The 66,779-nt window shown below is 41.7% G+C and overlaps 1 protein-coding gene across 7 annotated transcripts; it reads left to right on the forward strand.

The window, feature by feature from the left end:
• Positions 1–258: 258 nt before the first annotated feature.
• SYDE2 (synapse defective Rho GTPase homolog 2) lies at positions 259–56,960 on the forward strand. Of its 7 annotated transcripts, XM_039485976.1 has the most exons (8): positions 551–2,017; positions 7,811–8,539; positions 25,402–26,498; positions 33,544–33,670; positions 43,443–43,624; positions 45,926–46,157; positions 50,815–50,871; positions 51,481–51,594. In XM_039485976.1, the coding sequence occupies exons 1-7, from the start codon at positions 706–708 to the stop codon at positions 50,823–50,825; spliced, it is 3,690 nt and encodes a 1,229-aa protein (XP_039341910.1). In that variant the 5' UTR covers positions 551–705; the 3' UTR covers positions 50,826–50,871; positions 51,481–51,594. The 7 variants fall into 7 exon arrangements, with proteins under 7 accessions (XP_039341913.1, XP_039341910.1, XP_039341911.1 ...); XM_039485979.1 differs by lacking the exons at positions 551–2,017; positions 50,815–50,871 and adding an exon at positions 259–367 and having other exon boundaries at positions 51,481–53,785; XM_039485977.1 differs by lacking the exons at positions 50,815–50,871; positions 51,481–51,594 and adding an exon at positions 56,745–56,960.
• Positions 56,961–66,779: the final 9,819 nt, after the last annotated feature.

Raw genomic sequence — 66,779 nt, forward strand, 5'->3', positions numbered from 1 at the left:
CGTCATGAATCTCTGCACCATCCTCGTGCTTTAGTCGCTTTGTTTTACCAGGCGTGAAGAGCACCGGCATTCCTTCCCCCGTGCACCTCCGGGAGCGGAGGCGTCTTTGGGTGCTTCACTCCAGCCACGGCCTAGGTGCAGGCGGGCGGGGGCACGTTCACTCGCCCCCCCCAGGTATGGGCCTGGGGGAGGAGATTCAGCCCCGCTCTGCTCTAGACAAGCCCCTGCCCCAGCTATTAGCACACATGGACGTAGCGGGCTAGGGGGAGCAGAAGGGGCTGTGACCCTAACAAGAGCTGCACGGAGGAACTGGTGCCTTCTCGCCCCTCGGTTGCCCCTCAGCCGGGTGCATGTGTTGGGACAGCAGGTAGCGCCCAGAGCCGGGTCCGGGGTGGGGTGGGGTGGAGCCTTCACCGCCCGCCCCGGCCCCCCTAGCCCGGAGCCCGGGCGGGGGGAGCCGGGCGCGCGCGCTCCGCGGCGGGCAGCAAGGCATGCGCATTGCAGGGCGCCCTCTCACCCCGCTCAGTTATGCCAAGTATGTGAGCGGCGGCAGGAGTCGAGCTGCGGGGAGGGAGCGCGGCGCATACCGAGCCCGCCCGACCATGGGGCGCCGCCGCCACCCCCAGCCGCGCAGGGGGGCGCCCAGCACCCTCCTGCTGGCGGGCAGCGGCTACTGAGGCAGGCGGGTGCGGGGCGGGGGCAGGCATGGCTGATCCTCTGCGCAGGACCCTCTCCAAGCTGCGGGGCAGGAGGTCCCAGCGCGGGGCGGCGGCAGGCGCGCACCTCCGCGGGGGGACCGGCGCCCCTCAAGGTAAAGCCCAGCAGCAGCCGCCGCCGCCAGCCAGGGGGGCGCCGTGCGCTCAGCCCAGGAGCCGGGGGGTCTCGGCGCCTCCGGGGGCTGGGAGCCAGGAGGAGTCCGGACAGCGGCAGCCAGGCTGTCCCCGCCGGGGGAAGGCACCGCGTGGGGAAGGGACACCGCGAGCCCCGGGGGACCCAGCCCCGCAGCCCGTGGCCGCCCCCACGCGGCGCGCTCCTGACGGCGAGGAGGGCGATTACTACGATAATGAGACTCTGCCCTGGGGCTGCCGCCCGGCCCAGGCGCGGGAGGAGGCGCAGGGGCTACCGGCCGCCTGTGCCCGGGGCCGAGGGGAGGGCCGCTGGGGCGGGACCCGGGAGAGCGCGGGTAGGCTGCGGACCCAACTGCAGGAGGCCTATTACCTGCTGATCCACGCCATGCACGACCTGCCCCCGGCCAGCCCCGCCTGCGCGGGAGGGTTCCTGCAGCCCGTCGCCTCTTGCGGGGCCGCGGAGAGCAGCGATGCCTGGTCCTCCTCCTCCGGGGAGGGCAGCCCGCAGCAGCAGGTGTCCGCCCCCGCCTGGCCGCCACCGCCCGGCCAGGGCTCAGCAGGGCGTCCCGGCCAGCTGGTTCCTCCCGGGCGTGGGGGTCAGAGCCTGGGGAGCCTCCCCCTGCTGCCCCGCGGCCGCCCCGTGAAGCCACCGCCTCTGCAGCGGTGTCTGAGCGACAGCGTGATCCGCTACCACCCCGTGGAGCCCGGCCTGGGGCACCTGCTGCAGGGGGAGCCGCCTGGCCCGGCCTGGGACCGGGGGCGGCCGGACGGCGGCCGCGGGGGAAGCGATGCTCCTGCGGCCGCTGAGTGCTCAGTCACTTGCGGGGAGAGCCCGGGCCGGCTGCTGCTCAGTGCCCAGGGCTCCGCGCCGCAAGAGGCAGCGTGCCCCGGCAGCCGCCCGCCCGCCCCCCAGAGCCCCTTCAGGCCGCCCGCGGTCAGCGTCGGGAGGCTGCAGAAGTGGATGTGCAAAGGGCGCCTGCTGACCCGGGGAGTGAAGGGGCGCGTCGGGGCAGGGGCTTCCTCCGCTGACCCCAGAGCCATTGGGACCGGCGCGGCGCTGCCTGCTCAGCCAGACCTCGGAGAAGAGAGGCCCGCAACTCCGCCGGCTTGGAGAGGGCACGGAAGCAAGGCCCTGGCAGCTCCCCCGGAGCAAAGAGTTCTGCTGACAGGTATGTTCGCGGGGATGGCGACCAGACCCCCCCACCTCTTGGGCCTGGCTTCAGCCTGTCACACTCCGCCAAGCAGCTTGTGCCCTGGAAGGCCTGGAGCCAAAATAACCCCACCGCTGGGTCTGCCTTACTAAGGGGTGGTGGCTGAATGGTGGAGGGTTGCCTGCAGTTTGGAGGCACATTCAACCATTTTTACAGGGTGATAATCAAATGCCAGTGTAATGTCTCTGGTTGTGGCAGGGGAATGTGTATGTAGTTTTAGTATAATACACCTTGCCTTCTTGGTTCTAGGGGTTGGCATCAGCGATTTATGATATTTATTGTTACAGGTTCATGCTCCCATAAAAGCAGTATACCTGAAAAGTCCAGTACCATCTGCAAATTAGATCTTAATACTGGAGCTATGTGAAAGCCTAAATTTCCCTCTGAATACTCCCATATCAAACTTTGGGGGGTTTCTTGATTTGATCAAGCTAGATTGCACTTGCTAGTTCTGTCACTAACAGTACTGGAGTTGTGAATACACTATGGCAAAACATTGCCAAAGGCAAAGTTATGATGTGTTTTCCATTTCTCCAATGAAATGGCCTTTTCACAGTGAAAATGTCTCTTTCACTTGTGGAAATTGGCTTTAACTTTCATAGAAAGCAAGGGGGGGGGGAATTGAGGTGAATCCACAAAATGGTACTTCCACAAATGTAAGAACTGACACTTATTTTTAGTAAATCTAATAGTGCATCCTTAAAAATAGTACCCAGATGATGTATGTATGTTTGTTAGAATTTTGTAACTTACACTTGTGTTACTGTATGCACTAGAGTAAAATGATTTACATATAGATTAACCACTATAATATGTTGAAATCATAAAGCCATTGTTTTTAATTTAAAAAGCCCATGTGTTTACTTGCAGTAAACTCAAGGAGGAAGTTAACTGAACAAATATAGTCCCAAATGATTGGTATTGTCTCTTTTATACAGTATTTCATATTTTAAGCAACTCATTCACATTTGGAAATGATTTATTTTAATTAGAAGGTGTAGATGCACACAAACAATTGGTTCATTATTCTGGCCAATAAAACTCATCTCTTAAAACTGAAAAGGGCTTTAAATTTAACTACCAGCCTTTCAGTTGAACAAAATTAGTTTAGTGCAGGTTCTTAACAATGTACCTTTTTCCCCAATCTTGTTTGCTTTATAATTTAATGCAAATAAACACAGTGTGCTTTGGCATATCCAGACTTAAGGCTTGACCCCTGCAACCACTTCCAGGAATGAGTAACTCTAGAAGTAAATACTGCTCATGTGACTAAAAAGTTACAGAATTGAGGTCCCTACTTTGTTCAATATTTAAATGTTTTATAACTCCCCAGGCTTTTTCTTTGTACTGCTGCTTGCTTCATAATTCTTTTAACTTATTTATCTAATTTACTGGAATGTTTGCAAGTTAATTGTTAGTTTGGTTTGAACAAAAAAATTATTGGAGTCTAAATTAATTCTGGTTATTTAGGGGTTTTAGGGAAAATATGAATGACCTATTTTGATCTAGATGTGGAGGAACTGCAAAAACTCTCTTCCCAATTAATTAAAAGGTGGTTGTCAACCTATCCTGACATCCAAAAAATATGTCTTAGAAAGGTAGAGTGCAACCTTTCATTAAAAAATTTTCTACACACAGCTGATAGGCAGAATATTAACCTTGACCTCAATCAAGTTGAAACACAGAGGCCCTGATCTGCAATGTTTGTAAAATTGGGTCCTATTCTTTTGTAAAGCAGTATTTAGTTAGTACTCAGTCAGTCTGTTGCAAGGTAAATTGAATCATTAGTTTTAAAGAAAACCATAATAAACATTGGACTGAAGCTCTTTAGGGAAGGGATCATCTTTTTTTGTTCTGTTTTGTACAGTGCCTGGCACACTGGGGTCCTGCTCTATGACTGGGACTCCCAATTGCTATGATAATACAAATAATTAAAAATAATTTTATCTAGGGAATATATTATAAATAAGACTGTCTTAGAAGAAAGGGTAAGGGATATGCATGACCTGCATATTTCTAAAATCCTTCTACTTATTTAAGGCCTGATCACTAGTAAAGTTAATAGGATTGGAAAATCTTCAAAATATGTCAGTGGGCTTACTGAACTAATTGTACTCTAGATGTATTTCTGTCAAATAGTGCATACTTATTGTCCAGACAAGGAAGTACTTGCACACTGGGACTTTACAAAATATACATTTTCACTAGGATCTATTCTATCTGAAGCTTTTTCAGTAATGCCTAATAATATATTGACTTCTATCTCTGGCTGTTTTCTTTATTTTTTGTCAGATATAATAATATAAACATATTGAGTCTTAGCTGCAAAAGTGGTTGAGGTAGCAAACTTCAGAGCTGACATTCAGAAATTTGATACTTGTGTAAGATTTTAAAAATATTTGGACATTATAGATATTTATAAAATGAATTGCTCTAATTGTTTTCAAAAATACATTGAGCAGTTCAGATAAATCAGAGCATGCATGAGTGCAGGTATGTATGTGGTATATTGAAAGATTTGTGTTAGATTTCCTCTGTGCTATTCCTTGTCCTTTCGTGTGGTATATGAGAAATTTCAAAGTAAAAATGCCTTTTGAAATCAAGGCTCTGATCCTGCAATCCTTTATGCATGTGCTTAACTTTACTAGTGCCATTGACTTAAGTGGCACTGCTGTGGTACTGAAGTTAAGCATGTGTGTAAAGCATTGCAGGATCAGGGCCTAAGACCATATAAAGGAGAAGTGCAGAGCTTACAAATACAGCTGTCTGTCATTTGATTGTAAGTGATGGACTTGATGTTTAAATTGAAGTATACCATTTGGCTGGTTCTGAATTTAAGGTAAGATTTTTTTTTTAAATTGTAATACTGACAGTGAATTTTGGCAGTAGCAAGTTTGCTTATTATTGTCTTCATAAAGCATAAGAGTGAGAAGATTATTTTTGAAATTCAAATTGTGACACAAGCAGTAAATCATGTCATGGAGAGTTATTCAAGAATTCTCAACACATTTTATCATTGTGTTCCTTAGTAAGCCTTACAAGTAAAGTTGTAATTGGAATATTGAACACTGTACTGGTATATGTTGTCAAATGTACTTTGAACTTTTGCTGTTCTAGGAGTAAAAAGTAGCTTAGGCCCAGATTTCAGACATATGATTGGTTTGTATATTTGGGCATGTGTATAATTTTTAAGAGTCTGCACTTCTGAGGATTGTAAGCTTTCCTAACTAATGCTAAAGGGCATACATTTCTGTGCAATTCTGGCAGTAACACAGATATTTTTGTTGTAGAAATAGAGTACTTGAATGTTCCATCTATTTAAATTGTTAGAGAGGAACAATTCCCTATGGTGTTACTGGAAAATTGAGGATTTTAATGCAGCAATCAGATGTAGAAAGCAAGCATTCCTAGCATATACTGTACTGGTTTAAATAAATATTTGACTTTGTGTCATGTCTAATTACAGATGATACAAAATATAAATGTTCAAAATAGCAAATCTAATTATTTGGAGCAACAATAACAGCAAGGAAATTAATTAAAAAGCAAGTTGAAATAATTGCCTTTTTATTATATTGTAGACAGAAATATACTGGTAGGTCTTCACATCAGAACCATTATTAGGATATCCTTACTAAACTGGCAAAATCAATAAACATTACAATAGCTTTAAACAGAGGGCTTGTCTACACTAGGTCTTTTTAGTATGTGTATAGCTATGATACTGTAACTGCACCGATGCAGCTTATGTACACTTGGGTTTTACACCAATACGGCAGCATCTGCACAAAACAAATCCTAGTGTAAACATATCCAATATACGGTACTCAGTATAAGGATGGCTGAATTGTTGTTCACAGTTAATGCTAATATTGAGTTCAAATATGAAAATTGATGTGATCCTTGGCTTGTCCTTAAACAGTGTGTTTGTATTTTTATAAGCTGTACACCATTTATATATTGATAATTTCTACACTGTGTTTTTCACAGTTTTTAAGCTACATGTGTAATGCACACTGAACAAGAGTGCTGGAAAATGTACTTCAGGGTTGTTTTTGCTACTTAAACACTATTTTGTTGAAGTTTTTGTTTTAAGAGTATGCCTAGTTAAATGTTCAATAGTAATAAATTCTCTAGATTTATTGCAAAACAGTACTTCTTCAGCAAACATAATCATTAAAGTAGTTAGCAAAAGTATTTTAAGTATTGGTTGTTCAGAGAGCATTAAATGCTGCCTGCATGCATTCTTTTACAGGTATTCATGAGGAAATAAAATGACTTTAATTAGAAGGAATCTGTTAATTATACTGTACAGACTTGATGCATAGCAACAGTAGAAATAAAGTAGACTTGTTTTGCAAATCTGTGTGTTCATCTTGATCTTAGGTAGCGGGTACTTCGCATTTACTTATTAAAATGCTAGACCCTGAATTTTGCGTTTAATGTGAACTTTACATTAATGTTAAGTGCCGACATCTAAGTTAAAATAAATGTAATGAACAATCAACTTTATAGTACTGGTGTTATTCAGAAGAACTGCAATCTGTATTTAATTCAGTGAAAAACTCAAAGCCTTCAGATTGTATGTAAATAAAGGCACAAGCAAAACTTAAGTGTCATGAATCTAAATTACATAATTGTTTTTTTTTTTCATTTTTATTGTACTTTGATAATAGGAATACTCAAAAATGTTAACATTTTTAGAACATTGCTTTTTGGCTCATTAAACTGTTAAAAGCAACTTGTTCCTAGATACATTTTAACAAAGTGAAACCAGTCTTAAGTGACTGTTGTCTCTTTTGTTCATTACAAAACATAATATGAAGAAATCTACAGTGACCATTGAAGTACTGATAGAATTGGTTGCTTAATGGAGTTTCTAATAAGTGGAGCAGAATTGTATTTGATTTACGGCAGTACCTTTAAGACTGGAGGTTGCCTATAAAGCTGATCTGGGGTACAGGTTTCATTCTAATTGTACTACCAAAGCACTTTCACTTCTGAAGTAGTGTGTTAAGACATTGAAACACACAGAGCTACTTTACAACTTAACTTGATCAGTTTACATTTCAATTTCAGTATTAGTCCTTCAGTGTTTTACAAATGCCAACAATGTGGGTGAGATTTTAAAGAAGATATAAATGTCAAATGGAAATAGTATCTCAAACATTTCTGTACAAGTGCTATTAACATTAAACTCTGGTAGACAGAACCCTTTTCTCTCAAGTACATTCTATAGACTTGGATGCTAGACAGTTTTTTGGCAGCTTGAAATTACATCTCACTTAGGGCCTGATCCTGTGATGTGGTGATCTTTCATTGGGAGCTGAGACCCTTTATCAGCTCTCAGAAGACACTTGACACCTTGCAGGATCTAGACCATAGTCAAGAATATCATGTGTGTCATGAGATATATTAAAGTTAATATTGCACTGCTCGTTATCGATAGGAGTGTCAGCTTGATTGGTTCCCCACATTCTGTTTTGTTATGTGCATATTCTTGGAATGTGGAACAAGTATCAACGTGCTTGTACTATCACTTCCATTGCTATGTCAAAAGATATTTTTGTTTCTTTACTACGTGCACACGTTGTCTTTTGATGGATTGAAATTAAGTTCATGATAGCACAGCATGTCTTTTGTCCTGTGGAACTAGATTTAGTGTGGATGGGACATGACAGCATATGTGTCTGTGTTTTATCAAAACTGGAAGAATGTTCTAAGCACCTCTTTTTCCTCTTTTAATAACAGATTTAATTGAAAATATTTACATATCCTCCACAAGCGGGAGAGAACTTAAAATTCTTATGGCCGGTGAAGTCCCTGAGCATAGGCCACAGCTTGACAGCATCACAGTTTCTAAGAAACGTAACTGGCTACATCAGAGTACTCTAAAGGCCCCTAATCTGGAAGAAGAAAATATCTGTAAGAAAATGCAAGGAAATACTACCCATGTACCCAAATCATCCAGTCCATTACCTGGACCTAAACTGCCACCAGTTCCTCCCAAATCACCTGCAGGACAGGAACATCCTGCAAGAACCTCTAGTTTTGTAACTGCCGTTCACCATTCTACAACCCCTTCAGTTTTGAGAAACTGCACTTTAGACTTCAGTGAGGATAATGATGCAGATGATGAAGGAGAAATATGGTACAACCCTATCCCTGAAGATGATGAGCCTGACTTCCCCAGAGTCCATTGTTTTACTGGGAAAAACTCTGTTAATTTGGACTCCCATACCACCAGTTTCAAGATGTTGCCTGGGAGTGACCCGATTAAAGTAATGGGGCACAATAAAGGCCTTCCATACTTCTCAGAATCTGCAGGAGACAATCAAATGACTCAGGCCTGTGAAATTAATCAAGCAGATTCCATACATTCCACAGCGTGTGTGCAGCTGCACAAGCAGAGTTTTGTGTGCAAGACTCAGAGTGCGACAGCAATAGAGGAGAGCCCTGCATTTAAATATTGTTCAGCAGGTAAGAAAGATATGGACTATATAGATGTTACACTCCTGTCTTTATTTTTATAGGAAAGTTAAACATTGGGGTTTTTTTCTCTTCATTGTGAACATTTCTATAAAGTTGATGAAAATTATGGCCTACATATTTTATAATCAACTTTCCAAAGTTGGGTACATAAAGTTAGGCACCTAATAAATGGCCTAACTTTCACAGGTGTTGAACACCCACAGATCACGTTCATTTGAATAGGAAATGCTAGTGCTCAGCCCCTTGCAAAATCAGGTCATTTATCTATATTCCTAAATATGAGTTTAGGTGCCTAACTTTAGATACTCAAGTTTGAAAATAATGGTAATTATCTACAGTATTATTTTTTGGAGCCTTTAAAACACATTTCCGCTCTGAAAAGTGACCGTAAGAGAGGGGTTCCACATTTTGTATGTATTGATGACTTCTGGATCAAATTTGCTCATCTCAGATATAAAAAGATGTCCTGTTTTAAGCCCTGGTTACCAGCTCTTTGAATGGAGTCTGGAATCTGAAATGTAAACTGGTTCGTTATGGCTCACACCTTGCCAACAATAAAAACCAAGCTCACTCTGTAAATTTAACAGTTCTGTTGATGATGCACAAACACATTTTGTTTTCTATGTCTTAGCCAATTCTAACCCTAGGTAGAACTTTAACTCTAGCTCTGTAACTACTTAATTTCCTCAGAAGTCTCTTGTATGTGATTTTTATCAAAGGCTTTCTGAATGTCCGTATAAATGATATCAACCCTGTCTCCTTTATCTACTATCTTGTTGACTCCCTCAAAAACTTCTAATAGATGGGAGAAGAACAGTTTTCTTTTACAGAAGTTGTGCTGGCTTGTCTCTATTTATAATGTTCATCAATGGTTATGTCTATGCTGTGATAAAAGACTTGTGGCTATCCTGGGTTAGCAGGCTCAGGCTGTGGGGCTATAAAATTGCAGTATAGATATTTGGCCTTGGGCTGGAGCCTGGGCCCAGGGACATTCCCCAATCCTCCCCCCTGCCCCCAAGCAGGGTCCCAGAGTCCAGGCTCCAGTCTGAGCCTGGACATCTACACTGCAATTTTTTTAGCCCTGCGCTGAGCCCCACAAGCCTGAGTCAGCTGACCTAGGCCAGCTGCAGATCTTTTCTTGCAATGTAGACATACCTTAAGCATTTTATACTCCAGTTTTAATTATTGTTTCAACTGAATATATACATTCAGTATTGTATTGAGGTTGGTGTCCGCCCCTAAAAAGGAATAACTTCTCATTGACAAGGTCAAGCAACTTGCCGATCTTGACTTGTAGTATCATATTGAGTGAGCGAGAGATGTGATCTGAGCATAGGAATGGGAGACAAGATACTCCTGAGTTCTCATTCCAGATCTGGTTCTGATTAACTTTGTCCCCTTGGACAAGTCACTTAATTTGACATCCTCAGTTTCCCTGTATAAAATGGGCATATTAATATCCATGTTGTGAAGATTAATTACTGTTTTTTGGTAAAAAAAAAATCTTTGCAGATAAAAAGTCTGCGTACTAAGTTACTTTGCCCAAGTGTCTAAGTCACTGTTGAAAATGGGGTTTAGGAGACAGTCACCTAGGGTATGTCAACACTGCTTTAAAAAAAAAAAAAAAAAAGGCTGTGTCAGCAAGAATCATAGCCCTTGTCTACAGGCTGGGGCTTTTGCTATAGCACTACAAATAGAAGTGTAGACATTCCCTGGAGCTCGGGCTCTGAAACTCATCCTGTTGCCCCTTAGGTCACATACAGATTTTACCCTCTATAACCAGCCATTTGTGCCATGATGTACTGTCACATCTAGGAACCCACGTTTTGTGCTTTTGTTTGGAAATGTAGTAGAGGTAGGAGCGTGTGTGTGTGTGTTTAAGCTGCAAAGTGTATGTGACAGTCTACAATTTCCATTCAAGTTAAAAATATTTTGCTTTGTAGTCTATATTAAATAACTGGTACTATTACATTTGATTGCAAAATGTGACAGAATAAGCAGACCAGTGCAGGGAAGCCAAGTGTGCGCTAGCCCTACAAACTGTGTTTGACCCATTTAAGAGATTAATCTCTCAGTACGTATGTGATTCTCAGGAACATTAATAGGGGTCACTTGCTCCTTTTGAAGGACTAAACCCTTTTATGTATTAGGCAAAACTGGCTACAGTTTTTCATGTTGGAGAATCAAAGTTATATCCCTTCAGATTAATTTGCGCTTTGAACGTATGTCTATAATGAAGTCTGGTAAAATTGATTATGTATTTCTCCTGTGAAGTTTACTCTGTATTGAGTTAATTAAACTATTTTAAAGCAGCTCTCTTTTTCTGTGTGCATTGAATAGTGATCACATTGACTGGATTAATTGATGATGAAGTGGGTCCCTGCTGTTAAGTAATTGGCTTTATTGTGGAGGAGTAGATAGTGCTTCTTTTAATCCAGTTAAGGTGTCTACAGTTATTTTCAGTCAAATTTAAAATGACAGCTCATCCAGACAAAATTACCACATGAAGGGCAGCACATCTGATTTAACTTTATTTGTATTAGGGCAGAGTCTGAATTACACAAGCAATTGCTATGCAGTAGATAAATTTCTATATCTTCATAGATGCAAATACATCAAGCAGTAACTCTTGTCAAATGCCCTGTGACTGTTTAGCAAGTCTGCTTTTACTAGCAAGGAAGATGTCTGAGCAAAGGGTACTGCTATAGGTTAAATACAAAAACAATGCTTTTATATGTGTTCCTAATAACATCATTGGTTTTTAGTGTTAGGGTATTCTTTTTATTAATGAGATATTGTTTTTATGACTGTTTTTCAGCAGAGATACCAATTGTTTTTGAATATTTTGTTTTAATTTCTTGAAAATGCTACAATGGTTTTGAAAACTATTCTTTAGTAAAACATAAACATTTGGATTTAATTACTCCTCAGCAGTCCTTCCAAACAGTGTACTGAATGGGCTTTTTCTTTAAATACTGTATCAATGTCTTGGGGCCTAATCCTGTAGATTCTTGTTTGCTTTTAGTTCTCGCTCATACAAGTAGTTCCAGAATTAGTAGGATTACTCACTTATGTACTATTCATGTGAATAAGGATTTGCAAGTTAATTTCCTTGATGCATAGTCCTGGCCATGCTTAATATTTCAACAGTTACTGAGATATAGAATTAGATACTAAATATTTGGATTTACTTATATTATATTTTCCACAAAGCAAAATTGCAAATATAAAATTCTTATAAAAGTTCTTTTAATTCTTTGTGATAAAGTAATCCATTCTAAAAGTAACCTAGATTTTAAATTAGAAGTGTGAGCTGATGCTTTGGAATCTGTAGGAAAAAAGTTTTAGTGGATGCAAATAGTGTTTTTTTTTTGACATGCATTTAAGGAGAAGTACATATGATGTACAAACTGAAAAGTCCTTTTTTCTAAACAGTATATACAAAATTCAAATTTCAAAATATAGAATTGTATAAAAATGAACCCTAACTGTACAGCTTATTCAGTGCTGGTATAACCGGCAAAATGTTGAAAAATGACACCTCTTTATAATGGTTTGCATCACAGAATTGTGAAATGTTACTTTGGAAGATTTAGGTACAATTTTTGGTGGTGGTTTTTAATATACTAGTACATTTGAAGCTGTGGTGTTGGGTCTTGGTCTAAAAGAAATTAGAATAGCTACCTGTAAATGATGTTTCTTACTTATAATGAGGGCCACAGATCCATGACATTGGGTCTCTGTCTATGCAGCTTTGGAGGCAGGCCAAACCTGTCTGTCATTGGAGTCACAACTATCCTGCCACCTTTGAGAAACTGCCATATTTTTGTCTGCTGCTTCAACACCTCCCTGCTGCAGAGCAGTTTAAAAAATGGCTTTAAATCTCCAAGTTGTCACCATCTGCCTTTGCTGGCAGAGGGGGTTCCCTTTCTCCCCATAGTCCATCCCTTCTCTTCACCCAAGCAGAGTGCAGCATGGCAGAGAAGGCTCAGACGAGACGGAAAGCCAGACACTGTGTCTACTGCACCTCACTGCTGATTGAGTGCCTGCAGGGAGATCTGTGCCTGTTCTGTGGAGACTCAGGCACCTCTCAAGCGGGTCTGTGCTCACATTGGGCCACTACAGAGATTCCTCTTATCCCTCCCTCCATTATTTCTTATCCACCCCTCAGTAAATGTATCTTTCTCCATGACGACTGAGCAGATTCAAAGCAGGCTTTTCAAGAGGCCAAGTAGTCAAGACAGTTACTGCCATAGGTGTAAGCCTGGAGGGATAAAACTATCACATGGGATCAAGGAATGTTCAAGGATCTAGTCCAGGGGTAGGCAACCTATGGCACGGGTGCCGAAGGCGGCACACGAGCTGATTTTCAGTGGCACTCACACTGCCCAGGTCCTGCCCATTGGTCCGGGGGGCTCTGCATTTTAATTTAATTTTAAATGAAGCCTCTTAAACATTTTAAAAACCTTATTTACTTTATATACAACAATAGTTTGGTTATATATTATAGACTTATAGAAAGAGACCATCTAAAAATGTTAAAATGTATTACTGGCACATGAAACCTTAAAGTAGAGTGAATAAATGAAGACTCGGCACAGCACTTCTGAAAGGTTGCCGACCCCGATCTAGTCCAAACAAGAGAGCAAGCACAGTATAAGCTGGCAAGAGCTCAGGGCAATCTGATAAGGTCTCGAGGCTCTGCTCCCATGTCTGGGCTCTTCTCTTGTGCTGATCATGACAGGCAGAATGTCTTATTTCAACAGAAAAGGACGACGAGTTCTACAGTCCCTCAGAGAGAAGCTCACCTCCTGATGACTTGGGCAAAGGAGAGCCTGCAGTCAATTCTCTCCCTTTATGTCCAAGGGAAGATTGAAAGTTACAGCCAACTGGCTCAGCAGGCCAAAATTAGACAATCCCAAGTGGGAACTATTACTACTAATAAATCTACTAACTCAGTGTATTCTAGGGCCTGGTGGAGGTTTACCCATTGGTACCAGAACAAGGGTCTCATCCACAAATCTGCAGATTCTTGAATTTCTTCAAGACGGACTCAGGCTAGGTCATGCAGTTCAGACATTCAGAGGTCAGGTGGCTGCTTTGACTAGCATCCTTAGTGCGGCAGACAAGTAGTAGATTTCATCTTATCCAGATGTCCAGCATAGTGTGGGTGTGGTAAGTTTTTGTTTGTTTGTTTTGTTTATTTTGGAGTCACATCTTTTCTTCCTCCTCCGGAAGTACAGAGAGTTCTTTTGTCGGCTCTTACCTGGTTCTCAGTGCCATTACAGGTCATCCATTTGAATCAATTGTGAAAGTGTCTTTACTACTTTCTAACACAGCCTTTTTGATAGCCATCTTGTTAGTTTGCAAACTGTCTGAGCTGGGACCTCTTTTCCTGGAACTTCATCGCTGCACCTTCTATAAAGAAAGTGGTACTAAGAATCAACCCTGTTTTAATGTTGGAGATTAACCCCAGGTTCCATAGAGTATAGGAAATTATCTTTCCATCCTTCCATCCAGCTCCAATACCTTCCACAGAGAAACTGTGGCATACTTTGGATGTCTGCAGAGCTCTCAAAGTCTCTATATTCATTGTATAGCTTAGGTCAGAAGGACAAATGCTTTTTATGTTTTATTATCCAGTGTCAAAGGATAAGAGAGCTTCAAAATCTTCCATTTCCAAGAAGCTAAGATATTGTATGTCAGAAGCATAAAAGTGTGTGTATATAATCAACAAAGAATCCTGTGGCACCTTATAGACTAACAGACGTTTTGCAGCATGAGCTTTCGTGGGTGAATATAATATAATTATGTGTATATAATATAATTATAATTAGGGCCCTACCAAATTCATGGCCGTAAAAAAATCTGATTTCCCCCATGAAATTTAGCTATTGTAGGAAAGACCAGATTTCACAGAGTTGGGCAGCCGCAAAGCGGCAGCTGCTGGCCAAAGCCCAGCACTGAAGGCAGCGCTGCTGCTGGAAGCAGCACAGAAGTGAATGCAGCATGGTATGGTATTGCTACCCTTACTACTTCTGCACTGCTCCTGGCGGTGGCGCTGCCTTCAGAGCTCGGTGCCTGGCCAGAAGCTGCCCAGCTCTGAAGGCGGCAGCACAGAAGTAAAGGTGGTAATACCATGACCCCCTCGCACAGTAGGCTTGCGACCCCTCCCCCACCCAGGACCGTGTTTGGGGTTGGAAATCCCACAGTTACAATACCATGAAACTTCAGATTTAAATATCTGAAACTGAAATTTATGATTTTTAAAATTCTATGATGGTAAAATTAACCAAAATGGACTGTGAATTTGGTAGGGCCCTAAATATATTATAATTTTTTTTTAAAAAAGGTTACTCCCAGCTTCTAATAGCAGAGCTTTTTTCTCAAAGCTATGGCAGCTTCATGGGCAGAAAGACCTCCTACAAGCAAAAGTGGAAAGCAGCCACCTGGTCATCTGTTCACACCTTCTCCAAATTCTACAAGCTGAACATGCTATCATCGTCTGGTGCTGCCTTCAGTACATGGGTGCTCCTCACTATAGTATCCCAGTAACTATTAAGAAAGAGTTACCTCCCCTTTCCATCTGTATATGACTGTATATAGTCCACACACACACACACACACACACACACACACACACACACACACACACACAGAGTGGGCACTGCTATGAAAATTCCAATGTCATGGATCTGTGGACCTCATTATGAATAAGAATAGGAAAATGTATCCCTTATCTGAAAATCTCCTTTTTTGGAGCAATGAGGTCCACAGATCCATCCCCCACTTTGCCTGTTAATTGGGATTATTAATTGGCACTCAGCTTCTTATACAATGAATATCTTGCTCTGCAGGAGGATTGTCATGTTTAGTCTTAATGTTTAATTTTCCTTACCGTGCATTTTGTTAGTTTGCCTAGGGCCATGGAAGTCTCTCAAGTGGCAGAGGAGGAGCCTTACCTAGCCTGCCACTGATTTGATAGGTTTTGGTCTGCCTCCAAGGCTGCATACACTGGAGACCCAATGTCATGTGGGCCTCATTACTCTAAGAAATTAAATTTTCAGGTAAGGCACAGATACATTTTCCTATTCTCCATCTCTGTTATAATAGTATGGTGAAACTTCTGGGTCAGTCACTGATTGACTTTGGGAACATCTTCGCTGCTTAAAAAAAAGGGGGATATGTGTTTATACCAAGATAGCTGACTCCGTGTAAAATCCTAGTGGGTAGGCTTGTGGGTAGTGACTGTAATACCAGGTTAGCCTGGGATGCTGTAGAAAGGTCCCAGTGCTCTTTATTGATAGGACACCATCAATCTTGATGTGTTAAGCTTCATGCTGTCCCCACAGCTCCCTGATCATTAAGGTAGTTGAACTCTGCAAAGGAAATGGGACTGTATACTGTCATCTTTTTCTTGGGTGGTGCTAGAACAAAAGGAGAGAAGCCAAGTCAGGCAGAACAGAGGAAGCTGGATTTCAAGATCAGACGGGGCCATCGTGATCATCTAGTCTGATCTCCTGCACATTGCAGGCCACAGAACCTCACCCACCCACTCCTGTAATAGACCCCTAACCTCTAGCTGAGTTACTGAAGTCCTCAAATGATGTTTTAAAGACTTCAAGTTACAGAGAATTCACCATATACACTAGTTTAAACCTGTAAGTGACTTATGAATAAAGTGTTACACCTCCTTCCAATAAATTACAGATGGAAGAGGGATTCCTATCTCTTCTGTATACTTGAAGCAGGTTTGTCAGAGCTTCTGAAGGTTGAGGGCCTAGTCATGTGTATGTGAGGCATCAGTTGACAGCTCAGCCTTACAGGCAGAAAAGGCAAATAGACCCAGCAGCTCGAGTTGAAGTAGCTATGATGTCCCTCTTTCTTGGATTGTGATTTGTGCTAAATAACCCTTTTTGTGACCTGGCTGTCAGAAAGGAGTAGGAACTGCTTTTGCATCTTATACTGTGAAAGAAACAACAAGAACTGAGTCTGTCAGGAGGCAGGGCGGGGTCAGAAGGGCATGCTTATAACTTATATGAGTAAAGTGACTGACCCAGATGTTCCAGACTGGTGTATCAGAGCTGGAGAAGCATTAACGTATGAAAAATTGGCAGCAAACTCATCCTAGTTTTGTAGATTTTGAACATTCAAGTTTGGCTAGTGAGCTAAACTGCTACTATACATCTGTTTCTTCCTCTAGTGAAATATTGCTTAAGTTGTATGTTGCTCAGCAAAAATCATTATTGTAATGGAAGAGCAGGCAGTTCAGCCGGTTTACTTGCATTATGTGCCTCTGGAGACTCTAGTCACCACCTCTTTAATTATGGACTACTTAAAATAATTCACTCTTAATCTATTGGGGCAGTGGGGAGCTAGGATTGCTGAGTGGACGGGTTTATCACAGCCTGGTTGCTATCAGAACATAAAGTCTCCTCTCTTTCAGGAAAGGTTTTTAACTCCTAATAAAAGCAGCAGGGGGAGATTTTTAAACCTGTAACAACCTCTTTACTCCCACACTTTGGGTCATCAGCAGGAATTGAGCCCGGAACATTTAGCTAGATCTCATCGAAAAATGGTAGTTGTCGTGGGGGGAAAAAATGTTAGTCCATAGGTTTAAAGACGGAATAATTTTCCATTTACTTGAATTATTTGCATACATTTAACGCTCCCTTCCTTTTTAAAAACAACAAAATAAAAATGGGATTTTGTTTTTTTCCCTTCTGTCTCCTTTTCATTTCACCAAAGTAGGCGAAAATTATAATTTCCTTATTTCTTAACCTATGTTGTTCAAATTTGGGGAAGCGCATATTCTTCATTAGAGACTGTTTATACTTCAGCTTTTTTACATCAAAACAGGTTTGGAGCTGTCTGAGCACAAAAAGACTTAATGGGCCAAATCTGCAGCTTGTGTAAGTCAGTGTAGTCCTATTAACTTCAGTGGAGCTATGCCAATTACAAGAGGAGAGGATCTGGCCCAACATTTTTGTGTGGCTTAAAAGAATACTGTGTGAGGGTTTTTCCCGCGGCTTGGATATCTTACACCAGAATTGCTTTGTATGTGGATGTTTTTGTTTTCATTTGCTTATAAACATTCCGAAGTTCATCAATGGGCTGAGAAAAAGCATGAGAAATCCAGATGTAAAGGAAAATTTGTTAGAAGCCACTGAAAAAGCTGTCTTTTTTTTTAAAAAGAATGGTATGGTTTTAACTGTAGTGTCTGTACCACAAAGCTTTATATGAACTTAAAAAAGATGTTTTCAGAATTATATGTATCATGCCTACTAAGATAAGTATTCCTGGAAAACTATAGGAAAAGGTTATACTGAACAGAAGTTTTATTTCAGTAGTAGTTTCAGGTTTTCATTGGAGTTATATACTTGGATGTTTGTTTTAAAATTGTAACAGACTGTTGCCCAGTTATCCATTCACCTTAACTCATTACTTATAAAAAATTACAATTTTTTCTGGTAAATTTTAAAGCACGTCAAACCTTTAAAACTTCTGAAAATGGAGGAAAAACTTGTATGTAAGTCAGGGCAATCAAATATTATGCCTTTAAAATAATATAACTTGTTGGCAATCAGTCTGACAGAGATTTATATAGAAAGACAAGGTGGCTGAGGTAATATCATTTATTGGACCAGCTTCTGTTGGTGAAAAAGAGAAGCTTTCAAGCTTCCAGAATCTGAAGAAAAGCTCTCTTCTCCAGGTTAAAGTGAGCTACCTTATTCCCTTAGGGCACAGTTGTGTAGATGTAATTTCATTAGGACTAACCTGAAGGACTGATGGACGCTGATTCTGAATAAAAAGCTGAGATGAAAAGTATCTGGATTTATAAAGTACTGCAATTCCCATGGGCTACTTGCCTCTTTTCAGTTATGAAAAAGGCTTTATAACTTCGTTCAATTGCATTATTGCACAAACCTAAACATTTGATTTGTTAATCAGAGTCAATAAATAATTCATTGAGGTAATCACGTACAATGCCAAGTCATTTTTGTTCAATATAGTGTCCTTCCAGGAAAATTTGCAACCAGTCTAATATAAAACTAAATCTCTGAATTGAGTTGTTCTTCAAAAAACATCTTTTTCTCTCTCTCATGCTTATAAAGCCAACAAATAAGTGTATAAAGCTGATTTGTGTAGAAAACATAAGTAATGGCTTTCAATTTCATTATTTTAACTTGACTGTGAAGCATTTTGTTTTTTTCATGGTGATGCCTTGGTAGTCATTTAAACAGCAGGTGCCTCGTAGATATAATTTCCTCCTGCCATACTTCCTGCGGAATATTTTTCAAGTGTAACAGGCATGATCATAAGATTCTGATTGGGTGGTAGTAGGAAGTTAGGATTGGGTTTATATAACAACATTCTATGATTTGTCATACTATAGGTAACCAGAAGCAGTTTATTTCCTTAAGCAATATTACATGAAAGCCATATAGAGTGATCTGTATTGCAGAGTAAAAAGTTGTTAGATTTAGACTGTAGTAAGGTTACATTCTGCAGATTGTTAAAAGCTGTTTAGTATACTGTTCTGAAAATCACGTGCATACCTTAGCAACTTTCTGGCTTTACTGGAAAAACATGTGGCTTAATACTCATTGAAATACTGGCCTGCATAATAGTTGACTGTTAAAGTTTCACTCAGCCACATATTTCATTTTAACTGTTCAGTGCTGAATACAGCAGAATTTGGACACATAAAAGTCAGAATGTTAGATTGACTCTTCAGTTCTAATGAAACTGAGAGAAGTTTAATATGTTGGCTTGCTTTTCTAAGTCTGTGCCAGAGACTTCTGACAGGAAGGGAAGATTAATGATAGCAGGCTAAAGCATGGTACTGCTTACTATAGAATGCTTCAGGCCAGCCCACCAGTGGGACTGTGCTGTGATTTGCAGTACAAGGGAAGGCTTTGTCCAGTTTTATCAAACACCACATTTCTTACTAGCTGCTTGCCAGAAAAACACAGCAGGCATGCTAGAAAAAGTTCTTTCCCTGTAAGGAAACTATTTCAATGGGACACAGCAACTGAGGAAGCAAGAAAATTCATGTATTCTGCTGGAAAACAGATCTTATGCATTATTTTTCAGAACTGGAATTTTTTTACTATCAGGAACCTTTTTGGGGAAAAAAAAGAAATTGTATCTGTAAAAATTATCAAAACGATTTTCAAGTTAGTCCCCAAAAGTTAGATTTTTTGTAACATCTGCAAAAACAATTTAAGAATAAGGTTTTAATAAAATAGTGAAGCTAGCCTGTATGATTTCACTGTTCAAGCTGAATGAAGTGTATAAAGTAAACTAACCTTGTAAATGGTGAAAAGTAAATCAGGTTAGCAGAGGGGTATTGTGAAGATCAATTAATGACTGTACAGTGCTATGAATTAAAGCTAAAATCATTTAAAAAATCTAATGGTAGTAACAAAGGTGCAGACATCTTATTAAATGTGACAGTGTCACTGAGTATCCTTTGTAAGCAACGCTTGCTGATTTGCAGATTCTCCCAGTCCTGTATTAGCAAAGGCTTGTCATTTATGCTTTAAATTTTGTCAATGGTTATGACCAAATATGCCAACTAGAAAAGCAAGTATATTAAAGAGGTTCAGTATGCACAGAAGCTATGTAATATCTAATCTTATATGGATCAGCATGCATTTTATTACCAAGATTGATAGTTAAAACTTTCCTGTTTTTGTAGTTGTAGAAAATAGAAGTTTGGGTGTTTTTTTTTTTTTTTTTTTTTTTTTAGTATTCTGACCTCTTCCTGTTGTGGTGGGCTGGGAGGAAGGTGCACTTTGTACAGTCTTTCTGGTTGCCCATAGCTAGTGATCTTTTGTGAAGTGGTCTTAAATTCTCAGTGGCAACAGCTATGTTATCCAAACTGCAGAATTAATATGGTAGTAGCTGCTACCAAGGAGGAACATAAATATTACAAGGGAGAAAAAGATGACTCAAAATGAAGAGATTGTCAGCACTATGATCTCACTCCTGCTGATCAGCTTGGAATTACTGGGCCCAGTTCCCCTCTCGTGTGTGTCCTAATTTTACCCTGATGTAACTCTGTTAGCCTCAGTGGGATTACTCCTGATTGACACTGGTGAAAATGAAAAGAAAATCGGATCCACTGTCTTTTGAGACTGGTATTCCCTTGAAGGTCCTGATTTCTGTCATAGGGTAAAGAGCTTGTGTGCACTCAGCACAGAAAATTACATGACACCTTTCTGGTATATGTTCCTCGTCAGCCTCCTTCCACTGTTAATATGATGGAAGGCTTTTATTCTTCAACAAAGTGTCAGTTGATGTGACTTGTTTAAGCCTTAGGAAACTATTTCACAGGTGAAGGTCACATGGGAACTGGCTAACTTCCAAGCCTGTTTTGGGGGCATTGTGCCAGGAAAGAGGAAAGTGTTTTTGGCAGCTAAGAGGCAGGACAACTTGGGACTCTTGGGAGGAATGAAACCTGAGAGGCTGTAAAAATAGTAAACCCAATAATAATGGGGGATTTCAACTATCCCCGTATTGACTGGATACATGTCACCTCAGAATGGGATGCAGAGTCAGTTTCTTGACACCATAAATGACTGCATCTTGGTGCAGTTAGTCCTGGAACCCACAGGAGGAAAGGCAATTCTTGATTTTTAGTTCTAAGTGGAGCACAGGATCTGGTCCAAGAGGTGAATATAGCTGAGCCACTAGGTAATAGCAACAATAATCTAATTAAATTTAACATCCCTCGGACAGGGCGGGGCGGGGAGGACACGAAAGAAGCCCACCAAAGTAGTATTTAACTTCAGAAAGGGAGCTACACAAAAATGAGGAAGCTAGTTAAACAGAAATTAAAAGGTACAGTCTCAAAAGTGAAATGCCTGCAAGCTACATGGAGACTCTTTAAAAATACCCTAATAGAGGCTCAAATTAAATGTATATTCGATATTAAAAAACATAGTCAGAGGACCAAAAAAGTGCCATCATGGCTAAACAACAAAGTAAAAGAAGCGAATAGAGGCAAAAAGGCATCCTTTAAAAATTGGAAGTTAAATCCTACTGAGGAAAATAAGAGTATAAACTCTTGCAAGTCAAATGCAAAAGTATAATTAGGCAGGCCAAAAAAGAATTTGAAGAGCAACTAGCCAAAGACTCCGAAACTAACAGCAAAAAAATGTTTAAGTACATTAGAAGCAGGAAGTCTGCTAAACAATCAGTGAGGCCACTGGATGACCGAGGTGCTAAAGGAGCACTCAAAGATGACAAGGCCATTGTAGAGAAACTAAATGAATTCTTTGCATCAATCTCCATTGCAGAGGATGAGCCATTCTTTTCAGGTGACAAATCTGAGGAACTGTCCCAGATTGAGGTGTCATTAGAGGAGGTTTTGGAACAAATTGATAAATGAAACTGTAATAAATCACCAGGACCAGATGGTATTCATCCAAGATTTCTGAAGGATCTCAAATATGAAATTGTAGAACTAACTGTGGAATGTAACTTATTTAAATCAGCTTGTATACCGGATAACTGGAGGACAGCTAATGTGATAGCAATTTTTAAAAAAAGCTCCAGAGGTGATCCTGGCAATTTCAGGCCAGTAAGCCTAATTTCAGTGCAAGGCAAATTGGTTGAAACTGTAGTAAAAAAACAATTATCAGACACATAGGTGAACATCATTTTCTGGGGAAGAGTCAACATGGCTTTTGTAAAGGAAAATTATGCCTCACCAATCTTAGAATTTTTGAGGGTGTCAACTAACTTGTAGACAAGAGTGATCCAGTGGATATAGTGTACTAGGACTTTCAGACAGCCTTTGACATGACCCCTCACCAAAGGCTGTTAACCAAAGTAAGCAGTCATGGGATAAGAGGGAAGGTTCTCTCCTGGATCAGTAACTGGTTAACAGATAGGAAACGAAGGGTAGCAATAAATGGTCAGTTTTCAAAATGGAGAGAGGTAAATAGTGGTGTCCCCCAGGGATTGGTACTGGGACGAATGCTATTCAGTATATTTATAAAGGATCTGGAAAAGGGAGTAAACAGTGAGGTGGCAAAATTTGCAGATGATACAAAATTACTCCAGATAGTTAAGTCCAAAGCTGACTGTCAAGAGTTACAAAGAGATCTCACAAAATTGGGTGACTAAGCAACAAAATGGCAGATGAAATTCAGTGTTGATAAATGCTAAGTAATGCACCTACTGAAAAACATAATCCCAACTATACATACAAAATGATGGGGTCTAAATTAGCTGTTACCACTCAAGAAAGAGATCTTGGAGTCATTGTGGATAGTTCTCTGAAAACATAAACTCAATGTGCAGCAGCAGTCAAAAAAGCTAACAATGTTGGGAACCATTAGGGAAGGGAGAGATATGACAGAAAATATCATAATGCCTCTATATAAATCCATGCTATGTCCACATGTTGAATACTGAGTGCAGATCTGGTTGCCCAATCTGAATAAAGATATTGGAATTGGAAAAGGGCAACAAAAATGATTAGGGGTATGGAACAGCTTCTGTAGGAGGAAAGATTAAAAAGACTGGGACTTTTCAGCTTGGATAATGGGTGACTGAGAGGATATGATAGAGATCTATAAAATCTTGACTGGTGTTGAGAAAGTGAAAAAGGAAATATGATTTATGCCTTCACATAATACAAGAACTAGGGGTCACCCAATTAAATTAATATGCAGCAGATTTAAAACAAACAAAAGAGGAAGCACTACTTTACACAATGCACAGTCAATCTGTGGCTCTCTTTGCCAGGGGTGTTGTGAAGGCCAGAACTATAACAGGATTCAAAAAAGAACTAGATAAGTTCATGGAGGATAGGTCCTTCAACGGCTGTTAGCCCAGTTGCTCAGGGATGCAACACCATGGTCTGAGCCCCTAGCCTCTCGTTGCCAGAAGTTGGGAGTGGATGACGGGATGGATCGCTCGGTCACCTTTTACCCTAATTCCCTTTGGGGCACCTGGCACTGGCCATTGTTGGAAGACATGATACTGGGCTAAATGGACTGTTGGTCTGACCCAGTATGGCTGTTCTTATGTGCATTCAATCTCCTCCTTGTCATTGCAGAGTGAGGGGGACAGGGTAGCTGCCAAGAGAAAGGTGTATTTAAGGCCATTTGACTGTAGTCAGTGGTGAGCTGCAGCCGGTTCGCACCGGATTGCGCGAACCGGTTGTTAAATTTAGAAGCCCCCTTTAGAACCGGTTGTTCCTGGAGGGACAACTAGTTCCAAAAGGGCTTTTAAATTTAACTAAAACTCTAGCAGCTCCCTGCCCTTCCCCCAGCCCCAGCTCACCTCACTCCGCCTCCTCTTCTGAAGCTCCTCCGGCTTCTCCTCCCCCTCCCCAGCTTCCCGCGAATCAGCTGTTTGCGCGGGAAGCCTGGGAGGGCTGAGAAGAAGCAGCGCTTCCTGCAGGTGAGCTGGGGGTGGGGGTGCCAGCGGGAGGAGGGCTCCAGGTGGTGCGGCCGCTCGGCGGGGTCCTGGCGAGACTCTGGGGTCGGGTGGCGGGGCTCCTGCCCCCAGGGTCCAGCTGCAACCTTGGCCGGCGGCGGGGTTCCTGCCCGGCCGTGGCCGGGTCTGGACAGGCGGGTGGCATGGTTCCGGGCGGGTGGCGGGCGGCGCGGCTCCTGCCCAGCCCCTGGGTCTGGCCCCGACCTCAGCCGGGTGGCGCGGCTCCTGCCTGGCCCGACCTTGACCGGGTGGTTCCGGTCCCAGCCCCAGCCCAGCTGGGCCCCCACCTCCAGGTAGCATGGTAAGGGAGCAGGGAGGGGGTGTTGGAAGAGGGCAGGGGAGTTGGGGGGGTGGATTAGTGTCGGGGCACTCAGAGGGCAGGGAACAGGGGGATTGAACGGGGGCAAGGTTCCCGGGGTGGCAGTCAGGAAGGAGCAGTGGTTGGATGGGCGGTGGGGGGCACTTAGGGGTAGGGATTCCAGGGACAGTCAGGGGACAGAGAAGGGGTGGTTGGATGGTGCAGGGGTCCCTGGGTGCCATTAGGAATGAGAGAAGGGGTTGGATGGGGTGGCAAGGGGCAGTCAGAGGACAGGGAAGGGGGGTGGATACGGCACGGGTTGGGGGGGGCTGTCAAGGAACATGGGGGGGTTGGATGGGGCAGGAGTCCCCCGGGGGGGGCATGACCCCTCATGGGGTGAGGAGGAGGGAACCGGTTGTTAGTATTTTGGCAGCTCATCACTGACTGTAGTGGAATAGTGTTCTGATACTCACAGAGAGGGAGGGGGAGACAATGGAACAGGGTTCTCAGCTGCAGTGACAGAGTCAGGGCTCTTATGAGAATAAGAAGAAAGATGAGTGCACTGAAGAGAATTCCTCTGTAGTACTTCATTGCAGAGCACTGCAGGCTGTATGCTCTCCTGAGTAGTCTAAGGGAAGTGACAGTACTCAGAGGAGAGAGTATCTGTAGTGTTCCACAGTCTTCCCATCTAAACTCATGGCTACCTGGCATCTGTGCCCTGTTGAAGCAGTCAAGTCAGCTTGTGTGAGGACACATTATACAAACAAATGGAGTACAACACAGGTAGGTGGGATGAGTGAATTGTTCATATGTTGTTTGCACCAATTCTGTTTTGTTAGGCAAAGCCTCAATAGAATGGGAAGAATCAAGCTTCTGACTGTCCTCTGCCAACTTTTGGCTGAAAACGTCAGCAAAGTGCAGAAATACTTAGTTTGTCTAAGCGATGCACAATATTTGTCTAAGTAGATCCCATATTTATTGAGTATTGACTAACTTCTTCCATAGTTCACAATTTTTTGTTGCTGCTGACTGCTGTTAATGGGCAACTTTAAAAATGCATTCCTATTTTGTCTTTGTTTTTTTTCTTTTAAAGGATCTGGAATCGTACCTGCAAACAAGGCTGAGGCAGGAGCAACAGAAATTTCTCCTCCAAGTCCTAATCCTTTGAAAAAAGGAGGATCGATTAATTGGCCTTTCCCTGATAAAATAAAATCTCCTAGAACTGTGAGAAAACTTTCAATGAAAATGAAAAAATTGCCAGAACTCAGCAGGAAGCTGAGCATCAAAGGAACCTCAAGCTCTAATAGTTCAGATAATCCTTCCTTGCTGAAAGGTGACTGTCAGGATACAAGCCATGCCACATCTTTGCCATCTTCTGGAAATGCAACAGCAGCTGCTAGCAGGAATGTTATAAGTCGCTACCATCTTGATAGTAGTGTATCGTCACAACACGGCTACAAAAAGAAAAGCAGTGGGAGTTCCAAATCCTCCAGTAAAGGTGGTTATCTCAGTGATGGAGACTCTCCTGAACTTATAGCAAAATCAGGTAAACATGGTTCTGTAAGCAGGTTTGGGAAAGGAAAAGAGATACTTCCAAGTAACAACAATAAAACTGAAATAGACATTGATGCTTTTAGACATTACAGTTTTTCTGATCAACCCAAATGTTCCCAGTACATATCTGGACTCATGAGTGTTCACTTCTATGGTGCTGAAGATTTGAAACCACCACGGATGGACTCGAAAGATGTCTTTTGTGCAATTCAGGTAGATTCAGTAAACAAAGCAAGAACAGCCTTGCTTACATGCAGGACAACTTTTTTAGATATGGACCACACGTTCAACATAGAAATTGAAAATGCCCAGCACTTAAAACTAGTGGTCTTCAGCTGGGAGCCTACCCCACGGAAAAATCGTGTTTGCTGTTACGGAACAGTGGTTCTCCCCACTCTTTTTCGAGTGACAAAAACGCATCAGCTGGCTGTCAAACTGGAGCCCAGAGGACTTATTTATGTCAAACTGACTCTCATAGAACAGTGGGAGAATTCTCTTGATGGTCTAGTTGCAGATCGAGAGCCAGTGATATTTGGAGTAGATGCTCGAAAAGTTGTTGAGAAGGAAAATGTGGGCTTGATGGTACCGCTTCTGATGCAGAAATGTATTGTGGAGATTGAAAAGAGAGGCTGCCAGGTACTGTAAACTCTTTAAAAAATTATCCTATATCATGTGGCTGAATTTTCTTTTGCACTGTTATAGACTCATAGACTTTAAGGTCAGAAGGGACCATTATGATCATCTAGTCTGACCTCCTGCACAATGCAGGCCACAGAATCCCACCCATCCACTTCTATAACAAACCCCTAACCTATGTCTGAGTTATCGAAGTCCCCAAATTGCGGTTTGAAGACCTCAAGCTGCAGAGAATCCTCCAGAAAGTGACCCGTGCCCCATGCTGCAGAGGAAGGCGAAAAACCTCCAGGGCCTCTGCCAATCTGCCCTGGAGGAAAATTCCTTCCCGACCCCAAATATGGCGATCAGTTAAACCCTGAGCATGTGGGCAAGACTCACCAGCCAGCACCCAGGAAAGAATTCTCTGTAGTAACTCAGATCCCACCCCATCTTACATCCCATCACAGACCACTGGGCATACTTACCTGCTGATAATCAAAGATCAATTGCCAAATTAATTGCCAAAATTAGGCTATCCCATCATACCATTCCCTCCATAAATTTATCAAGCTTAGTCTTAAAGCCAGATATGTCTTTTGCCCCCACTACTCCCCTTGGAAGGCTGTTCCAGAACTTCACTCCTCTAATGGTTAGAAACCTTCATCTAATTTCAAGTCTAAACTTCCTAGTGTCCAGTTTATATCCATTTGTTCTTGTGTCCACATTGTTACTAAGCTTAAATAATTCCTCTCCCTCCCTAATATTAATCCCTCTGATATATTTACAAAGAGCAATCATATCCCCCCTCAACCTTCTTTTGGTTAGGCTAAACAAGCCAAGCTCTTTCAGTCTCCTTTCATAAGACAGGTTTTGCATTCCTCGGATCATCCTAGTAGCCCGTCTCTGAACCTGTTCCAGTTTGAATTCATCCTTCTTAAACATGGGAGACCAGAACTGCACACACTATTCCAGATGAGGTCTCACCAGTGCCTTGTATAACGGTACTAACACCTCCTTATCTTTGCTGGAAATACCTCGCCTGATGCATCCTAAAACTGCATTAGCTTTTTTTACGTCCATATCACATTGGCAGCTCATAGTCATCCTGTGATCAACCAATACTCCGAGGTCCTTCTCCTCCTCTGTTACTTCCAACTGATGCGTCCCCAGTTTATAACTAAAATTCTTGTTATTAATCCCTAAATGCATGACCTTGCAGTTTTCACTATTAAATTTCATTCTATTACTATTACTCCAGTTTACAAGGACATCCAGATCTTCCTGTATGATATCCCGGTCCTTCTCTGTGTTAGCAATACCTCCCAGCTTTGTGTCATCCGCAAACTTTATTAGCACATTCCCGCTTTTTGTGCCAAGGTCAGTAATAAAAAGGTTAAATAAAATTGGTCCCAAAACTGATCCCTGAGGAACTCCACTAGTAACCTCCTTCCATCCTGACAGTTCACCTTTCAGTATGACCCATTGTAGTCTCCCCTTTAACCAGGTCCTTAGCCACCTTCCAATTTTCATATTTATCCCCATCTTTTCCAATTTAACTAATAATTCCCCATGTGGAACCGTGTCAAATGCCTTACTGAAATCGAGGTAAATTAGATCCACTGAATTTCCTTTGTCTAAAATATCTGTTACTTTCTCAAAGAAGGAGATCAGGTTGGTTTGGCACGATCTACCTTTTGTGAAACCATGTTGTATTTTGTCCCAATTACCATTGACCTCAATGTCCTTAACTACCCTCTCCTTCAAAATTTTTTCCAAGACCTTACATACTACAGATGTAAAACTAACAGGCCTATAGTTACTCGGATCACTTTTTTTCCCTTTCTTAAAAATAGGAACTATGTTAGCAATTCTCCAGTCGTACGGTACAACCCCTGAGTTTACCGATTCATTAAAAATTCTTGCTAATGGGCTTGCAATTTCATGTGCCAGTTCCTTTAATATTCTTGGATGAAGATTATCTGGGCACTCCAATTTAGTCCCATTAAGCTGTTCAAGTTTGGCTTCCACCTCGGATGTGGTAATATCTACCTTCATATCCTCATTCCCAATTGTCATCCTTCCATTATCCCTAAGCTCCTCATTAGCCTTATTAAAGACCGAGGCAAAGTATTTATTTAGATATTGGGCCATGCCTAGATTATCTTTAACCTCCACTCCATCCTCAGTGTTTAGCGGTCCCACTTCTTCTTTCTTTGTTTTCTTCTTATTTATATGGCTATAGAACCTTTTACTATTGGTTTTAATTCCCTTTGCAAGGTCCAACTCTACATGGCTTTTAGCCTTTCTCACTTCATCCCTACATGTTCTGACCTCAATAAGGTAGCTTTCCTTGCTAATCCTGCCCATCTTCCACTCCCTGTAGGCTTTCTTCTTTTTCTTAATCACCTCTCTGAGATGCTTGCTCATCCAGCTTGGTCTACAACTCCTGCCTATGATTTTTTTCCCCTTTCTTGGGATGCAGGCTTCTGATAGTTTCTGCAACTTTGACTTTATGTAATTCCAGGCCTCCTCTGCTTTTAGATCCACAAGTTCTTCAGTCCAATCCACTTGCCTAACTAATTTCCTTAATTCTTTAAAGTTAGCCCTTTTGAAATAAAAAAAACCCTAGTCCCAGATGTAGTTTTGGTTTATCCTTCCATCTAGTTTGAACTGAATTAACTCATGATCACTCGAACCAAGGTTGTCCCCTACAACCATTTCTTCTATGAGGTCCTCACTACTCACCAAAACCAAATCTAAAATGGCATCCCCCCTTGTTGGCTCTTCAACTACTTGATGAAGATTAAATCCATCAGCTATCACACCCAGAAAAATCTGAGCCCTATTACTACTACTAGCACTTGTCCTCCAGTCTATATCTGGGAAGTTAAAGTCTCCCATGATCACACAATTCCCATTAGTGTTTACTTCATTAAAAACATTAAAGAGGTCTCTATCCATCTACAAATCAGATCCCGGCGGTCTGTAGCACACCCCAAGCACTATCTCAGGGGAGGCTCTAGTAGCTTTCTTTCCCAATGTGATTTTTGCCCAGACAGACTCTGTCTTATCCATTCCATCCCTTCTCATTCCATCCCCAGTTAACCTCATCATTGACATACAATGCTACTCCACCACCTTTGCCTTTATTTCTGTCTTTCCTAAACAGCACATAGCCTTCAATACCTGTACTCCAGTCATGACTACTATTCCACCATGTTTCTGTTATCCCTATAATATCCAGTTTCACTTCCTGCACCAGTAGCTCTAGTTCCTCCATTTTGTTTCCTAGGCTCCTCGCATTAGTGTACAGACAGCTTAATTTTTGCTGTTTGGCTTCACTGACATATGTTTAGAATTTGAGCAGCGAGCAAGGCAGTACAGTAAGTATGTTTCCCACAGTGTCTTTTTTTTTTTTCCTCTTCGCTTCTCCTCTTATTTGGTCTCATCACTTTATTGCTGTCAGTGTGCAAATTTCTCCCCTTGCTCATTGTAACATGGTGAGGAACAGTAAGGCTGGGTGAACCCACCATTTTCAGCTTCTTCAGACCCAGTGGTGTGTTAGGACAATGGGAACATAAATAAAACTGTAGATCATGGCACTTGGAGTAACTCCTCAGTTAAGGCAGCGTTGGAGTTAGGACTCACCACTTCCTGACTTCCAACCAATGGCTCATTCCGTAAGACCATTTCTACTGCGTACACGTTGAAAAGATATAATGTAAAATTCCCAAACACCCACAATTCAGGCATTGTGCCATCTAAAATAAAGTTATGTGCTATCATCTTGGCAAAACTTCCGTTTAGCAAATGCATTCACAAGGCAAAATGTGAAGGATCAACTCTGATTTGTCCCTTAGCCTTTCCTTTATTTATGCTGCTGTGCATAACACGTCTTCCTTTAAGCACAAGCTACTGCTTGGGAAGCCCTCAAACAGACTAAAAAACTCCTCAGGCCTAGTCTGATCTACCCCTCTAGCAGCTGGACAAAAAGGAGATAAAACTCTTATTGTCTTCCTCCACACACACACCCTTCCTTCCTTCCTTCCTTCCTTCCTTTCTTTCTTTCTTTGTTTGTTTCTTTCTTTCTTCCTTCCTTCCTTCACGGGGGGACCCCAAAATTGTAAGATAAACTCTGCAATCTAGTAGTGTCAAGCAGTGTCTTTTGTTCATCTTGTATAGTTTATGATTAAGTCTAGTGGTTGTAAAATATGTGTTAAAAGGAGCATCATATCTTCATCTTCCAGTAACACTTCCAATTCATAGAATGTCAGGGTTGGAAGGGACCTCAGGAGATCATCTAGTCCAACCCCCTGCTCAAAGCAGGACCAATCCCCAGACAGATCTTTACCCCAGTTCCCTAAATGGCCCCCTCAAGGATTGAACTCTGAATCCTGGGTTTAGCAGGCCAATGCTCAAACCACTGAGCTATCCTTCCCTGCTGAAAAAAATTTCTAACGTAAGGAAGGTGCACAGTTCTTATGGCAGACTGCTCCTCTGGCCAATTTAATTGAAGTTGGCAGAACAACTTTCACATATTTCAGAGTATCCGAAGAAGTGAGCTGTAGCCCATGAAAGCTTATGCTCAAATAAATTTGTTAGTCTCTAAGGTGCCACAAGGACTCCTATCTTCCACATAGTGCTCCATAACATGTGTGAGGCCTGGGAGCGTCTGACACACACTTTCATTCAAGGTGTGCATTTCTGTTTGATGAACCCTGCAGTGCAGAAGTAGTCACAACCCCTGGTTTGTTACATTTTAAAATTTGTGCCATTTTTGGTGAATGGTTCTGGGCCAAATGGTTTCAGCACTCCCATTTTTTACTTTGATCATGAGACTCCGATTTTACCACAGCACTTGCTTGCTAGCACCTAGTCATGCAGATGATATCAGGTAATTGAGACATTACTGATCATTGAACAATTGGGGTCTGAATTGTCTTCAGGTGCCTGGTGCTTCTAAGCATGAAAAGTAATTTTTCAACCTGCACAAACAAGACTGAGAACATTAAATGTACAGTGCATGTTAATTTCACATTTGACTATCTATACATGAAACTTGTTGGATTTCTCACTGAACTACACAGAATGTGAGTTTGTGTTTCTGCTAATGTCACTGGTGTCTGGATGATTTAACAAGCTGTGATAGTAAAACCTTATGGCTAATAGTTGAGTGTTTATCTAATACCTGCATATACATTGATAATTTCTGCTTTCAGTTATATGGATGTAACATCCATTGCCTTCATTTCTTAACTCTTCATTTACATTAGTGGGCTTTGGATTCTGGTAACTTATTTCACCATCAGCATATGGTCAAACAAATGCCCCTTTTTATAAGCCATCATATATAATATAGGATTCCTGGGTTCTAGTCTCTGTTGTGCTCATGACTCACTCTGTAGCCTTAGACAAACTAGTCAGTTTACCAGTCAGTAAAAGAGGGATCAAAATAACTCTCTGTTTTAGAGGTGGTTTTAGGTTTAGTTCTTTAACGTTTGAGAAGTGTAGGGAGAATGAGTGTTACCAAAATACAAAGTTGTTTTTAAAATAATAACTATATCAAGTTAGAGCGTGTAGAAATATATGCGCCAAACACTCTTTGATGCATGATAATCGTGTATAGATACCGTTCCTATGTACCTGAATGTGTTAGATTACTTTAGGAAATATAACCTCCTGCTTTGTATAAAAGTGTTCATGTATCTTGAAACAATGTATATGTTGGTATAATATCTTAACACTTCTCAAATTTGTTTCTTGGTTACCTGATGCTAGAGTACATCTGTTGTCTCTTGATACCCCGCAGATATATCATCAAATATAATTAAATATTGGTAATGATATAGTTACTTGCTGTGAAAGCAAGTGTGTCAATACTAAATTACTCACTTAACAAAATAAAATTGAAATAATTTCTTTGTAAATTGATTTACAACATATCCTTGTTTCTTAATGTCCATAATCTGTGGCCAGGTTTCATAGGTACGAAGCTTGTTTACTGAAGGGCCTATTAATCATCAATAGACTAATATCTGTAGAATTACCTTACAAAGTCCAAGGCAAATTTTTCTAATCCAAATGATTTTCTGCTTAAACTCAAATGAGTTAACGTATTACGAATTAAACAATTACACTAGCACAAAAGCGGTGAGCTGAACAAGCAGAGTAGCAAGAGGGTTGCAGTTTCACCTGCACAACTTTGCGTTATTCATTGAGATACACCCACTCACCAGTGGTTATAAAGAGTAAATGTGATCAGAGTTCTAGTTTGTGTATCACAACAGAAGAAAATGAGTGTGGAAGTTTTTTTTTTTTAAAGAAGCCACTAGACAGTGAGCAGCAAAGAGCACTTAGATTAATGTGAAGACTTTATAATTTTTTTCCATTTTGTATAACAGCTTATTGTTCTAGTGCTCCTTTACAAATGATTATAAAAAAATCACTGAAGGTGGTTAAGACATTATTCCTATTCCTTGTCAATAAAAAGGGTTTGTGTGTGGGTGTGTAAAAATGAATAGTCTTTTGGGGAGGGAGTTGTTTGCTTTACACTAATATTTAACACTAAGTCCTGCAACTTTTTATCAGATAGAGTTTATTAAAACATTTATTCTTAAACAGAACATTGCTAGCATCTGCTATGGGTACATGGAAGCCTTTTTGTGCTCTTCCTGAGTGACTCAATGATAAACCAATAGCTTAATAAAAATCACTTTCTGTCAGAGATATAATGGTTCAATATGTGTGGCTGTGGATATTAACTGCATCCATAGAAACAAACTGATGAGATTGAGTTTCAGTATTGTCGAGAACATTATTATTTGTTTACTATTATAACCCAGACTGTGGATATTGTACAGTAGTGATAACATGTTGCTGTTTGATGTTACAAGATTTTGCCATATGCTTTTGTTTTTTACTTAAGTTTTTGGGTGCGAGCATTTTTTCATCCTTAATGGAAGACATTGTAAAAATCTCATTCTTTTCATACCAGTTATTTGAGTAGTGCTACTTAGTGCTCTGTAATGGGTAATATGTCACAGTGTGGCCATGATTTCACTTCTAGGTTGTAGGCCTGTACCGATTATGTGGTTCAGCAGCAGTCAAGAAAGAGCTTCGAGAGGCGTTTGAGAGGGATAGCAAGGCTGTTACTCTCTGTGAAAACCAATACCCAGATATTAATGTGATAACAGGTAATGCACTTACTTTTGTTTTTCATATATAACCATGAAAAATCCCTATCTAAATATAGAAAATTGTGCTTTAAAATGGCTCATTGGAGAGTAACACAGACAATCCATTAGCTACACTTCATTTTGCTGAACAAGAAAGGGAAGATGAATCCTAACTTTTGTCATGTTAAAATGAGATGTGCCAGTGATAGAGAAACAGTGTAATGAGTTGTGGATAGAGGTTTGAAGAGAATGGAGGTCTCCGTGGTGTGCCAAACCTTTAAAACTATTTATTCTTTGTATTGTGATAGCTCCTAGGCGACCTAGTCATGACCAATACCCCCATTGGGCTAGATGCTGTTCAAACACAGAACAAAAACTCAGTCCCTGCTCCAAATATCCTACAATCTTAAGAGACGAGACAGCATGTGGATATAGCCACACGGGAGAGTACAAAGAAACTTGTCTTATTTATGAGCTTAGGCCCCAGTCCTTGTGCTAATTTTACAAATAATTCCATTGGCTTCAATGGGATTACTCACAATGCAGAAAGTTAAGCATGTCCATAAGGCCTTGTAGAATTGGGTCCTTAGACCCAGATCCTGCGCCCATTTAAGCCAATAGCAAAACTTCCATTGACTTAGGTGGGAGCTAGATTAGTGAATAGTGCATAGAAATTCAAGGTGTGCAGTGGGAAATAATTAGCCATTTTTTTTTGTTGATCATTTATAGAAAATTAATTTGGGGCTCATTTTATCTAAAGTCTTATCTGTCTGTGTAGTTCATATTCCTGTCACTCAGTGGGATTACTGGTAAGGGTTTGGAGAATTGAGACAATTTTTATGATGAGTCTTAGTTTGGATAGCCTTCTGGAAATAAACCAAAATGTTTTGTGGTATATACTCTGCATTTCACCTGTAACATTTAGTAGTAGGAATCTTTGGCTTTTTTAAAAGTGGAATAATTGTATGACTAACCTTAGTTTACATAACAAATATTAGTAATCTATTTTCAGGCTTCATGGTATAAATTGATTGTCTGCAGAAATTGGAATGGAGTCTTTCCTTCATATACATTCAGAGCTTGAAAATTTACTCAGCATGTGATAGCCCCGGTGCAAATTTTGCTGTGCTACAACACCCTCTGTCACTTGTAAAGAAATAACAATTGTGTTGTTTAATTGTTTGGTACTTTAATTTCCAACAGTCAATTTTCTATTTTATGCATATTTAAAAAAAGTAACTTACTGCTAAGGATGGGTGAATAGAAGAAACTTTATCAGCAGATTTTATGCAATTAATTTTATGGTGTTTGCTAAATAATATCTTTGCAGAATAGAATTTGACCAACTCTATTTACTGTAGCTACCTTGGCTAGTTTCATTGTTGGTTTTTGCCTTCTCCAGCAGTGCCAGTTACTGGCTACTCCCAGAGGCAAGATACTGGATTTAATTATATATTCTTTATTTTGAAAGGTTGCACAATGAACACTCATCAGGCTTTTTAAAAATATTCTTTGATTTAACTTCTTTTAATAAATTCACAAGAAAAACGTGATGATAGTTCTTAGGACCAGCTTCTTTCAGGACTTTGTTATGGTCCTCTGTTGCTCTTGATCATTGTAAACAAGCACTGGAAATGCAGATGACTGTTGTTGCTTAGGTTTGTGAATTAACTAATAGAAACAAGAGTTTAATTATGTCAAACATCAGAAACCAACAGCTTAATAGTGGGCTGTAACTAAGTAATGGCCAAACCCATGTACTGCTGAGACAAGTTTTGGCTCAATGAAAAATTGAAATAGCATCTCGCACCTTAATATAAAACCTCATATACTATAAACCTTCAGCATTTACAGAAGCAATTCAGACACATGGGAGATTTATGAAACAGGTCATACCCACATCCAGAAAAACTAGCAATATTTCTAGGGTTGCCAAGCCTCCAGGGTTGTCCTGGAGTCTACAGAAATTAAAGATTAATCTTTAATTAAAGATTGTCATGTGATGAAATTGTGAGGAGTATGTCCAACCAGAATTGACAACCCTAAATATTTCATAGCATTCCAGTTACCTGTGCAACTCACCACTTCAAGTATTTCTTATAATTGATTTAAGATCAAGTTTGACCTGGGATAGTGCAAAGTATAGAAAGAAAGCCCTGGTGTTGCAGTTGAACTAGTCTGGTCCTTCCAGTACAATCACACAATACTGTGGATAAATTAGGGTGACCAGATGAGATAAAGAAAATATCGGGACATGGAGGGGGAGGGAGGGTCCTGCCAGCAGAGCACAACCCCCCCCCAAAATGGATCCTGCCAGCGGAGCAAAAAAAAACAAAACCAGGAGTGCGAAATATTGGGACAAATTGCATCCCGACCAAACATCAGTCAGGATGCGGGACAAACGCCTAAATATCGGGACAGTCCTGATTTTACCGGGACGTCTGGTCACCCTAGGATAAATACAAAAGATCACTTTAATTGTGCAAAATACATTGGTGCATGCTTTTGTTGTTCTTGATTGTTAAGCTACATCTGTTTGAATGTGCAGGGTTTCCTGTACTCCTGACTACTTGTTTTGAACTACTGCAGCTTCTTAATTTTTTGCATTTGACTTTTGTTTTCATAAGGTACAAGGCATACCGTTTTGAGGTCTTTGTTTTTAAGCAAGAATCAGATATGCTTTTATACATTATAAAATGTATGCTGCTTTGTTTCTGAAGAAAAAGCATATTTTAAGGAATCACATTTTAAAAATTATTTGCTACAGCACCTCTTCAACTGTGCAGTTCTGAGACTCACGATGCACTGGTTCTCTAACAGTTGGCAGGGTTGTTGTATGTGTCTGCACACTGAACTAGTTACCTTCCACAAACTGTAGCCAGTTCTGTCACTGGTTACAATCTAAACAGTTCAGTCTTTGATGAACCTCTAATGCCTCCTGACATATCAGAGGCATCATACATACTTTTCCATCCTTATTTGTAAGTAGGGTGACCAGATGTCCCGGTTTTATAGGGACAGTCCCTATTTTGGGTTTTTTCTCTTATATAGGCTCCTGTTACCCCCCAGCCCCTGTCTTGTTTTTCACACTTGCTGTCTGGTCACCCTATCTATAAGTATCTGTTAGTGCATATTTCACCTACATTATCTCTTTGTTGCTGAAGAACAGGTTTCTTAATGTTTTATTGTAGTGTTTGCAATGCTAAGGCTGATTATACTTTTATAAGCCAAATCATGTGTTCCCTAAAATATGAATAATCATAAATCTTAGCTCTTTTTGAAGACTAGTGCTTTATTTGGGCCCATATTGAAATTTGAGGAGCACTGTTGTTTTCAAAACATTATGAAGATATTTTCTTTTGATAGCTCTCCAAAGCCTAAAGAATGAACATTTAATGATTAAGTCTTGACTGAGAAATGCTCTTGAGGCTGGCACTGGCTTACACACAATTAAATGCGCTCGTGGCTCAAAATAAAATGGGCTGCCGGTTTTAGGAGCTAGCCAGTAGTAATGTTGTTGCATCATGTCTGCTTCCATCCATGTGAATTCACATCTCTGAGTAAAGCATGTAATACAGTTAACAGTTCAGTGGGTCAGAAAAATGAGAAATTAATGAAGTGGATGGTGGTTTCTGCTTGCTGTCTAAATTTGTTCCGTGTGGTGAGTGGTTGTGTGAAGGAGAAAGCAGCAGTGAGCTGGCAATCAGGAGAGCATAGCTTAGATTCATAAAAATAACTGCAGCCTCTCGCAGGGCTAATTTAGCAAAGGGTACAGTAAAAGGATTGAGAGGTCAAAGGGCACTCCATGGCTCAAAACTATTCTGTTGTTCAGGGAATAAGCAAGAGAAGGTTATCCTGGGAGGTGGGGCAAGGGGGGAGAGGTTGGTCCCGTGACCATGGACTCTATTATATGGACTATTGTATTAGATAAATTGAAAAATCCTATTTCTTTTGTTTTTTACAGTGCAAATATTTGTATAAAAAATAAATGTAGAGTGAGCGCTGTACATTTTGTTCTGTGTTGTAATTGAAATAAATATATTTGAAAATGTACAAAACATCCAAAAATGTTTAAATAAATGGCATTCAATTGTTTAACAGTGCGATTAATTGTGATTAATTTTTTAATTGCTTGACAGCTATATATATAATCAATCACACTGTTAAACAATAATATATGTAATATAAAAACAGCCTTGCTTTCTGAAGAGGACCACAGCAATAAAGAAGCTGTAACCTGAATCTTGAGATGGATCCTTGAAAGGATGTGTTTACAAATTTAAAGGAAGAGTAAAAATTTTGATTTAAATATATGTTGGGTTGAATGCTGTGTACTGAGTGTGCGTGATATAACATTAGATGCATGTCTGAGGAATGCACACCCATTTAGCATGTCTGTGGGTAAGAGCCTGCTCCTGTTGTCGTAAATTTTGAAATTCACATTGCTTTCAATGGGAGCAGAACTTGGCTTCAAGTGTGGACTGTTTGTCTCAAGGAGTTTATAATCTTCTCAAACTGAAAAGCTCCAGATCTATTTTTTTCCCTTTTTCCTCTGCCCTTTCTTTTCTTTTCTTTTTCTTATTTTTATAGGCTTTAAAAACCTAGGAGAGTTAATGTTAAAAACTATTAATGCCCTGATAGTTATACAGCTAAAACTGGAACAAATCAGCTGTGCTTTCAACGGCAGCGTTAATTTGCCCATGTTGCACTCATCAGAAAAACAGGACTAGGAAATAGTACATTTGTGTAATGGGAGGCGAGTTAATGTTACTCTTTGGAATCTTAGCTTCCCCATTTTCTGACTTGCTACAATTTTAACTGTTCTTTCTTAACATTGTTTCAATGCAGTACATTTTCCTTTTTTACTTTTCTTTCAAAGAAATAAGAACAAAGATTGATAATAGTTGTAATAGTTATACTCCATGTATGAAGACTATCTAAGGAGGAAAAATTAAATCTCCCCACTCTCTGTATTTATGCGAAATTAATTTTTAACAAAATATTTAATGAGACAGTTTACTTTACAGCTGGCTCATAGAGCAGGCTTGGCACTGAGATTTGTGACAACTCTTGCTTTGTTAAAGAACACAAAAGTGATGGTATTTCTGTCATGGTTTGGGGAGTGACATGTCCTATGTTTAGCAGATACTTAAAATTATACCTCTCTTATTTCCTGCTTCCAGCTCTATCATGCCAGGTGCTGCCACTAACCAAAGTGGAGGCTGCATTTGTTAGGTTAATTATGGTAACACTTTATGAAAAGGAGTTTTAGCTAAAATGAAATATCAGATTATAATATGTTTAACTGAGCTGTATCTTAATTAAAGTGGTTGTTTGTATGATATACTGTGCTTGGACATTTTGTAGCACCGAGAGTGATTTTTTAATTAGTTTTTTTAAAATGAGTGGCAAAAGAGGTAGGGTGGAGAGAGAAGTAAAACCTACACATCTTTAGGTGGTTTCTTTGTTTTTGTAATACTGTGGTTTTTTGCTTCTAGATACCAGGCATGTGTTTGTCATTTCCAAGTGGCTATGATTAGTGCTCTTGTTTTTTCTGTAAGCAATTGAAATAGTACTCATCCTGAAGTATTAGCCAGGAGTTTAGACCTGTTTACAAAAATTTGCAAATGCTGAGGTTAACTCCTCACACCCACTTCCCCTGTGCCCTTGCCCTCGATTCTATTTTAGGCAGATGGAGAGGCTCATAGAGAAGCAGGTATAATGAAATGCTTCCTGGCTGTTGGCATCCCACAGAATCACATTTCTCTTCTCCTTTTCCTCCTCTCTTTCTACCCCAATCCTGTCCAAAATGACTTTTATAAATGGTCATCTGCATGTCCCTGCATGGGCTTGGCTAAACTTGCAAGTTAGAGCACATTAAAGCAGCCTCGGGCGCCCTAACTCCCGATGTGTCCACACTGGCAAGGCACGTAGAGTGCCTGGATTCTGCAGCTGGAGCACTCCTGGTAATCCACCTCCACGAGAAGCATAAAGCTTGCTGTGCCCTGGCTGAAACGCCCCAGTGTCAGTGTGGACGAGGTATTGTGTTACTGTGCTGTGATTGGCCTCCGGAAACGTCCCATAATCCCCTGAAGTCAAGTGGCCACTCTTGTTTTGAAATCGGCTGCAGGCATGCAGATATCCTCTTTCAAAGCTCCGTTTCTCACATCCTGCATGCTTATCTGCTCCAGGACAAAGCAAACCATTAGTGTGGAATGCTGCTGTTGTGAGTGTGGGGGGTAAGGAGGGGAGCTCTGCTGCTGTCTGAACTTACAAGGCAACATGCTAACACGCTCTCCCCCCACATACACACAACATGCTCACTGTCATACTCCATCCCCTCTTCCCCCCATTTGAAAAGCACGTTGCAGCCACTTGCACACTGGGATAGCTGCCACAATGCACTGCTCTTTGTGGTTTTGCAAGAGCTGTTAATGTGGCCATGCCAGTGCGCTTGCAGCTGACGGTGTAAACACATGGCAGCATTTTCCCTGCTGCAGTCCCCAAAGGCAGGTATAACTCTCAGTGCTCTACATCTGCAAGTGTAGCCAAGCCCTTAATAGCAATAATTCTCTACTAGTTACTGTTTTCTGGGATCAAGAAAATGTGCAGAAGTAGGTCCTTGCATTCACTGCTGCAAATGTCTGTGGGCTCGTCTACACTGCAACATTGTCGACAAAACTTTTGTCTTTCACAGGTACTTAAAAAAGCCCTCCCGTGAAAGACAAAAGTTTTGCTGACGCAAGTGGCAGTGTGAACACGGCTTTGTCGGCAGGTGCACTCTCCTGCCGACAAAGCTAATGCCGCTCATGGGGCTGAAAGTATTTTGTTGGCAAAAGTGCTGACAAAATACCAAAGAGAGCGTTCACACACGCTGACTTTTAGCGACAAGGCCGTGTCGACACAGCTTTCTCGCTAAAAGCTGCTTAGTGTAGACAAGCCCTGTGATCTTGGTACATTCTTATGTTTAGTGAGTGTTGCAGGAGTTCTGCACTTCTTGGGCTTGGGCATATAGTTGCCAAAGAGGTGCTGAGTGGAAATGTCAATGAATGGGAATGGCTGCTGTAGCCGTATCATTCTGTGACCATTGATCTACTTGTTGACAAGTGCAGCAGCTATAAATGCTCCAGGTGATTAGAAAGTGGGACGTTGGATGGGGTTGATGTTTTTTGTTTTAGGGATTGGCTGCTCTTTTCTGCTTTGGATTAGTGTTAGTACACAGAGCATGGCCTTCTATTGATTCTTGGCAATCGGGCACATTTTATAAACCATAATAAGAAACAATGAGATGAATAGGAAAGGAATTAATCACCAGGCACACATGAAGCCATGTGTCACTAGGCTTTGGTGTAGCAGAGAGATTTAGGTCATTCCTAGTTACTATAGCTCTCCCTTCCTGAGACAGCAGATATGTGGGAAAGCTACTAGCAGCTTCTTTTCTGCTCCTTCCTTACTTCTTGTAAATGGCAGAATCCTGGATTGACATTCTCCAACTTACCCTTGCGAGAGCTGTGGATGAGATCACTGATAGCATGCATTTTCCATGTGTGCATGGGCTCACCCCATACATACATCTTTCCTCTGGGAGTACCAGGCACCTTTCATATGTCAGGCATCCTCTGGTGCCTTCACCTGGGTAAAACACTCTCTGTGGGCCTCAGTGTAAGTGAATGTAAAGGCAAAGTAGTTATTTGAGTAATTAAGAACTTTTATTCTATTTTCTCTCTTGGCATTCTGGCTCTGAATAATGCTAGACAGTAGTACTGCACTGCTGTTGTTCTGGAAGGACAGTGTCTTTTACAGAAGGTGGTAGAACCACCAACGCAGAGGAGCTGGTGTAATAAATAGCACTGTTGAGAGCCTAACAAAGGCTCTATTGCACTATCATGCAGCAGAGCCAGCAAGTAGCGTGGAGCAGAACAAAAGGGACCCGGGAAGAGCAAGTGAGCAATTTTATCCCAGTGAGGGCAGACTCCCAATTTTGATGCACTTGTAAACTTGCCCTGAACACCAATGAGAAGCATTGTTTGTATGAATAATCCTGCATTGAGAGAGGAAGATAACTCATTCTGGGGCAGCTAGAGTTCTGTCATTAATGGGGGTGTTTAAAGTGTTTTCAAATTTTTAGTGTGTCCTGGGCTATGAAAATGTCAGAGAAAGAGAGCTCTGCATCAAAATAAAGCAAAGAATCCTCATTCTTGTGTGTGAATTTTATACTGGTATGAATTGCATATGACAAGTTTTAGTGGAATGCATTTGTGACCTGTTAGAACTGGAGAGATTTTTATCATGGAGAAGAAAAATGCTCTCATGTTAGCAGTCATTACTGCACCTACTGTGCACAACATAGGCAGTTTCTAAAGTTCTCTGTATACTGGCACTGCAAAAATAGAGGAAGGATAGTTCAATGGATGGGGACTGGCTTGGGAGACCTGGGTTTAAGTCTTGCTCTGCCACAAACATTCTGGGCAAATCACTGAGGGTATGTGTACACTGCAACCACAGGCTGTGATTTAACCTAGCTAGCCACCTGGGTAATTACCCAGGGTTCCAGACAGGGTTGTACAGCCCATGCTAAAACCTGGGATGCTGCAGCGTCATCTATTCCGCATCTGTAAAATGGGGATAATAGTATTTTCCTACCTCTCAGGGATGTTGTGAAGATAAATTCATTTAAAGATTGTGAAGAGCTTAGATCAGAGGTGGGCAAACTTTTTGGCCTGAGGGCCACATCTGGGACTAAAAATTGTATGGGGGGCCATGATTGCTCACAAAATTGGGGTTGCAGTGTGGGAGGGGGTCAGGGCTCTGGTTGGTGATGCAGGCTCTGGGATGTTGCCAGAAATGAGGAGTTCAGGGTGTGGGAGGGGGCTCCAGGCTGGGGCAGGAGAGTTGGGTGGGGGGTGGGGGCTCTGGGGTGGGGCTGGGGGATGAGGAGTTTGGGGTGCAGGAGGGTACTCCAGGCTGGGATCGAGGGATTCAGAGTATAGGAGGGGGATTGGGGCTGGTCAAGGGAGAGGCTCAGGCATGCAGGCTTACCTCAAGTGGCTCCCAGAAGTAGTAGCATATCCCCTCTCCAGCTCCTATGCCGAGGCGTGGCCAGATGGCTCTGTGCCCAGCCAGGTGGCTCTGCATGCTGCCCTGTCCGCAGGCACTGCCCCTGCAGCTCCCATTGGCTGCTGTTCCTGGCCAATGGGAGCTGTGGGGGTGGTGCTTGACACGGGGACAGCATTCAGAACGGAGGCCCCTGGCTGCCTGTAAGCGTAGGAGCTGGGGAGGGGCATGCCGCTACTTCCAGAAGCTGCGTGGCGCAGCCCCCGACTCTGCTCCCTGGCTGGCACGGGGCAAGCCCCAGACCCTGCTCTCCAGCAGGAGCTCAAGGGCCGGATTAAAACAGCTGGTGGGCCGGATCCAACTCGCAGGCTGTAGTTTGCCCACACCTGGCTTAGATACTACAGTAAATATAAGAGAGAGGTCTGAGGTAAGTCTAGTACTAATAGTGCTATAAGCATACTTGAAAAAGTTTCCAGAGCCTCAAAATATTATGAAGTAATGAAATACCATCACCGGGCAATGACACTCCCAGTAATTCAAGCCTTTGGGAGCTCCCCAAATAATATGATTTTAGCCTATTCTTATTTCCTCCCTGCAAATGTAAGATTTAGAAAACATCCTGGCGAATTCTCTTGTGGGAGGAGTGCAGGTTATGTGCCTTGCCACTCCCAAGAAATTCTGCAATGTGAGAGTCTGCAGCTTGTTAAATGCATCTGTTCCTGTCTCTTTTGTGAAGGTGTCCTCAAGGATTATCTAAGAGAGCTGCCCTCTCCCCTGATAACTAAGCAGCTCTATGAAACAGTATTAGATGCCATGATGAAAAATCCCTTGAAAATGACAGCAAGCGGTTGTGAAAATGACCCAAGTGACTCTGAGCATACCGTGGCCCTTTTGGATTGTCTGCCAGATGTTCAAAAGGTGAGTACTATTGGCCACCTAAAATGATAATAAATCGCCAGTTGCAGAAAGGGAAGGAACTCTTTATTAGACTACACATAAAATGCCTCTGAGCTCTTATGCTTTCTATCTGTAACCCAAATACCCACTTGATAGATAACACTTTCAAGCTGCCTTTTACTTTAGGGTCTGTATTGCTGGGTTTAACTTGTACTTTATGTGTTTTACCTCTTCCGGTGTACAAAACGGACTTAAAAATGGCATACGGGTATTTTTTAAAATTGTTAAAAGGGAGATCTTGACTATGAGCTGTATTAAAGTCTCATCGCTGTTTGTGTTATCCTGGGTATCCTGGCCAATGCTTACCTGAGTAACTGCATTCTTATCTAAACATATGAGATAGGGCTATAAGCTGCCATATGTTGTAATGTAATAGCTGCCGTGTTCCAGCCAAGAGAATACTGCAATCAGCATATCCTTGACAGGCAAAGTGAATCCTGTATGTAGATTGTGGAGTGCTGTGGGAGGATTCAGTCTGAAAGGCACTCTGTAAATCCCTCTTGCTGAATTATTATTATTAACAGTGCAATAAAACTTTAACCTAGTTTAATGTTGGCATAAATATATTTTACAAGAGTAAAAGTTAAAGGTTGTTAACAGAAAAACTAAAGAATGAGAACTGATTTGATTGTTTAATGTGTGTACTGCAAACGGACAAGCAAATTGCTTTTAAGCAAAGTAGAACATAGTAAATGTTTAACCTTTAGCCAGCAAATGTGCTTGTGTTAAGTATTTTATTACCTTAATTTAAAAGATGAATTAATGTTCCTTTTAAGAAAATTTTATTGATTTGATTGCCAGCTGTTTGTTGGTTTTTCACTTTTGTGTTGTAAAGTGCCAGAATTCAGGATGGATGCTTTAGTAATAAAATAATCCCCTGGACAGCAGATAGTCTGTGTTGCAGAAATGAATGCTCATTCTCCATCGAGGAGGACTGCATCTGAGGTGGTGAAAGGAGCAGGTCCTGCTTCTATGTTTGTACATCTGTTCTGTTCTCTGATTGATAGTTCAAAGGCTGCTTAACTTCTTGGTCCTACCGTTTAACACATAACATTACAGTGCCATTGCTCTGAGGTGCACATCCTATGGCAGGGGTGGCTGAGCCACATGTGGCTCTTTTACAGTTAAAGTGCAGCTCACAGAGCCCCTCCATTTACCTTCTCCCATTCTCCACCTACCTCACTGGGGTGGGGGGAAGCTTGTGGCTTCTGCCCTGCGGCATGTTGGTGGGGCATGACTGCCAGTGCTCAAGGCTTCAGCCCCGAGACTCCCCTCCCTACGGGCTGAAGCCTAAGCCACACAGGCACACCCAGCTCTCAAACTTCTGAAGATTATCTATGCGGCTTGGAGGGTTAGTAAGTTTGGCCACCCTGTCCTATGAGTATGTGATGTATTGCCTGAGGTACCATTCTCTCTTCCTGACGATCTGTGTTCTTCAGGAGAGATTAAAGGAGCAGCCTTGAACATTTTGAGCAGATACTAACCCCTCCTTGGGGTGTTTATGGAGTTGCACATTCATAAACAAAGCCCCTTTCTTCAAGATTACAACTATTCCTAGAAGTTGCCCTTCTAACTAAGGGGTGTAGTACTTAGGACTTGAGTGTCTGTGGCTGACAATCCAGTAGTTTTAAAGAATTCTCAGTTCATGTAGGGCCAGATTTGGCCATCTGTAACGCATGTTGAGTAATATCGTATTCTTCTAGTCCCACTTTGTTCAGTGGAACTACCACTGGGGTAAGGAGCTAGACAATATGAGTAAAAGCACCAGAATCTAGTCCTTAATGTTAAATGAAAAACACTGCCCCTTTGCAAAATAATCTTTGGAAGCTAAGCATTTTGAATGCTGAAAAAGGCGTAATTCTAATAAGTCATTTCCACTTAAGGCAGACCTGGGTGGCCAGAAAACTGACAGAGGCCAATTTTTATTTTTATCAAGCCAGACTGACTTCTTATGTCCCTGCTGCTTCTTCAGTTTATTTTCTTTCTCTGGTGTCCTCTTTTCACTGTAAGAAAATCTATACACGTACATCAGAGGTCATGTAAGAGAGAAATTTTTTACCCAAGACATCTGTCTTAACCAGCCTGCACTGTAATGGAGTCCAATGCAACTTGATGTTCAGTGCTTAGCTACTGCAAGTGATTGTGTTGTAGGGTATGTGACAAGTACCCTTGAAAATAGCACTGTTGAACAACAGCCATAGGATGATAACGGACTGTATTTTTGCTGTATCTAGTTACCTGAAACTTAACTTTTCATTTTAGGCAACCCTAAAGATGCTGCTGGATCACCTGAAATTGGTGGCATCTTATCATGAAGTAAATAAGATGACGTGCCAGAATTTAGCTGTGTGTTTTGGGCCTGTCTTACTGAGCCAGAGGCAGGAGACCTCAAACCATAATAACAGAGTCTTTACAGATTCAGAAGAGCTTGCTTGTGCCCTGGACTTCAAAAAACACATAGAAGTTCTTCATTATTTGCTCCAGCTATGGCCAGGTAATAAAGTTTATGAAAAATTCTGTCTGATGAGAAAGCAACATCGTCAGATCCTAAAATATAACCAAATCTTTTACTGTGTGACTATAGAGTATGGTTTACGGGGTATACAAATGGTATTGGGACTCTTCTCAGTCATAGGTTAATATGTCACAACATACAACTTGGTGATTAAAGAGACCACAGTAATTTTATTATCTATTGTATCCAACTGTTATTTTATTAAACTGTATCATTCAGTGGTAGATCCTGTGCTTTGGTGATCTCTCTACCAATTGAAAATGACAAGATTTAAAAGTGCACATACAAAAAGCTGTTTTAGTGCATTGTGTGTGGTGTTCTCAAGCAACTGTGATAATAGAAATAGACAAAAGGCAAAAAACCTCACCTAATGGCGTAATGCTCCTACAGATGACCTAACTCGGGTTTCTGATGTGTTTGGCATTTTACCGGCTTTGGCCTGAACAGGTATAGATTCTTTTGGTTTTATGGGTTCTTAAATTTCATAGACAGACCTGCTGAATTATTGTTATTTCTATTACAGTAGTGGCTAGAAGCCCCAGACAGAATTTGAGATTCCATCTATACAACTGTGTAGCAGAAGGCTTTGGGGAGATAGGTAATGAGCCAATTTCTGAGAGGTGCAGGGCACCCATAACTCCCATTCACTTCATTGTGGGTTTCATGTGCTTAGCAGCTCTTGGGAACAGGCTCTAGTAGAAGGGAAGTGAAACTTTGTTATTTTTAATGAACCTGCCAGACTGCAAGTGAAGGTCATAGTTCTGTTCAGATCTGTGCTTCAGAGGTGGAAGGATGTTGCCAACTTCTCATTTCCTCAGGTATTCAGAGACCCGATCAAAGCCCGTTGAAGTCAATGGAAAGACTTGCATTAACTACAGTGGGTTTTGGATTAGGCCCCTTATGAATTATTTTTTAACTTTCTCTCCTGCTTAGTAGCTAGCTATTGAACTGGCGTCTTCCCTTATGAAAACACTACAGTAATCCACAGTAACAGGCTCAGCTGTTATAGTCTGATAGTTGTAAACTGGAGTTTGAGAAGATTACTGTGGGGTTCTTTAGTATCTTTTTATAATCGTTAAATATTCCCTGGCCAACAGAATCCATCAGTCACCTAGAGATACGTAAGTGGGTGGAAGATGAAGTTCTGCTATATCTCGTTTCCTAACATGAATAATCATTGAAGCCCACTTAGTTTCATAGTCATCTGATTTTTTGACAGTGATCAGAAGTAATCTCTTCCATTACCTACCTGCTTGTTAATACGTGTTTCTCAAATGTGCACAGAATGAACATTTTCATTTTTGAGATTGCAGAGGTTAACTATAGTGATTTCATGAAATATTTTCTCATCTGTTTTGCCTTTAGGACATACTAAAGCCTCTTGGGAAACTATCTGATTTGCAGTAAAGTAACCATTGAAATATGGGATAAAACTACTTGATATGAGGTTTAAACCAGCAGAGATTATTTTTTTTAACTCAAACAGAAGAAATCCTTGTTCTTTTATGTAAGATTAACAGCAAATAGATAAGAAATGTCTGGCATGTGTTTGGGATGGCAAGTGATTCAGGTATAAGTGAAGTATGAAGGCCATCATATATTCTGCATATGCCACGCTTATTACAGAAAATCTGTTACACAAATATTTATTCTCAAACATTTCTGAATCTCTTTGCCAATAAATCAAGAGTCAAAATACAGGACCAGGAAGGAGAGGAAAATCATAATTATTACAAAACCTAAAAATTTACCTAAAATAGTTTTCCCATACATCATAATGTCACAATTGAATTCAAGGTTGATATCTATCGTCTGCTTAGGATAGAATAAAAATGCTATACCTTTTAGAAAATGGGGAATCTCCCCTTTTCCAGTGATGTATAGCAGTGGTTCTCCAGCTCTTTCTATCTGCAGACAACTCTCAACGGAGAGAGCTGCCCAATTTCTAACTGGATGGTTCTGAAAGCATTTAATTCCAGAAACCACCAGGAAGGAATCCTGGAACTCAGGACTGTGTGAAGGAAAGAATTAAATATTTCTCTGGCAAGTTGTGCAAGAATAAATAAATAAAAGTTAATGGCCGTTTGAAACCATTTTAAGTTTAAGGTGATACCGTTTTAAGTGTTTCTCCTGGAGGGGGAGATGGATTAGCAGACAAAGTGCAGGTCAGGCATATGGGCACAATGAATGCAGTTTATTACATGATAACTACATAAGTGGGAATAAAGGTGAACTTCAAAAGTTTATTAATGTTTTTGTTTTTTACTAATATATTTTGAAGTAAAAGTATATGAAATCCAATTTTTTAAATATTAATCTTGTAACTCTACCAGGTGTACCCTAGCTCAGTGGTTCTCAAAGCTAGTCCACCGTTTGTTCAGGGAAAGCCTCTGGCCCACTGGGCCGGTTTGTTTACCTGCCACGTCCGCAGGTTCAGCTGATCGCGGCTCCCACTGGCTGCGGTTCGCCGCTCCAGGCAAATGGGAGCTGCAGGAAGGGCGGCCAGCACATCCCTCGGCCCACGCCGCTTCCCGCAGCCCCCATTGGCCTGGAGTGGCGAACCACAGCCAGTGGGAGCCGCAATCGGCCGAACCTGCGGACGTGGCAGGTAAACAAACCGGCCCAACACGCTAGGGGCTTTCTTTGAACAAGTGGCAGACCAGCTTTGAGAACCACTGCCCTAGCTCGTATTTTCTTGGGGGAAGATCTCAAAGTGGGTGCTGCTTTATCTAGCTAGTAACTCTGGTGGTTATCCATTGAGAGTCGTTAGAATGATTGAAGTAAGAGAATTGTTTGAGAAGGTGTAATCTGTCTTTGGGTGGAGCTGTGAAATGCGAGGGGTAGGATGAATAAACAAGTAGAGGGAAATACAAGAATCTTCTGCAGGCCTGTTTGAAATTACCACAAAAATTCCAAATTTCTGAAGAACCATGGAGAAATGTTTTTTAAAAGTACCCCAAGGTTTCCCGTGCTATATTAGATACTGATCAGTATAAATAATATTGTGGGAGAGACAGTGACTCAGCCTTCGTGTGTACCTCTTTATCACTATCACAAGCAATAACTTCCACCCTGGGAATATCACTAGGATCAGTGCTGCTGCTGACAAAAATGTTTGGCACAAAATCACTCTGCACCGGAGGCTAATGCCGTTTTAAGGTCTACAACAACTGCAGCACTCATCTGTCTGTGAGCACCTACTTACGCTTTATATCCTGGCAATAGAAACAATGAGTTTGTTAGGAAATTTAAATTGTGTAGGGGAAGAATAACCCAGTATAAGTATGCAAGTTCTCATCTGTTTGGTTTGGGGTGGTTTTGTTTTGGATATTGCAATTTCTAATGCTCACTGCCAGTCAGATATTCTCAGCCATTAGACCAGCACTTTGTGGGGAGCCAGTGATACTTCTGACTGTCGCAGCAATCTTATGAAGCCAGTTGAAGGCCCTGAGGAGATGTCCCCATCAGAAGAACTGGAACAGCTGATTATCAAAAAGATAAATGGCCGTGCTTGGTCTTCCATATTCTTCTGGTCTGGCAATGATCATGTCATGGCACTGCCTTCACACTCAGGAGGCCAGGATTCCTATTCCTTCAAGATGAAACAAATGTACACCTGTTTCATTGTGGATGTGCTTTAGCATAATGACTCAGCAGTCATTGACTAATAATGGAGCTGCCTGCTATAGCTTTGGCTAATTCAGCCTACAGAAATGAAAACATGGGTTGTATTTCTAGTTGCAAATTAAGGTGTGGGGTTTTAACCAATAATGTACAGTAGCTTTGGTTTACAAGAACTATGCAGAACCATGACTACAGTGAAATTAAAGTAAAGTATGAATGCTTAAATGTAAATCATTCTTCTGAGGGTAAAAAAATATCTGACTCAAGAAGGAAAGATCACAGTCTAGTCTCAAACTTAATCTGCCTGTAGATATAGCAAATTTCATAATAAACATGTTGTGCAATACTTTAATTTCCTTATTTTTCCAAGTGAAAACAAATGGTCCTTGTTTAGTGGGAGGGTGTAAAGCTGGCAAGTTATTGTTAATCCATGGACCCTTCGTCTTAATGGAGCAAAGTCCAAACAGAAAGACTTTTGTTAATGTAAAATAAAACAAAAAGCCAAGAAAGTTATTGAAGATTACTGTGGTATACCTAAAATGAGACTAATGTCTTGCGTAGAGACCAGTTATGGGTCCAGAGAGGAGAATATTTGAGACCTCCCAGGACTGAGACTTTATGTGTTCCTAGCTTCTGTTTGTCAAGAGGGTGGAGATGGATGGCCGGAGAGAGATCACTTGATCATTACCTGTTTGTTAGGTTCACTCCCTCTGGGGCACCTGGCATTGGCCACAGTCAGTAGACAGGATACTGGGCTGGATGGACCTTTGGTCTGACCCAGTATGGCCGTTCTTATGTTTATGCTTAAATATAGAGGACGTTAATTAAAAAGAGACCGAGTTGGAATCGTCCCAATCTCTAGGTATTTGTGTATGCTACATTTCTAGCAGTGAAAGAGAATGCATAACCTGCTTGTTTAATTTCAAGAGGTAATAGTCCACTGCACAGCAGAAAAAAGTTCAGATATTTAGGAGGCATGGGTCAGTAAAAATATTTGTACTGTTTACCATAGGAAGCCGATAACAGAGGAGGAGTCTTAGTAACTTATGCTGTGTAATCATGAGTTCAGGTAACAAACCCTCAAACCTGTTTGAGTGTATTTTATCTTTGACATGGAGTTATGGCTGCTTAGATAAATTAATACAAAAGAGCTTCTATCGGTAGTGCATAAAACTTCAGACAAAAAAGAAATGCAAGAGTTCAACTCTGATGTGCCTTCAGCTTCTCTAGGTGTTTCTCAAAGTGGTATTTTTATTGTGTTTTTAACTTCTACATGCTGTGCCTGTGTTTTGTTGCACCATTTAGTTTGGAAGAGGCCTGTGAGCTAAGTTGTTTGCTTTTATTTGACCATAGCTAGATGGTGATTAACTCAACTGCGTGAGTTAATCAATGCTCTGGAAGTTTTCTGTTTTTATATAGACTTTTTTTTTCAATTGCGGATTAAATATGGCATGAATCTTCAAAACTGGGCTTTACATTAGATTTTCCTTCTAATCTAAGTGATGTCAGACAATGGCAGAAAAAAATAATAGTGGAATGTGTTGGCCATAAGTTTGCATGTATTAATGCATGTTTTGAGTGTGTAAAGTAGAGTGAAATAAATGGACAACCTTTCGTGGCTGGTCTCTACTAGCAGTATGATTGTTACGATTTTCATTAAACATCTTCTTTGTTCTAGTGCAATGTTCAGCTGCCAAAGAATCAACATACTCAAACGTGTTTCCAGGGAACCAGTCGTCATTGAATTATCTGAGACCCAAGAAGCAGCAGCCTCAGATGTTGGATTTGAGCAGTACTGAAATGTCAGGGGTACGTAGGCCCAGACCAGCCAGACTAGACAGTCCCTCAAGTAATCGCTACGCAGGAGACTGGAGCAGTTGTGGGGAAAACTACTTTTTGGATCCAAAGGAGACTCTAAATGAAGCAGACTATGATGATGTTCCTTCAGAAGATACAGAAAGTGGGGAAGATTGCAGCAAAGTAGATGGACCAGATAGACTGATTGAACACGCAAAATCCAGGTCTAAAGAGCATACATTTCAGACCTATTTGACAATGCAAACAATAGATTCAGCAGTGGACCACAGAGTAAACCTCAAAGACCTGCAAGAAAGTATTGATACTCTGATAGGAAACTTGGAGCGGGAACTCAACAAAAACAAACTAAATATTACTTACTAATTTCCTTACACGATACCTGCTGTTGATACCTCCCTGTTCCTCCACTCGCCTCCTCAAAAAAGTCTGTCTGTGGTTTTTTAATGCATTGTGGAATAATCTGTGGCCTCCCTTGGATAAACAAATCCAATTTAGCCAATCCATTATTGTGGATAATTTTTCTTCTCATTAGAAGAATACATTGGCCTCACCCTCAGTGATTTAAGTTGGCCTTTTAGACTATGCGAAATGATGTTAGGAAGAAGTGATTTCCGCCCCCTCACGGTACTATGCGCTTATGATGCTTGGACAGTATGTGACAGGAGCGAAGGTGCCATCTTTGTCTGCTCTGTGTAGCAACAGCACTCTTCGTTCCTGAAACTTTATACCTGGTACAGACATTCCTCTTAGTAGAGGATTAGTGTTTCTTGGCCTGTGATTTGCAGCATGAACTTTAGGTAGATCCCATTCTCCCATCTATGTCACCTTTTCATTTGCAATGCAAAGGCTGCTATGAAAAAATGCTTTTTATACATATATAAAAGTTTAACTGTACAAAATATTATTGTATTCCTGTATTAACACTTTTCAGTAATTATTTAAACCTGCAAAAATTAAATATTTTTCTAACCTTGTTTGTATATATTTATGTACATGTTTGTATAGTTATATTGGGAAGCGGGAAGTCTGAATTAGATAAGGAAACCGTTTCTAAATAGCTCCACATTGTGATGCCAAAATAAGGATTCACTTGAGCAATGTAGCATTTGATTTTACGCACAGAAATATGTGCCGAGAGAGGACATAGTGAATGATTAATATAAATGACCTTGTGTCACATGTTGTGCTTCAGTTCACAGCTGTTGACTATTAACTACATTAATAAACCATCCAGTTTAATTTTAAGAAGTATTCCAGCATTTCCTAAGTGTTTCCAGTGAACCTGTCTGTTCCCTGTAAAGGTGCCCTTCAAGCAAAGAAGGGGGATGGAAAGGATTATGCTATTTTTTTTTAATCCTTTCTGACGTATGAAGAAGGTCTGAAAGGGTTTTGGGTTTTAAAGCTTTTATTTTGGGGGGGGGGGGTGCTTTTTCTTTTATCTTAGAAATAGCAGACTGTTAAATCTTTAATACCTTTGAAGGTCATCTTGCATGATTCAGATGCTCATTGGGAACTTGGAGGTGATAAATACCTATGAAAGGCAGTCCCCCCTACCCCAGTGTTTTAATTAAATAAGTGTTAACCAAAACAAACAAAATCAAGAGTTTTAAAGAGTCAGAAGGAAAATCACATCCCCTCTCAATTAATCAGATTTCATTTCCTTGGTATCTGTGATCTCATAATACAGTCAAAGCTCCCATCATCTAGAGTCTTCCATGGCAGGTAACTGAATTTCTAAAATAAAAAAAGCTGAGGAAATATTTGTTAAATTTAAAAAAAAATCCCAAGCCACCTTTGTAACATCATAACAAGCAAAAGGGCACAAACTCACAGCATTTTTACTGAGAATCCAAACATCCAGTCTTAATCAACTAGCAGTATAGGATTTAATTTTCTTCTTTCTTTTCACTATGTCTGCATCCTTCCATATCTTTCCTATTGCCCTCTGGTAAGTGCTTTTAGCTAGTACAGTCTTCTATATATTGCCAGGTTTTATAATTATTTATTTACAGTAGAATGACATTGAGAATTAGGGTACAATTTTACTACCTTTTTCTAAAGGAATATCTTAGCATGGTTTCAAATGGTTTATTCATTCTCATTAATTTATTTTTGTTATAAATGTTAAAATATGCAATACAATATTGTTTTAAATGTAAATTTAACCTGACACATTTATCAATAAATCAATGTATTTTTTTAAACTTTTATACAGAATGTGTATAATTTTTAAACTATAAATTTTAATTCTAAATAAAAATTTGAATTCAGAATAAATGTGATCAAGTCTTGTAAGTGGTTATTTAATATACTTTCATTTAAGATATCTACTGTACATATCTATGTTTTGGCAGAATATATTAATTGTTCGATAGATACTCTAGTGGTTTGCAGAAATTTTTTTTCAGTCACTTGGAGAATTTTGTTTTCTAGATTGCATTTGCATTCACATAGGATTTTAAAAAAATTAATGCAATAGCATTTTTACATCTGTTTTTGTAAGCAACTTTGAAAACCAGTGTTTTTGATGGCTGTTCTTGGTATGTTACAAAGATATGCTGACAGTTTTGGACAATCAGTTTCCATATAGTTTGTATAAATATATTTCGTATTAAAATATTTTTGTATAAATATTCTTTGGTAAACCAGACTATTTCTTAAATTCTCTGTGTTTACAATATAGACTACAAACGGCTCCATTATGCAAAAGTATTTGGTGGAAATGTCTTTGTTTTTTTTTATTTTTTAATGTACAGTCGTATTTCCTGGTCTGAATATTGCATTAACATTTTATGCAGCAAACACATTCCTTTATCAAAATTAATTTAAACTTTAATATCTTAACATTAGAACACAGTAATCAGATGACCTGTAACGAATTACTTGAATTAATGTCAAGCTCATGAGTTGTTTAATTATACTAAAGCTTCCCTTTTCAGAGATCTTGTATAAGGGATCTCGCTGCAGGTAAACAAAATTTATTTTGCAGTTTGAATGATTGTGGTTGCTGTGTTTGCATTTAAATGGTTTTATGTCAACATCCTGTAATATTTTGGTGTCCTGTAAACATTTTGTTTGTTATATACTGTGCCTATTCACATATCTGTTTATATAATAATATTCAAGTGCATCCTTCTGTCAGACTTAGCGTTGTAAAAGATTCTTAAAGAGCTGGATTAGTATGTGAATTCCCCATGACCAGGGAAGTTAAATGCAGGGATTAGAAGAGCGTAGTTCTAGCAAAATGGAAATGAGCATTTCTTCTAATAGGTTTTCATGGCCTACAAGAGATGAGCCTCAGGTTCTGCAGTCTTTACTCAGACAAAACTCCCAAAGAACTCCATGGATAAGCCCTGAAACGCTTATGGTTGCCACAGATTCATCGCGATTCACAAAGACAGAAAACAAAAGAGCCGCGCTGCGGAAAGAGTGAATGCCGGAAAGTGTGAATGATGGGATGCACGTTGGCACACGGGGTTGCGACACACCGCACAATTCCTCCCCTTCCCACAATACTCAGCGCCAAAAATGGGCGGGAATGGGACGAGGTGCCTGTGGGATAGCTGCCCACAATGCACAGCGCTGGTGAAAGTGCTGGAGTGTGTGTGGCCACACTGCAGCGCTGGTGTGTGTGGCCACACTCCACCGCTGGCCCACACACACACTGCACCAGCGCCGCTGTAACTCCCAGCGCTGCAACTTGTAAGTGTAGCCAAGCCCTTAGTAATAAACTACAATTTCTTGAGTTCCCCATTTTTGTGTGTTTTTCCAGTATACTTCATGAAGGTGGTAGTGCCGTGCTTTACACTCTGCCGGGCTTCTTACTACCAGAAGGGATTTAAAACCTAGATGTTAGAGAACATAATAGAATGCACAGGCAGACTCTCTTTGAGCTTTGTGGCCTTTCTACTGTCCCAGATAATGAAGAAGTTAGATGCAAATGAAGATAACACAGAAACATGTTAAGAAATCTTACCCAACTCACTACCACGCAAACTGCTTTTCCATAAGAAAAGTGTGGTCATTTATATATTTGTACATGTGTCTGTTGATGCACATACAGAATGCTTGGGGAAAGCACCAATCAAGTGACTTAATTTACAGTCCAGTGGAAATAGGAGAATGGTACCAAGATCTGTACTTCTGATAATGCTTAGCCACTGTCTTACAAAATGATCACAACACTTATCAGTAGATCTCAAAGGTAAGGACCATTTCGCATATGGGGAAACTTAAGACACAAAGTTTAGCTGATTTGCTCTTGGTCATACAGTAAGACAGTGGCAAAGCTGGGGCAGAATCTATCACTGATGATGTCCAGTTAGCTATTCTGTGTCTCTGGCTATATACATCTCAGTAGCCATAGCAATGTGCACCTGCTTTGCGAAGGAAACTTCAGCTGCTTCCCTCAGAACAAAGGTGTTTATTATTGTTTGTCGACACTCCTACCCTGGCTGAGCTAGTGAATATCTCTGTCTGAACTTGAAGCAGTTGGAGAAGTAAAGCTGGAATACTTCCATTTAGACATGTTATGGTTGACCGGGAAGCCAGGCCTGCCTCTGGGCATTTATTTATCCCAGTTTGAGGAAAGGGTGAGGTTAGGTCTGGTTGCTGTGAGATTTCTGATGTGAGTTCTCCAGGCTAGAAGCAGAGAGAATCTCCACTCAGCTGTTTTGTTTCCTCCACAACAACTGGAAGAACGAAATTTTTGAAGCTGGTGGTTCTCAACTTCTTCTCAGTCTCCCTTTAGCAATCACAGGCCTTCCCACTGACAACTAGGCTGCTTGGTGATTTTGGGACAACATGAAAACAAATTTGTTTTGGGCGGGGTATGATGTGGCAGCTTGGTTAAACCTCTACTCTCCAGAGCCTAGTTTGTTTCTGTGCTGTTTATTTCTTCTCTCTAGGTATAGGTCTTTATGTATCTTACTGGTGACTGTCCCGACCATAGCTCCCACAACTCCCCAGGTCACGTTGCACTTTGGTTCTGCACTCTCGCGCGTTTGTGAACCTTCTTATTCTGTGGTCATCTTGCAAATATGAGCACCATTGAATTTGTTCTAAAGAAACACCTGACAAAGCACTGCCCTTATTGCAGCTTGTTCTTTCCCTTTTCTCTTTCAGTTTAATTGATCAAAAAAGCCTCTGAAGACCCAGAGTGCTCTACTGGACTACAACTGGCAGGAAGTAGTATTGTTTCAAGACTGTCAGATGTAACTACTGAGACACTTGGAAGTTCCAGTTTGTGAACTATTCATAAGCTATTTATGAAAGTCTGTATTAACTTTGCACAGCGACCATGTAGTATGTGCTGAGAGGATCAAATAAATATGGAGTAAAAGGGTGTGAGTCAGTAAACCAAAACCCACAACACTCTGATGTTTCCAATTAGGTGTGTGTGTGCTGTGTGCACAGTCATTGGAAAGTTTTTCCCCTAGCAGCACCCGTCGGGTTGGCGGTGGAGCCCCCTGGAGTGGCGCCTTCATGGCGCCGAATATATGACCCTGCCAACCCAGCCCCTCCTCAGTTCCTTCTTACCACCAGTGATGGTCATTGGAACTGCGGTCGCTTGCATAGCAAGTGCTTCCCTTAGTGTTTATAGTAGCTGTTCGTTTGTAGTTGTAGTTTGTAGATAAGGTATTGAGGGTGGGGCTACCCCCCAATCCCTTCCCCTTCCCCTGGGTTCCGGGGCATGCCTCAGTCCCAAGGGTTTAAGCTTTGCAGAACCTGCAGTAAGCCTATGCTAACAGGCGACCCCCACGACGCATGCCTAAAGTTTCTGGGGGAGAAGTACGAGACAGAAGTGCAGGATCTGTAATGCATTCCACCCCGGGACAAAGAAAGAGTGAGACTTCCGTCTTAAAGAGCTTTTGATGCAGGGGTGGCTCCAGACCCCAGCATGCCAAGCGCGTGCTTTGGGCAGCATGCCACGGGGGGTGCTCTGCCGGTCCCGGGAGGGCGGCAGGAGGCTCCGGTGGACCTCCCGCAGGCGTGCCTGCGGAGGGTCCGCTGGTCCCGCGGCTCCAGTGGAGCATCTGCAGGCACGCCTGCGGGAGGTCCACCAGAGCTATGGGACCAACGGACCCTCCGCAGGCACGTCCGCAGGACCGGCGACCAACAGAGAGCCCCCTGCGGCGTGCCGCCGTGCTTGGGGCGGCAAAATGGCTAGAGCCGCCCCTGTTTTGATGGAGTCTGCTCTTTGCCCCAAGCCTGCCGCAGACCACCAGGACACAGCACCGAGCGTCTCTGTGTGGCGCTTCCCAGCCTCCGTGTGCAACAAGGTGCCGAGGAAGGACTCTGGCCTACAAGACCCTTGGCACCGGCGCTCCCCAGCACTGCAGGTTGCGGAGACAACCCAGCACCTCTCTCACTACCCAGTGCCACACAAGTGGCACAGGAAGACTGATGGAATCACTCCCCCGTGCCAAAGACAGTGGTGCCGGCGGGCGCAGCAGCAGTGCATCCTATGCAGGAGTACTCGGCGCCAAGAGCACCGGAGTCGGTGCCATCAACTTTGGTCCCATTAAGGGGACCATTGAGTCCAGTGCCCAGCAACACTCCTGAAAGGCAATCCTCACGTGGAGGAGTTAGACGTGCCATCCACCCCGGAAACTTTTGAAGCTGCTAGGGATCTGATTGCCATGACCATACCTCAGCCCCCGGCAGTCAGAGACAAGCCTCCGGTGCTGCAATGACCTGCACCATCTAGAGGCAAGCCAGCAATGATGAGGCAGTCGCACTCCCCAGCTCAGCACTGCTCCTGATCTTCCGTGTTATGACACCATTTGCCGGAGATGGGTTCCAGGAAAGGCTCCCTGACACCATTGGGGCGGCGATCACCCTCCCCGACATCAAGGGTGGAGCAGCACCAGTTTTTCGGCACCGGCTCCTCAGCACTGGTCCCTGTCGCAGTACCCATCGGTGCCGCGATGGTCCTCACAGTCGAGGCTGGCTTAGTTGGACTCGGATGCGGAATCCTTCTATTTGCGACATAGCCAGCACAAGTCAAGCAGGCACCAGCACGATGAAGGTGTGGTGCCTTGGCACCCTCAGTGGCAGCCCCCTGCACAGTGGCCCTTTTGGAACCCCTGGGCTTACCACCAGGCCCAGGGGGTCTTTTTCCAGGGGCTTCCGGTCAGTGGCCTCTGAAAGTCGAACTCCCCCACCGCCCAGAGACTGACCTATGTCTTGGGGCTCCAAGACGACGACAGCACAAAGCCTGCCACCCATCCAGGCCATCGCGACAACGGTCAGTGCTGAGGTCCTCGGCACTGGGCAGGAGGACTCAAGAGAGCTGGAGGGTCAGGAAGACCCTGCACCACCTCTGGCCTCCTCATCCTCGGATGAGGTGGTGGTGGCAGGAGCTTCGGCCTCAGGACAACCCCCTCCCTTCCACAATCGACCACAAAGCCGACCAGGACCTGCTACCCAGGATTGCCTGCAACATGGGGTTGCAGGCGGAGGAGGTAGTCAAACCTAGGACCCCATGGTGGACATCTTGGCTCCGGAAGGGCCATCCAGGGTAGCTCTGCCACTGAAAAAAATGATCCAGAGCAACTTTGACTCTATAACAGATCCCTCCATCTATCCCATCTACCGCTAAAGGAGTTAAGTGGAAGTACTTCATACCCTCTAAAGGGTATGAATATCTCTTCTCGCACCTGCAGCCCTGCTCCTTAGTGGTGACCATGGTTAACAAGGAGGAGAAACAGGGGCAGCAGGGACTGACTCCCAAATCAAAGGAGTCAAAATGGATAGACCTTTTCGGTATAAAGGTTTACTCAACTGGAGGCCTGCAGATAAGGATAGCTAACCAGCAGGCTATCCTCAGTAGATATAACTCCACCCAGACCTCACCCAGAATTCCTTCCAAAAGTGATGATGCAGCATTTGGCAGAGCGGCGCTCCAATCAGCCATTCCATAACTCCAACCCTACCGCCTAGGTGGGGCTTGGGAGTCACCTAATTCGATCGATATGAGCAATCACTCGAAGAAAAAAAGGTTACTCACCTTCTTGTAACTGTTGTTCTTCAAGATCTGTTGCTCATATCCATTCCAAACCCACTCACCTTCCCCTCTGTCGGAGTATCTGGTAAGAAGGAACTGAGGAGGGGCCGGGTCGGCAGGGTCAGATATTCGGCACCATGAAGGTGCCACTACAGGGGCTCCACAGCTGACCCGATAGGAGTTGCTAAGGGAAAAACTTTCTGATGACTGTGCATGCGGCGTGCACACACCTAATTGGAATGGATGTGAACAACACATCTTGAAGAACAACAGTTACGAGAAGGTGAGTAACCACTTTTTCTCCTTCTAAATCTTGTAGGCCATTATGTGAAAATGGAAGACATGTACTCCTCTCACTGGACATAACTTTCACTCTACAGAAGACCCTATTGTGTAACTCAATTGGTGTCAGGGAAAATATCTTGCCTTGTAATGCTATTTCTCTGAAGCTACTGTCTCACAGGAGTTTTGCGTTTGGGTCAATAATATTTACTGCTGGCAGGGGAAGAAAGTGTTGTACAGGATTCTAGTGCAATTATTTACTTTGTCTAAAATGCCCTGACAAAGCCAGTTCCCGCCTCTAACTAAACAAGTACTCTGAGGTAATATCTTTTATTGGACCAAGTTAGGATGGTGAGAGCAGACAAAGTGATGGAGGCAGCCTGGCCCCCGCATCCATCCCTCTTGCCAGTACCCTGGTTCCCTGCTCCGTTGACCTGATGCCCACGGGGACCAGGGCACTGGCAGCAGAGCTGAGGGGCCCTTGCTACTCTGCTCTCACCATCCTCCTCCTGACTGGGTCCAATGGGAATATCAGAAGAAGACTCAGAATTTCCTCCATTGGACAGAGATGTCGTCTTATAAAGCCTGCATTTGGGGCAACATGGACCAAATGGAGCTGGTTGCAGCCTCTTAACCCTCCTAGTACTTAAGGAAAAAACTGCAGCTACTTTTCAACATCAGAGCCACCATAGTGTAGGGCTTTTGCCCATTTTTAGCAGTATTTTTGTCATGACATGCAGGGCAGGTCCATTTCTGCAGCCACGCAACTGTACAAACAAAGGCAGGGAATGAGTTAAATTTCATAGCTCTTGAAAAAACAGTGGCTCTTTAAATCATGAAAAGTCAAGCTCCTGGAATTTGGTGACTGGGTAGAATTCAGGATGGGGGCAGAACTGCTGCTGCCTGCAGTGTTACCACTGTCCGTGCACAGATTGAACAGTGTTTTCCCTCACTCGTTCCCTTAGTTCAGAACTGACCTTGATGTTCTGTGAAGTCCAGGGAGTCTGGCTTTCAAGTCCTGTTTGCTTGCCTAGTAGAATGCTTTTTCTGAACTCTTTAAATGCTCCTGTCAAGTCAGTTTTCCTGATTACTGCATCAAAGCCATAGGAGCAGATGTCTTTGCAGAAGCCAGGGCAAGGTAGCTATTTAGGGTCACTTTTACTAGAAATTGGCTGATTTCGGGGTAGGGTAACAGCACACCTGGATTTCTCTCTGGGACTGGCAAGGAGAAGCTCTGAGCATTATGTGCTGTTCTGGTGCAAGAACAGAGAGAGAACAGAGGCAGGAGGAGTAGATAAGATCCAGGCCAAGACCCATAGCTTGTGTAAATGGGCATAGCTGCAATATTACCACAAACTGAGGATCTGGTCCCCAAGGGGTTAAAATCGTTATGCAGGGGCCTAGGTTCTGTAGGCCCCTATGTGAAGTAAGATGTACCAGGCTCATCCCAGTTCCTCCCAATCTGAAATACATTCTTCACCCTCCCCTCCACACTTCCTCCAAAGAAGCCACTGAGAACAGCTGGCACTTCATAGTGTATCCACTCACAAACCAGCAACAGTTGAGAGAATTTTATCATGGGATTATATTGAATTGTGTTGTCTCTAAGGCCAGACTGTTGTAAGCAATTTTAGAATAGTTTGACCCCCACAGGAGCCTATATCTGTAGTGCTTAGCAGGACTTTTCCAACCTGAAAGGAAGTGAAACATTTTCTTTTAATTGCACAAAAACTCCTAGTCACTAGAAAGTGTTTTGCCAGATCACATGGTATTTGTGCACTGACTGAGGCAGTAGGTGTTGGGATAGACAGGTCTGTAATTCACCGAGATCCACACCACCTCTTGGCTGAGGTGATAAACCTGTTACAAATAACTTTGTGAGGTTAGTGGCAGTTGGTCCTTTCTGCTGTGCTGTGCCTGTAGACAACACCAAATAACTTTGAGATTTACATTTTGCATTTTACTCCTTTTTTTCTTTTAAACTTAATGTCCAAACATTTTCATTATTAATGAAACATGGGGAGAAGTCAGATCTGATCACTAGGCTTTATGTATCTGATCCACATATTATACTTCAAACTGTGCAGATTTGTTTTGGTTTAATGAATGAGAATCATCTCCCAGAAAAACAGACATTTTCCTTTAGAAAATTCTGGTGGATACATTAGCACAAGTGCCAGGGGTTGCAGTTCAGCTCATGTTACTTGCACAGAAGATTTTATGTGGATTACATGGACAATAAAAGATGCAGGACAGCACTTTTTTTAAAAAAGAGATGATCTAATACTTACTATACGGCCAGCTTTCCTAACCCCTTTTAAACAATGATTTTGCTTTTCAAATTAATTTTGCACCTGCCTTGTTTATTTGAAAAAAAAACCACTCTAAAATATCTTGAATGTTGTTTAATATTCTCCCTCCTCCATGGCTGTGCCCAGTAATTAGAATTAGGATATTTATGTTTTATAATTTGTAAAGTAACTTGTATGCTTTGTTCTCTGAATGCTTGGAGTTGCCTTTAGAGTTGCTATAACAATCAGTTCTGAACCTAGAGGGCTGTGGGGCGGAGGTTTTTTTCCCCTCTTTTTTCCTTTTAAGTTAAGATGATGGAGATATTGGCCATCTCACTACAAGTAACAGAGTGAAACAGGAATTCCAGCTGTCTGTGCATTCAGCTTCATTATTTAGCACTAAGGGCATATGTTTAAGTTAGTAGATAGCCCAAGATTGTGAGGAAGAATGACTAATGAAGACAATGCAGCCAGACAGTGATACTCGTGAATCATGGATGAGTCTGCACTAATACAATTTAATCACTCTCTCATAAGGAAACTGTTGCAGTAGGAGATCCTATGGACCACAACAGAATGATAGGGCTGTTTATTGCTCCTGCTTATCCAAGCAGAGAATACCTACCTTGGAGAAATGCAGAGGCAGTACTCCCTCTGGAGATGGGCTTTCTACCCACCCTTTCTGGGACCACTCTGAGTGTCTCGCAGGATCATCCTCCCAAGGGCTCTTGGGCATGGAAGGAAGTAGGGAGCCAGTTGTTTTCTGCAGCATATCCCCTGCAAACCTAGCAGATTTCTAGATGGAACTCCCAGGGTTAATGTTTTAGCTTCTACCGGGGCTCCCCTCAGCAGTCTCTTAGGAGCACCCAGAGGAGATTCACAGGATGAATTCCGACCAGCATGCCGTAGTGGGGCAGCTGTCCATGTTGGATGGTGATTGGGGCCTTCCCTTCACTGCAGATTTCGCAGCCCTCCAGGAAAGCCCTCTTGAGGGGATGCTTTCCAGGTCACCCCACAAGGTTCACCATATGGTGGTTTGCTGGGTCTCTAGATTTGAATTTGAATCATGGACCTAGAGATGAAAGGCTCCTACATCCCATTACTGATCCCATCAGGCATCCACTTCCACTTTGTCCAGTCCAGTTTGAAATGACTCAAGCAATAGATTAATAGATTCCAAGGCCAGAAGGATCATCTAATCTGACTTCCTGTACAACATAAGTCCTAGAACTTCCCCAAAATAATTCCTAAAGCAGAGCTTTTAGAAAACTTCCAATCTTGGTAGGAGTTTAGCCCCTCCCTTGGGAGGTGGTTCCACAGTCTAATTGATGATGCTGTAATGACATTTTCTTCAATAGCCTAAACTTTCCTTTGCTCAGTATCATCTTGGCCTTTCAATAGATAACTAGAATGATTGATTACTTTTCTCAGTCATTTCAGTCTTCAGTGGCTGCAACTGCCTGCAACAAGGGCACCCTGCAGTGAACTTTTAGATCACATTTTAGTTTGTGAAATCCATTCTTCTAGGTGGCTGTATGTTCAACAAGCTGTGTACTCCATGTGCTGTACCTCATCTGCTTTTCCAGGATTCTCATTTTTAAGCTATGCCTTGGACTTTGCCCTCTGGTGCCCTTGTCTTTAAAACCTCTTTCAATTTGTATAATTGGGGTGTTGCTATTCAAAGAGACCTGCAAAATGTTAGCGATTGGTCAAGTTCTTGATGGAATTTGGGTGAAGGTTTACTGAGTGAAGTGAACTGTTTTTTTTCCTGCAGTGCAACATGTTTGGATGTTTCTGTACTGGTATGTCAATAAAGGTAGGTGAAGCTATTCCAAAGTGTTCTAGAAGTAGAGGGAAAAATCCCCAACAAAAGTAGATACTCAGGGTTTTTACAGGATAAATTTGATAAGCCAGGGACACATCTGGTTGCTCTGTTGCCAGGCCACAAACCTCTGACTGCAAGATGTAGGGTTCCCCCGCCTCCCCCCACACAGTAAAAACAATTTAGTCCTTGAAATAGCATGTCATGTTCCAGAACAGTGGGTTTTTAAGTGAAAGATGATGGTTTCCCCCATCCACCTGCACCAGTGTAACTTTGGTGAAATCATTTTGGCTAGAAGTGGATGTAACTTCAGAAATCACTTTTCCAGAAATGATTCTTCCACAGTTTGACACTTTTGTAACCATGAGTGAAGCATGACATGTGGTGTACATCTTCCACTCTTCCAGGATCCTCATTGGTAGGCTATCTTTTGGAGTTTACCGTCTACACAACAATATTCTTATGTATAATTAAGATGTGGAATTCTCTGCTGCAAGATTGGTTTGGATTGGATTAGACACTTAGGTAACAGAACATCCAGAGTTAAAATAGAAAGTCTAAAATGTGTATACAGGATGTAACCCTCATGCTCAGGCTAAAAGCCAACCACTAATTGACAAGTTTAAGAAGAAACTTTCATTATAGGCAGGTTATGCCATTCATGTCCCTTATGAAGATTGTTGCCGTTCCGCTTAGGATCTGGTACTGGCTGCTGAGATAGGACACCGGACTACATGGAGCTCTAGTCTGATGATTCAGGTTTCTAATTACAATTTTATCATGGTACCAGATTAAAATCTGGTTGTTCTGTAATCTGACTACAAAACATGGTTCCAATGTATAGTGTAGACTTGCCCTAAACCATGTTTCATAACCAGTCTGAAACCTTAATTTCTGGTTGGTCAGAATAATCCTTTAGCTTATGTGTTAAATAAAGTTAAGGTCTACTTTGTACAGAGAATTGGATGCACAGCTGTAACCAGGTGAGGCGACAGCCTGGTTGTGATTAAGTTTCCTGATGTGGTTGAGGTTGTAGTGTAGACAAAGCCCTAACACTTGTGGATCTCACTCCAGAGCTGCCTGCATAGGATTAGTAACAGATTTGGGTTATTTTAGATAGTTTGTAGATAACTGCAAGATTTTTAACAGGGAAACCCATTTCTATCAAGCGCTCTATAAAATGTATCTCTAGTGCCTTGTGTGTATGTAAGTCTATAAGGTGCCACAGGATTCTTTGCTGCTTTTACAGATCCAGACTAACACGGCTACCCCTCTGATACTTGTGTGTATATATTCTTTTTAACAATTAAAACAAATAAAAATAAGACTATCCAGCTTAGACAAGTTATTTCATCTATAAGCCAAACGCATTACTACCCTACGTGGTCCTGATCCTTTTCCCACTGAATCCAATGGGAATTTTGCTGTTGGTTTCAGTGGGAGCAGTATCAGGCCTTGAAATCTGTGCAGAAAGCTCCCTTCTGTGAGTGAATGTCCTGGAGCACAAACATTGTAATGGCTGCTTTTCCTTATATCCAGGAGGTCTGGGTTACTACGTACTGGTGCTGTCATGCCCATGCTGAAGGAATCAGCAGCAGAATGGAAGTGACTGAGGCAGGTGGGAAGGTATGATTCCTTTTTTAACGTCTGCTCCAAACACTGGGTCCCTGAAAGGGCACGCATCCAGCCCCCACTGCTTTCCAGTGATTCCTCTGAAGTGCTGGGGAGCATGGGGTATATATAGAGGCCACCATGATGAATAACTTTTAGAGTTTTTTTTAAAGTGGTTTGAGGAAGAGAATTGTTGTGACTTCCTTGCTTTTTTTAGTAAAGGAGACAAATGTGACGGGGACTTTCCAGGTACATTCAGTGATCACTTTATTGACTTCAGTGTATTGTACACTGCTGTCCAGGTTAGCTAAAGTTCTGTGAAAGCTGATCTCAAAAGTCTTATGTTCCTCTAATAAAATATAGGCCTCACAACCAGAGGATAGGGGTTTTTAATTTAGCTAGTGTTGGGCCTGTTGCCATATCTGTGCACATCAATTTGTTTGTTAAATGTTGATTTAACAAAGGGAGCTGCATTCCCCTTCCATTTGATTTCCAGCTGTAAACACAACATTATAGATGTCAGGAAAGTGGTTATTACAGTTTATTTTGATTTTGATGTAGAGATTGTGTAATATAGAGGAGCCACATAATGTGATTGTAATAGTGTTTAAACTTCAAATTAAAAATGAAAGGCTGATAATTGTATAGATCTCATTTCTAAACACACACACGCTCAGTTTCCCTTTTTAAATGTCACGCTATAATTACATCCAGGTTTAGTGGTACTCAATTTGCAGTTTCTTTAAGCCTGACTGAAACTTTAGCAAAAAGTAAATATACCTAATGGGAGGAGCCTTGAGAAACTAGCCCTGGTGGGTTTATAGCACATTTTTACATTTCTCTGCAGACAGGAAGCTCGGAGTTATCTTGTTCCAGGGGTTATAGAATAGCCTGTGTTCCGAGGAAGTAGTGCACTGTAGTTAGGTATCAGTGACCTACAGAAGTTTCTCTTGGCAAAGGCCCCCATGTGTCAGCTTTCTTTTGCGTTCTAGTTTCGACTGTGACCATACGGACACTCGTTTGACAGGAGTCTGTGACCCTCAAAACAGCTCGGTGAGTCATGGAAAGAGTGAATTCACCCGTATAGAGTTTAATCCGTCCTTCTCTGATACATTTAATTTCCACTTGACGGGTTCTACTCAGTT

Source organism: Mauremys reevesii, linkage group 8 (genome assembly GCF_016161935.1).
Source record: "Mauremys reevesii isolate NIE-2019 linkage group 8, ASM1616193v1, whole genome shotgun sequence".
NCBI lineage: Eukaryota > Metazoa > Chordata > Testudines > Geoemydidae > Mauremys > Mauremys reevesii.

What these genes read in the sequence shown, in the direction of transcription:
- SYDE2 (XM_039485973.1), top strand. Translation starts at nt 706, where the DNA reads ATGGCTGATCCTCTGCGCAGGACCCTCTCCAAGCTGCGGGGCAGGAGG. An exon ending in GCAAAGAGTTCTGCTGACAG is followed by an intron (nt 2,018 to 7,810) that starts GTATGTTCGCGG and finishes TTTTAATAACAG; the next exon opens with ATTTAATTGAAAATATTTAC. An exon ending in TTTGCTCCAGCTATGGCCAG is followed by an intron (nt 46,158 to 51,480) that starts GTAATAAAGTTT and finishes TCTTTGTTCTAG; the next exon opens with TGCAATGTTCAGCTGCCAAA.